The sequence below is a fragment of the Liolophura sinensis genome, chromosome 1, assembly GCF_032854445.1.
Source record: "Liolophura sinensis isolate JHLJ2023 chromosome 1, CUHK_Ljap_v2, whole genome shotgun sequence".
NCBI lineage: Eukaryota > Metazoa > Mollusca > Polyplacophora > Chitonida > Chitonidae > Liolophura > Liolophura sinensis.
In genome coordinates, this window is record NC_088295.1 from 73,188,269 (window position 1) to 73,250,642 (window position 62,374).

At 38.9% G+C, this 62,374-nt stretch overlaps 5 protein-coding genes across 5 annotated transcripts in view; 2 read left to right on the forward strand and 3 right to left on the reverse strand.

The window, feature by feature from the left end:
* Positions 1–10,664: 10,664 nt before the first annotated feature.
* On the reverse strand, positions 10,665–22,968 carry LOC135463863 (tetraspanin-9-like). Its single transcript, XM_064741322.1, has 7 exons — positions 22,894–22,968; positions 13,177–13,455; positions 12,719–12,793; positions 12,109–12,216; positions 11,299–11,502; positions 11,065–11,151; positions 10,665–10,724 (listed from the first exon to the last, which is right to left on the reverse strand). Exons 1-7 carry the CDS (start codon positions 22,966–22,968, stop codon positions 10,665–10,667), a joined length of 888 nt encoding a protein of 295 aa, XP_064597392.1.
* Positions 22,969–26,879: 3,911 nt separating this feature from the next.
* Positions 26,880–32,735, reverse strand: LOC135482110 (tetraspanin-7-like). The gene is made up of 7 exons (XM_064761949.1): positions 32,648–32,735; positions 31,953–32,219; positions 31,420–31,494; positions 30,947–31,054; positions 30,254–30,463; positions 29,328–29,411; positions 26,880–28,702 (listed from the first exon to the last, which is right to left on the reverse strand). The coding sequence occupies exons 1-7, from the start codon at positions 32,705–32,707 to the stop codon at positions 28,628–28,630; spliced, it is 879 nt and encodes a 292-aa protein (XP_064618019.1). The 5' UTR covers positions 32,708–32,735; the 3' UTR covers positions 26,880–28,627.
* Positions 32,736–48,053: 15,318 nt separating this feature from the next.
* On the forward strand, positions 48,054–50,158 carry LOC135463874 (chondroadherin-like). Its single transcript, XM_064741334.1, has one exon. It carries the CDS (start codon positions 48,054–48,056, stop codon positions 49,524–49,526), a length of 1,473 nt encoding a protein of 490 aa, XP_064597404.1. The 3' UTR covers positions 49,527–50,158.
* A 2,469-nt stretch (positions 50,159–52,627) lies between these two features.
* Positions 52,628–55,064, forward strand: LOC135461273 (leucine-rich repeats and immunoglobulin-like domains protein 2). Its single transcript, XM_064738279.1, has 2 exons — positions 52,628–52,741; positions 53,020–55,064. The coding sequence occupies exon 2, from the start codon at positions 53,038–53,040 to the stop codon at positions 54,514–54,516; it is 1,479 nt and encodes a 492-aa protein (XP_064594349.1). The 5' UTR covers positions 52,628–52,741; positions 53,020–53,037; the 3' UTR covers positions 54,517–55,064.
* Positions 55,065–58,553: 3,489 nt separating this feature from the next.
* The window catches only part of LOC135463882 (PIH1 domain-containing protein 2-like), a 5,210-nt gene continuing 1,389 nt past the window's right edge, over positions 58,554–62,374 (reverse strand). Inside the window, 5 exon segments of the mRNA XM_064741346.1 lie at positions 58,554–59,744; positions 60,359–60,936; positions 61,452–61,493; positions 61,496–61,571; positions 61,973–62,171. Of these exon segments, the coding sequence (XP_064597416.1) occupies positions 59,571–59,744; positions 60,359–60,936; positions 61,452–61,493; positions 61,496–61,571; positions 61,973–62,170 (1,068 nt within the window). The 5' untranslated portion in view covers position 62,171 and the 3' untranslated portion in view covers positions 58,554–59,570.

Here is a 62,374-nt window from a genome sequence, read left to right on the forward strand (position 1 = left end):
TAAGCCAGTTTTGTACAAAATATGTTTTCAAACGCCCAGAATTCCCAGTTATACAGGAAAATAGGTTGTAGCATTTGCTTAAATAATTTTAGTTGGATATCTGATGAGGAATTCAATCTGTGTATTTTTTATAAAGAGACAGAAATAGTGCATCAATAGTTGGCATCAGATCCTGTTTACCGGCCGCAGTATATTTGAAAAAGTATTTCATCAATAATTCTAAATAAAAATATTCGTCTACAATCTTGATTTCGTTTCCATTAAAATAAAAAAAAAGATATTCTATAAAATATAAAATCGATTTACGGTTGAACCCGACTTGTATTGTATTCATTCATCGTAAGAATCCACTTACATTTAGCGCTCAAATGAGTTGGGCTTCAAAGAAAAAGTGTTCAATTAAAGAGACACAGTTTTATGCCTTACGCCTTTGAGGTTAGGTCTCTCAGTAACAGTCTTGTGCTGGCGAATAATCATATGTTACGTCGTCCAGATTTCCAATCATGGTGCAAACTGAACTCATTCAAGTCTTGCGGACCGATATTTAAACACATGACTGCCTTCCAACAGACAGAAGGGTGATGACAAGCCGGGTGTTTGGTCAGACCTAAGCGTTTCGCCGCTGATCATTGACTGATTTGTGTTTTCAAGCAGTACTCAAGAATGTTTACTTGTATTTATGTATTTCATTGGTGTTATATGTTATATATTATAGTGGTGAAAACCCACGACCATCAGCAGGTTACTGCCCATTTACGGCCGGAGAGGAGCCAGCATGAGGTGGACATGAACTCACAGCGACTGCATTGACGAGAGGCTCTTGGGTCATTTCCCCGCGCCGTCACGCTAACTACCCCGGCCACGGAGGCACTTTCTACTTATATGACGGCAGTCAAGTATATGAGAGTTGGAAACCTTGACAGAGAGCTCGGGGGAAAACCCACGACCACGCGAGGAAACCTGAGTGACTGAAGTAAACGAATTGCCTTGAGTGCACAGTTCATAAGCATTGTTACAGTGGAAATAAGCTGTAGGCTACATCCGCTTGGACGTCTACATACTAGAAAAAGAGCTATACTGTGTCGTTTAATTAGCTGATATCCAATTACAGTCTTGGGTAATTAAGCCCAATCGAATGACTTTGAACGTCACGCGGCAACGCGGCTCCGTGGTAAGTATGACTTCAGTGTTTTGGTTGAGTGCAGTTGTCCACAGTAACGTTAAAAAGCACCTTTGCATTGCACTGTATAAGATTACCTGTACCCACGAAGAATAGTTTTTATTTCCACCTTTTGGGCAACATAATATTCTTTACAGTAGTCATAGTCAAGCCATTTCTAGTATAGCAGAGATCTACAAAAACATATGTACAGGAACTTGATGTATGCCGTTGGAATATTGCGCTTAAACAAGAACTGTTTGTGGATTGTAAAAGAGCAAAATAATACTATCGTCTAAATGGCCAGTATACACTATCTGTCAACACAATATTCCTCAGCATTTCAATTTGTTTATTCAATCTCATTACAAATTTTTTTTTGTAGGAATTCCGAATGTAGATCCTTTAAAGTCCTCTGGCAATCGTCATCAAATTTAAAATTTTGTTTCTTTAAAAAGATCAAACAAGCGCAGCTCGAACACTCTTTCAGCATTTTCTGCATCTCAAGCTTTTTGACGCACTGTCGCGTTATTTTATTTTAAGGAAAAGACCTCTGAAAATCGAAGTAGGTATTACTACATAGACCACTTCAAACTATGCACAAATAAACTTTCATTTACTTTTTTTTTAGATTTTTTGTGAAAAGAGTGAAAGGCGCTCAACATTCAATCCTGAAGTGGGCTTCATAAACCATACTATCAGAAGTTGGGAACTCTGACGTCACACGAAGTTTATCTTATCTCACTGTAATCACGACATTGAATGTTGGAATAACTCTTTTTACGCATGAGTAAAACATTATGAAAATAATGTTAACAAACATTACTTCCTTCTGGTGAACATCAGGAAAAAATGTTGATGTGATAGATACCGCCAGTATGGCTCATAAAACCCACCATAATGTTTAAATATTTGAATGCCTTTCAACAATCGACGGACGTGTTTTGACCCAGCTCTGTCACGGGCCACACGGACAGCTACCCAGCCCTTGCCATGTGAAGTTAAATTTTTATATACATGCGTACGCATGTATATGAAAATTTAACTATGCAAATATGTTGCTGACTGTATAACTGCTTAGCTTAATATTTCTTCCTTTTTCTTCTTCTTCTCTTCCTCTTGTTGATTTTGGAGGTAAATTTAATTAAATTTAGGTCAAACAAACAATCAATTGTTAGAGTAGGCTAGGCTTAGGAAATCTTGTAAAGTGCACACTGAGGCCAGGGCTTCTGTTGTCTTGTCCTTTGTTCCGAGGACCCCCGGGGGTGGAGTATCCCAATAACTGTCATTGTACTAACTTCACTTGTCGATGCACGTTTATTGCGATTAACCCAATTATGAAAGAGGTAGGCATGGACATATTTCAAACTCAAACTTCTGTTGCCGGAAGTAAACGAAACCGGTCTCCCGAAGATAATGCTCGCGAAAATGATACTCGAGGTAAAAAGCCAAAAGAGAAAACTGTCAGCCAGGACTGTATAAATAGCAGCCTGGATGTTATAATGCCGGCTGTTGGTAATGTCCCTATCGCGGCTTTCAGTCCTATAAAGTTAGGAGTTGAATTACAAAAGGCAGTGGGTAATGTAAAGTCGGATAGAAAAATGCCGTCGGGGGATTTGATTGTGACATGTATTTCTTCAGGACAATGTAGCAAACTGCTGAGACTAAACAGTATCATGGGTAGAGATATAACCTGCACTGTAAAAAACAAGTCTTTGCTAAAGGGTGTTATATACGGCAATTGGGACGATATATCTCCGACATCTTAGATGTCCTGAAATCCGAGAAACGTTGTAAAGTTGAAAGGCTAACGACCGGAAAGAATAAGTCTCCTAGCAACGTAATGATACTACATTTTGACCGTAAATCACTTCCAGAAGAAGTAAAATTGGGCTATTAGGTATTTCCAACAGACAGTTTATTCCTGCTGTGATCCGTTGCTACAAATGCCAGAGAATATGGCATATATCAGTGCGTTGTAAAGGGTCGGCCAGATGTCCTTGATGTGGTGGGGCGCATGAGTTTCCTAACTGCCCTAATTTAGAGTCCCCAAAATGTTGTAACTGTGGAGGAGTACATAGTGCTGCATACCAAGGGTGTCCAGCCTATAAAGAGGCAAGCAAAGCGCAGTTCATAAAAGCAACTGAAAGTGCACTGCACTGAAAACTGTCCGTGGCAATCCAGTCAATCAAGTTCGAGCTACCCTCCCCCACCAGAGGTCAACACCCAAAGCCCGTGCAATCAGTGGAATTTCCCCTGGCCCAGAGCGAAATACAACCATAGTACACCATAATACACCTGTCGTGAATGAACCCCACCATCAATGTGACGCCCCAAATGTGTTCTGTTGAAACTCAGACAGAAAACAATGAGAGTGTACAAACCTATAGTCTTGCACCTGATGTACTCACGAACATAGTTGCTTTCTTCACCGAGATTTTGTTTCATTGTTGTAAAATACCTAAGAATTCTGACATAATCAAATATCTTGCGAAGTGTGCTGGGCGTCACCCTGGCACCGATATAATTGACTACGCTGAGTTAATGAATATATTAAAGTACAGAAAAAAAAGCTCGAAATAATGGATTACAAGGTACGAATTCAACATTTCTGTTTGTTCTTCTTTGTATAATTATGGGTTTCAATCTCCTTCATCAGAATATATAACCTTTATATTCACATGGTCAAGAACTTAAATTTTTTCTGTCATCGCTTGCAAATAGACCAGATATTGTCTGCTGACAGGAGACATTTTTAAAACCCCATCTAGACTTCACATACCCTGGCTATGGAATATTCCGTGCTGATAGAGTCAATCGTACTGGAGGGGGGTTGGTAACGTTTGTTAGAAGTTGTGCTACCTAATCTACAGTCAATTGAATGTCAGGGTTACAAAATTGCATTGTATGATGAACGTTTTGCGAACATTGTAAATCTTTACAATCCCTGCAATAAGATTGAACCACGTAACCTGAGCAAAGTAATTGAGTCATTGAACGAATCAGTAATACTATGCGGAGATTTTAACGCTCATAACGAATTATGGGAACGTGACAACACAGATATTAATGGGCGTACAGTTGCTGAGTTTATAGATGAAAATAATCTAGTTCTCTTAAATGATGGCTCTGGTACTAAGCTTGATATCCGTACTGGCAAAGTATCGGCACTTGATCTTACCATCTGTATTGCAGAGATATGTCCTGACTTCGCTTGAAACGTTGACAATGTCTCTCCTTGCGGGAGCGATCATTATCCGATAATCATTAACTTTGGTTTGTTACCACATTACATCTCTGGGGTAGGCCTCCCTAAATGGAAATTGAAGAAGGCATATTGGTACAAATATCGAAAGGAATGTGAAACGAGCTTTTCTGAAACTACTTTTGACAATGATTTTGATACTTTTAATTCTAACGTTGTTGATGCCATCAACTTTGCAGGTGAGGAATCTATTCCTCAGTCGAAGCTTAGTCTAGGATAGACACCAGTCCCATGGTGGAACGAGAAATGCAGCTCAGCTATAAAGGACAGGAAACATACAAAGAATAGGGCATGTCGGACGCGCCTCTGTGAAGACATCATTGAATATAAACGTTGCACAGCGTGCTATTAAACAAACACAGAAGCCCATTGGGGTAATTGTTGCTCAAATCTCACCAATCGCGCTGGTCTTAAGACCGGGTGGTCCCAGGTGAAAGCAGTCAGCGGAAATCGTAAGCACTCAACTATTCACGTCATCATAAAGACCAACTGCACTGACGTCTTGTCTTTGTAAAGTCATGAAGACTGTCATTGAACATCGAGAGAGCTTATGATGTGCTATGGAAACACGACCAGTTGATAAACATGAGAGACCTTTGTATTGATGGTAACTTATTTGGTTGGGTTTGTGTCTGACCGGCTAATTCAGGTACGTATTGGCAAAACCTATTCCCACCCTTTTCTTGTTGAAAACGGGTGCCCCAAGGAAGCATAATATGGCCGACTCTCTTCAACATTGCCATACATGACCTCCCCGAAGTGTTGAATCCTCATTTAAGCCTTTCGCTATTTGCAGACGATAAATCCATGTGGTATCGTACAAGAAATCTTCTGCTTGCTAGAAAGTACATACAAGAAAGTTTTAATGCTATCTCAGCCTGGAGAAAAGCATGGGGGTTCAAGGTTTCAACAACTAAGACAGAAGCCGTAATTTTCACGAACACTACCTTCCATGTCGGTCTGTCAGAATGGTAGTGAGATTAAGATTGTACAAACATTCGTTATTTGGGTGTTATGTTTGACTATAAACTTACTTGGAATGCTCAAGTGAATGCCACTGGAGCAATATTCAGAAAGCTCTCAATCTGATGAGAGCTGTATCTGGGAAATGTTGGGGCGCTGACACTTATTGTTAATGTACCGAGCGCTTATTCGTTCTGCCTGTGTTTCAGTTAAAGCTAAGCTTGACAGTATTCAATGTTCAGCGCTCCGTATTGCAACAGATACGCTTAAAACAACTCGCTTAAATGCAATTTGAAGCAAAGTTGATGGCTTCACATGGGAACTCAGCAACTGACATTCTCAGACCATCCTATTATGATATTCTTTTTGATGGTACAAGCAGAAAAAGACAGCCCTTTAGTGTACGAGCGAAATGTATCTGCGACATAATGCAAATCGCCGGCATTCAAATCTGGTACAATTATATTCCTGCGTTTCCTCCATGGAAGTTACGTCTACCGAATATTTCACAAGGGTTAGACAGAGAAGTAAAAAAGTCTCATTTACATATTGAGGACTGGGCACATTTAAACGAATTCTTATTTAAACAGATTTCATTTTACGGGTATTTGTGATCATTGCCAGTTTGAGGAAACAATTGAACATATGTTGTTCCGATGCCCACAATATACTCTCCAGAGACATTGCTATTATGCGGAACTACTCTGTGCTGGTATAACAGACCTCCACCCAGACAATGTTTTAAGGCCTTTAAGAAGGCTGGTACAGTCTTCGAAGCTAGAGTAAGGTTCCTGCTTCCATGTGCTAGAAGAAAATTTAGAGTATACTTTATTCTCATCTCTATGTTATAATGCGTTAATGTGAACACTACTTGGTTTCAGCACTGATCGTGGCTTGCATCATTCATTTCAATGGAAGCGCCATTAAACTATCAACACTCTTAAGAAATCTAAAAAAAATAAATGAAAGCATTTTCACGCTAGTTTTCAGTTGCCTCTATCTTGAACCTTGCTTCATATTTCAGCTTTCTTTTACTTTAAGAAGTACGTTCATATGCACAGATTTATCGGACAGTATCGTGCCTGTAATACTCTGTATCTAGCGAAGAAGTACATTCACATATCACAACATGTTTCTTGGTAAAATTTCGTTCTGTCTTACGTCTGTTTCTTCTCGGTCATGCGGTTAGTCCGTGCATGTTACTTACAGTGTGTTGATCAGAGTTACATAGAAAATATTTAGCAACCTATGCATCGGTCGATACACAGTCTAATACAGTCTTTGCCTTGGGTATCGGACAGCATCGCGCCTGTGATACCTTGTGTCGAGCGACCACTATAACGACATATCATTAAAAACATGTGAACGTAGTGATTAAATCAAATATACCTCGTCTGAGTTTTATACACTGCCGCCATCGGTGGCGACGATCATGCCGCCAAAACACATGCCAGGGAAGAGATGACCATACTTAGGACCAGGACTAGGCTTACTTATTATGATTCTTTCCCACGTATACGCTAAATAACACCCTTATGTGGAGATATGAAATTTGCAATCAATCTTCAAAGGGTTGTTTTGTTGGCTGTCTGATATTATGTCGACGCTTACTTGTTTACTATTTTTATGTTTAGGGGATTGCTGTTGCTTCTTCGTGTCACTGTTGCATAAAGGCGTTGCATCTTAAAGACGAAGCCTTTGTAAGCTGTTTCTAAACAAAAGATTCTTTGTACTAGAGTCTGGGTGTGTCTGAAGATCGAAACATACCTTAGTGACACAAAGACTCAGGGAGAACACGGCATCAATGTTTTCACACTATACATACAGATCTTTTAGTTCGACAGCGAGTATGGATTTACATGAAATATCTACAGTTAAGTAGACAGTGTGGTATCAGCAGTTTCTAGGGTACCAACGAAACACACGGGAAACAGCTTTGTTCATATACAACAGTTGCTGCCGTCTTTTCTTGGTTTACCATTGACATGAAGAACGACAAACACTCTAGTGATTCCTCATTCCTCATCATCGTTGTCGATACTGGGGTTTCATAAGCAATTAGCTTATTACACGCGTCACACAGTATCTCAATAATATGGAAGACTGTATGGAACATCTCGATATTATTTTTTGCGTATAAATGAGCAGCATTGTAGGTTCACAATGACAAACTGAATCAGACAAATTGAGACAATGATCAGTTGGAACTTAAAGTTGTGGTCATGGATAATATCACTATTGTTCATTTGACCTCAAGTTTCGGGTCCTATGATGGATTTATTTATTGGATTGGCGTTGTTTTTTCGCCGTACTCAAGAATATTTCACTTATACGACGGTGGATAGCATTTTGATGGGAGGAAAGCCGACAGGAGCTCGACAGACCTTCCCACAAATTCCTCATTGGGTCCCTTGAACCTCATCCTTGGGATCGTATGACTTACAAATGATTCGGTAATTCTCTAGTTGATATATGTATATGGAGAGCCAGTACTGCTATTTAACCTTATGACAGCTCATTTTCAATATACAGGGGCCTGTTGTTCAAAAGTGTATTAAAAGTTAAACCAGGCTTAAATCTTAATACCAGTCTTGGCCTAATACAAAACTAATGACACATAACTGATTAAAGCTAATACCGGGCTTAACTGCTAATACAGTTTTGACCAGCTGGACCCAGAAGAATTAGTTCTTCTCTCTCGACTTTTCGACGTACATATTGTCCAGTTGATCTAAACACATCCATATAGTCCATACAGATGTACTCACTCAGTCATGCATTAACTGGATATGTGAATATTGATTTACGAGAAAAAAGATTGTTGCACACCTTTAATTCATTTACATTAGGAATGTCGTCACTTACCTGGCATATTGCCGATGGTTAAATGTAATGTGATCACACTTGGTTTATTCTAATGTGACAAGCGTGACTGTCTACGGTATTATTTCCTTCCTTTGTGCCAAACAGATGCCTGGTAAATATAGCGTTCGTGGGAGACGAAGTCATGCGTATAGCGGTATAGAGGTATGCTTGAATCAGCTCTCCAAATACAACATTTCAACCAGAATGATTTATTACTGGCTTGTATAGCCCACTGTAACAAATTATATTGGTGATTGAGACAGGAAAGATCATTCGAGATTTTGCGTTGTCGAAATAACATTATGTTTATTATAATCAGAAGTGTCTAATGTTCTAGGGGCTCTTGAAGGGGTTTTGTCTCGCAGTCTCATATGATAGACAAAAAGAAGGCAGTTGTTTTACACGATTATTCTATAAAAAACTCGTCCAATTAAGCCGCCCATACATCTGGGTCACGTCATTCAGGTATGCAGCGAATTCGTGCACAGAATGCAGTGCATTGTTCCAACAGCGCATATCTCATCTGCATCAGAAAGGAAACACATTATATACCTCTGCAGACGTGTACTGTATTAAATACTCTTACTTAAAAAAGACTACATTTGTATAAGTCTAAATTATTTATTTCAAGTGGCGGTTTACGCCTTTAGGTGGACATGTTTATAGATGGAACATAACGGATACAACCTTGTAAACAACAATACACTGCACTCAAAAAAATAATCTATGAATTTTAACAGAAGGCGTGTTGTCTGAGTTATGTTAGAATGTATTTTATTATTTTAACACAATGTTCTACAAAACAGTTTATCTGATAGAATCTTTATGTTAAATTAATAGAATATATGTGTTATATTAAACAGAATAATCTGTTGCAATAGCAGAATACATTCTAGCAACACTGCGACAACAGACTTTCTGTTAAAATTAACAGATCAATTTTTTGAGTGTGCCCATTCTAAAACTGCTCTGAACGAGATCAATCGTGATTCGGATCTTGCGACAGATGACTAATTTAACACGTGTAATACAGATAAATTTTGTACCCATGATGTTTACTATACGTCTAACTGGTCTTGTGACGTCACTTATGGTAGAATGTCAAAGTTTGCACACGTGAGCCACGCTTTCAGATGATTACAGAAATTTGTGGCCTTGGAACCTATAAACAACTCAGCCTTGGGCTGATCAATTTTATTAGTGCAAAATAAAACACAAATACAAAACCATTTTACCACGATAGCTTATACATACAAAAGACATTAACATATTTACACGGATAGACAAATATAGAAATTCATGAATATTCAAATGATATATATGAATATGTGAATATACATGTTTATAAACATGTGACTAAATGAGATAACATTATGCCAAGGCACAATCATACAGCGATATACACAGAAAGAATTGTCAAAATTCAACAAATGCAAACCAGTCATACATGCCCTAAAGTAACAATTGTTCTCAATACGCCAGATTTCATTCTGCTTAAGAGTTGGTCTCGTCGAAGCCAGTGGAGGTGTGAATATAATGAATAGTATATGCTCAGATGCATTCCTGGCATGTTCAGCTCCGCTTTTCTCCACGTATAAACCGGCCTTTGCCGTATATAGGTGAAAAATTCCTGAGTACGACGATAGATTTCTATTAGATATAAAAATAAATACATCAAACATACCCCATATGGCATTAGTTATTATATTATGAATTTATCCTTTCTTCATATACATGTACGTTTCATGTATGTGTTACGCACATATGGTAGCGATATTCTGAGAATATATGTGATACAACACATAGCATGTATTTGACATATACAACTTATGAAAGACGCGTTAATAAAAGCTAGATGGAAACTGGTTGGATACGAACTCCCATGTACGCGTGGAGAGTAGAATATGAAAATAGCGCTGGGATTTTGACAATTCTCTACACACTTACTGTTTGCATTTTGCTAGTCTTCATTTACATAGATACTAAAGACTCCAAGAAAACAAGTTGCTTTACAACTATTATATCAAAACTCCAGTCTTAACTCGTGTTTTTCTTATGCACACTATACGTTCATGGAATTGAAACAGATCCAAAGAAGCTCTATCAAAAACAATCGAATGGCCTACTAGGCAATGGCATGCACTTTCAAAACCCCACGTTATGTTTTAACATATACATATAAGTGTAAGTTAAAATTAAATGTGGTTTTCCTCTGGCATCTGAGACATCTTTGGCTCCTTAACAATAATATAGGGTATCGAATTAACCCTTTGCAAATACAGCAGTAGACTTCAGCAGACATTGAGCTGCGTCATAATTGTTCAAATCACGTGACTCGTCCACTGCGGTCACAGCGTCATAATTCTACTAGCCACGTCCCATCAGGTCGTCTGTAAGCCAAAACCGTTCGCTCTACCAATCACTGCGTCCGATAGCAACTATGAGCATTATGGCGAACACAGCAGCAGCTATCTGAAAAAGTGAAAACAACTACAGGTTAAGCAGTGACACACCATTAAACGTTCGTGTAACTACAAAAAATGAACAGTTCTCTAATATATACGAAATTAGATGTGTTTGGGTGAGTCGACATTATGATTGTATGAACTACGACATTTTCTCCAGTAAAATTGGTAAATAGAGTGCTTTGTGTAAACGTACAGGCTAGATATAGTCTTAACGAATGCGGCTTAAAAGGATAATGTATAACGACTTCCACAAAGTGTTTTCACTGCCTTAAACGTTTTAGAACAAGACATTCTACATATTGAATAGAATAAGCCATAACATATTTTCTTAGCCATGACTTTACCTGGATGATCCCGAAAATGACGAAAACGACTATTACGGCGGCAGAAATGTTGTTTTTGATGTAAGTGTCAATAACTTGAAAACATCCCTGAAACAGACAAAAAGAAAACAATTTTAAACAACTTGTGTTGAAATTCGATGATGGTATATTTCTTTGGGACAAACATCACTTTAGATATTATTTCGGTCACTTAAGGGCCCAGTCATGTGGGTCTGGACAGGTTAAAATACTCACCGTTTGGAAGTTCGAATTGGCGTTATTGGGTGTTACTGCGCATGTTGGATCACTTGGTGTTTGGTAGTTTGGAAAGTTGCCAATATCTTTACAGCAGGTGAACGGATGTTCCAGTCTGTAGGTCTGTCCTTGCACAACATATGTGCGCTGCCACTGTGTAGCTGTGTGCATGTCTGTGTAGCTGTCAACTCCACAACAATCGCCCTGATGGAAATAAAAAGGTATATTTTAAAAACACATGCAAACAGACGCGTTCAACTTTTAAAGGGGGTATCTTTAAAAATCCCCATGTCGATGAGAGCAAGTAAACGTATATGACCATGAGTATACTGGTAATCGTTGCTAAAACAACTAAATGTCTGTGCTTTTGTTTACCTTGGTAATTCTGTCAAAACTTGCGAACTTCCTCTGGTCCAGGGTATATTGGCAATCCGTACTAAACAACTAAACTCATTTGTTCCTGCTTGTGTTCTTAATCCGTGTAAAACCAACATTATTACACAAACCAAATACGTTTTTGTTGTATTTGTAAACCACGTTGAGCCAAATACACGTAAAGTTCTGATTGTATTTGTAAGACATGTTAAAGCAAGTACACGTAAAGTTCTGATTGTATTTATAAGACATGTTAAAGCAAGTACACGTAAAGTTCTGATTGTATTTGTAAGACATGTTAAAGCAAATACACGTAAAGTTCTGATTGTATTTGTAAGACATGTTAAAGCAAATACTGGTAAACCTATCTAATCCTTGTTTTTACCATATTTAAACTATATCTACCGTTCGATCAGTTTATTACCATCCAATTACCTCAGCGAATAAATAGTTGAGAGCAGCAGAATAAGCATCTGCAGAATTTTCTCCTCGGTATTTCGTGTTGATCGTGTCTTGTAATAATGTCTTGATTGCATTGTCGATCTGAAAGTAAAAGAGAATATGTTACAAACAGAAGACAAAACATAAACTATCTATAGACCTATTACATCATCTCCCTGTCGCCTATTTTCATTAGGTATGGTCTGGAATAAAAAATAAAAGATAATACCCACATAAATGTATGAACAAATGAACTGACGTTACTTTCAGAAAAGTTATTTTCGTAACAGTAACGATGTAATTTTTGTTTCAAGAGGTTATTCATACTCTTTCCTCGTGGGTTTTTTTTTCACTTCTATACGACAGTGGTTTAAGGGAAGAAAACTGTGCTTGAACCGGGTTGACCGTTTTACTAATGTAAGAAAAAACAGCCGTGTTGGCGGCAAGTGGATTCGAGCTCACAACTTCATCCACCAGGGTCTATGTTTATAATCTATTAACAAGCTCGCCAGACTGGATCCCGTTTGATATCTGTGTGTATGGCCAAAAATTAACAATACATCCCAGTTTTTTGTATAACCTGAGTTTCGGTCAAAATACTCACGGCAGCTTTCTGAGCAAAGTACACTATGAGGAGTGAAAACTGAATAAGCAGGAGCAAGATCACAACAACAGCATACTGAAATCAGAAAAATATCAATGTTCAGACAATATATCCCGTTTTTGTTAAAACGCGAAGGCATTGTAATAATAGACAGCCCTAAATAATACGTTTAAATACAATAGAATAGAACAGAAAATAGACACCCATGATCACTAAACAACCCTTAGTATATGCTTACCAGAAATGGATCACGTGAATTCTAATCTTTTTACCTTTCTAGTGTGCTGATGGTACTGTAGATTTATATATTCAAAAGAAATTGAAAAAAGAGTAAATGTAAGTGTATGTAAAATTTCTCTTTTCGTATCATGTTTTGTATTATGTTTAATCTGTCTAGTCTTAATTATTTCATAAACATGTCAGTTAACCGATCAAAGGGTACAGAATACATGACTCACGGCAATCAGCATGCACCGGCTGTTGCACAAAGCACCAAACAACCCCAGGAAGCCGATGGCCAGTATTATAACCCCGACGACAATTACGGCAATGCCGATGCCACTCAAAATTGCGGATAAGTCCAGGTTATTGAACTGATCTTGGACCTGATTGCCGAACTGGTTCTGGTTAGCATTAGTGTTCGCCTGTTCGAATAATGGTTGTAGATAGCCATCCACGATAGCGTTGGGATTAAACCTCACGATCATGCCGAGAATGAACAGAGCCACACCTAAGAGCTGAAAAACACAAAGAAAATATAAAGTACTCTGCAATTCGCCTTCAAAATTAAATATACAACTGTATTCTTTTCTGTTGGTTTTGTACACATCGGTATACCTAAGGTACCTTGAACGCTATACATGAAGAGAATCTAACGGCATCTTATCTTTACACATGCTCCATGCGTTCTTTACTAGTATTAGTATTTAACTCAGTGTCAACTATCATGATGAAAAAATACTAAGATACAGTAACAATAAAGCCACAAATCTTTTTATTCCAACACAATTTATCAAGTTTTTAAATCTGCTAATTTTGTTGACAGCATTTGTAGAATATTCCCCATGGTATCAAAAACCATGGGCCAAGTTTACTGGAGATGAAAATTGATTATACCCGATGGGAAATAGATTTGTCATGCCAAGAAACACGGGTGCCATATAGAAGAGTTGTACTGTTCAACTATGATCGTGTCCACGTTATTTCTTGTGATGCACTTAATGGATCTATCACGCCCACCGTACTGCAAGCATTGCTATATGTCATTCTAAAAATGCTTATCTTATCGGCAGGCTATTTATTTGCTTTGGTTTTATTTTTATAATGTTTGCTTAATAACGCCGTACATAGGAAACGTTCATCCTCGTAACGGCGTTTTTGTATCGATGGAGAGAAAGGGGGATAACCCTGATCCTCGCCAAGGACATGACCAACTTCATAATAAGGCGAATCCAGCTTTTGCTCGGGAACTCAGAAAAGAGCAGAGGCCATTAGTTTCCTTCCAATGAAGGCTCCTATCAGCAAATTACTCGCAGATTATAATAATATAATAATACACATAACACAATTTAGAAATTTAACCAAAATATCCAAATTTTTAGATGTGTTCTGATCTCCATCTACAAAAAATACAAAGAACAATAATGCTTTTTCTGTGCAAATATTCAAGATTCTAATTTCCGCTCATTTGTCTTCTAACAGAGTGCGTAATAGCCAACGCCTGAAAATAACGCAAAGTATAAGGAACCTGATATTACTTTCAGGATATGATTGTTTTTTTTTAAAAAGTGCATATAATCCTACTTATATATGCAAATGTACCTTTCCTTATGCAGAATTAATAGCCGATGGCTTAAAGCGCTATGGATAGGCCTATATATAATGCATTACACTGCAGATGTATATGACTACATTGTACTTGGCACTTTTAATGTTTATAGGCCTGGTCTGATTAGTAAATGCACTTGTATTTAGAGTCGCTATTCGGTGTGAGGTTATACGGTGTGGGGTGTATAGATTCACTCAGCCGTGCCCTGGAGACGACCTCAATAGACAGAATATAAAGGGAAGATAAAAGAAATTCAAAGATTTTCCATACTTTTCATGCAATAACTTTCATGTCATTGTGTTGGTCATTTAACCACAGTGTCCTCTTTGATAGCTTCTGATTGGAACGCTCGAGGCCTCGAGGCCTCACCAATCATTCTGACGCCAACCCGAACAATGCTTTGTCAGTTTATATGCTGAGCACATCTCCTCCAGAAAGAAATCGAACGAAATGTCAAAATCACATCTGCACATAGACCTAAAGAAGAAGATCATTTAGGCAGCAGCAAATTCATTTTTTTTTAATGATTGGTATGACCCGACCCAGGTTTGATCCCGAGGTCTCCCGATATACATGTGTGAAGACATAGTGGTTGGTTTAGCCGAGGTAACGAGTAAGTCTATACTTATCTATATCACTTCTTACAAATAAGCTTATAACATAGTCTTTATCAAACAATACAAATGTCATAATAATATTGCAAACTGATGGTGATTGAGGAAGATAGAAGCTAATTTAGACAAGTTTAATTTGTTTGCCACATGAGTACGTATTAATTATATAAATTTGACATTGCTCATGTACATGTTAGTGAGGAAGACATTATTAACAGGCATAGCAATATCACGTCAAAAAAAAATTGTATATATAAAAAAATTAAAGCCCTCCACGGTTCTGGAATGAACGACTTGTCTCAAACATGGAGATATTGTACAGTGCTTATAAATAATTATGCATGGTCATATTATTACCGTTAAAAAGTGGAAATGAGAATGACTGATCAAAGCCCACATTGTTTCATACCGGAAGTGCACTTGGTACAGGCTATAATCTCTGGATCACACTCTAAACTAAGTACATTTATAGCTGTGTCATCAATGTGTATGGAGCACGCCTTTACCCGCTGGTTAATCAACAGTTACTCAGACTCGCACAGGACACCGATAGTGGCTATATTAAAAAAATGTCATATTCATATAACAAGACAAAAGTCAGTATCACCGCAATGGCGCATTTCAGGGTAAATATGAACAACATGTTACATGTACGTTTTCTGCTCAATGGTTCACACTGGTTAACATATCAGCATATTATGTATTTTGTGTAGAATATGATAAATGGTGAACATAACTAGCACATTATGTCTGTGAATATGATATATAGTGAACATAACTAGCACATTATGTCTTTGAATATGATATAAAGTGGACATAACATTATGTCTGTGAATCTGATAAATGGTGAACATAAAAAGCACATTATGTCTGTGAATATGATATATGGTGAACATAACCAGCACACATTATGTGTGTAAATATGATAAATGGTGAACATATCCAGCACACATTATGTCTGTGAATATGATAAATGGTGAACATAACCAGCACATTATGTCTGTGAATACGATAAATGGTGAACATAACCAGCACACATTATGTCTGTGAATGGGACAAATGGTGAACATAACTAGCACACATTATGTGTGTGAATAAGACAAATGGTGAACATAACCAGCACACATAATGTCTGTGAATATGATATATGTTGAACATAACTAGCACACATTAATTGTGTGAATGTGATAAATATGAACATAACCAGCACATTATGTCTGTGAATGGGATAAATGGTGAACATAACCAGCACACATAGTGTCTGTGAATATGATAAATGGTGACCATAACCAGCACACATTATGTCTGTGAATGGGACAAATGGTGAACATAACTAGCACACATTATGTGTGTAAATATGACAAATGGTGAACATAACCAGCACACATTATGTCTGTGAATATGATAAATGGTGAACATAACCAGCACACATTATGTCTGTGAATGGGACAAATGGTGAACATAACTAGCACACATTATGTGTGTGAATATGACAAATGGTGAACATAACCAGCACATTATGTCTGTGAATATGATAAATGGTGAACATAACCAGCACACATTATGTCTGTGAATATGATATATGTTGAACATAACCAGCACACATTATGTCTGTGAATATGATAAATGTTGAACATAACTAGCACACATTATTTGTGTGAATATGACAAACATGATGTTCTTGTGCCCATGGGTGGCATGTTGTGCTCTATATCAATTAACCTCACTGCATTGTTTTTCTTTATTCTGCTTAAGCAATGGTCGTATTAGTTGCTACGTTTTAAGCATATACATGAACAATCGGAATAAAACACTGACTGAGGTAAACTGACAAGAGGTCGTATTTCACCAATAATAAATGTGATCATTTGTCAACTACATGTATCATACTGTCGTCACTGCTCTAGTTCGATTTGTATGCTGTAGTCTTTTATCCTGTGTGTGTTTTCCCCTGAACCAACATCTGTACAACTGTTACATTCTGTACACTGCATCAAAGTTACATTGTTCACAACCATCGTGTTGTGTTCTGTATCCAAGCCATATTGTTCACAACCACAGTGCTGTGCTCTGTATTCGAACCATATTGTTCACATCCACGGTGTTGTGCTCTGTATCCAAACTAAATTGTTCACAACCACAATGTTGTATTCTGTATCCAAACTATATTTTCCACAGCCACCTTGTTGTATTCTGTAACCAAACTGTATTGTTCATTTCAAACGTGCTGAATCTGTATTCAAATTATATTGTTCACTTCAAACATGGTGTCTCTATGTCCAAACTATATTGTTCACTTCAAATGTGCTGTTTTGCATCCAAACTATATTATTCTCTTCAAACATGCTGTCTTTGTGTCCAGACTATATTGTTCACTTCAAACGTGCTATCTTTGTATCCGAACTACATTGTCCACTTCAAACGTGTTGTCTCTGTATCCAAACATATGTTGTTCACAACCAGCGTGTTGGTTTTAAATGTATATTATTATAAAGAGTGGATCTGAATGGAACCCTGACTGAGGTACATGTAAATTTACAAGTGGCCGTATTTCATCGGTAAAACGTCTGACCACTTTTCAACTATCATACTGTCTTGACCGCTCCAGTTATACTCTGTATGCTGTAGTCTTTTATTCTGTATGCGTTGTGCATCCAAACTGTATTGTTTACGACCACCGTGTTGTGCTCTGTGTCCAAACTGTATTGCTCATGGCCACCGCGCGATGCTCTGTATTCAGACTGTATTGTTTACAACCTCCGCGTTGTGCACTGTATCTAAACTGTATTGTTTACGGTCACCGTGTTGTGCTCTGTATCCAAACTGTATTGCTCACGGCCACCGCGCTGTGCTCTGTATTCAAACTGTATTGTTTACAACCACCGTGTTGTGCAGTGTATCTAAACTGTATTGCTTACGGCCACCTTGTTGTGCTCTGTATCCAAACTGTATTGTTCACGTCCACCGTGCTGTGCTGCGTATCCAAAGTGTGCTGTCTATCCCGACAACATTGTTCACAACCAGTATGCTGTGCTCTATATCCAGGCTACATCGTTTACAGCCATCGTGCTTTTCGGTGATTGTAGGCTGTATTGTTCACAGCCACGATGCTGTTCTGTGCATCCAAAGGGTATTGTTCGTAACGTTCGTTTTGCGCTCTGTATCCACACTGAATCTTTCACAACCACCGTCTTGGACTATATAGCCAACAGTATTTCTGTAATCGTTACACTGTGTATACAACCACAATGCTGTGTTCTGCGTATAAGCTATATTGTTCACAACCACGATGGTCTGTTCTCTACACATTGTTCTACTGTATTGTTCAACGCATTAACGCTGTGCTCTGAATGTCAAATAGTGTAAAACGTATATGGTAGACATGTGATGTATATGATGAGGATGTGTTTATGTCACAGGGTTTAATTTAAATATTAATGAACTCAAAATCAAGTAGCTCTTCTAATTCTGGTTTGATGCTTTCTAGTAAACATGTTCATACGAATCTTGGATATACATAGAATAGGAGTAATTTGTGAAAACAAGTTTGTATTTGATGTGCCAAATTCACCATCTACGATCGTTTCCGTCGAACTATTTACATGTACATATATATTACACACAATAATATAAATATTTCTTCAACATCGATCAACTAGTCACATATGCATACATATTAAATCAACATCAGCAGGGCCTACCATTCCGCAGTATATAACATCGCAACAAAACACGCATCAACGACATATGGCGTAAAACTCACATCAAATAAAGAAAGAAAGATAGACAGAAAAAAACGTATCTACAATTAAAGAGCTGTTTTCGTGTCAGCAGATAGGCCTCAGTTTTTTATCTAAGATTTTTTTTATATAAATTAATCATTTATCAAGATAGGTATTAACAAACAATGTTTGTTAATTACAAACAGATGATGAAAGAAAGATTTGGATGTTCTTACCACATGTTCTGTCCAACCTTTGAATTCAGAAGATGATATATCGTCTAGATAAGTATTTAGCCTACATTAGAGACATTTCACACACATTTGAATGTTACATAAATAATGTATATTTCTTGGGGTGTAATAACAGTAATTTTCAAAAATTCAGCTAATTACTAAATATTCTTCATACATTACTGTAGCTATTGAATAGCTGGGGTTGAATTTGGCAGGATTTAGTTAGGCTACCATTTATACACAAATACCGAAATACTTGTGTGCCCATGAATCAACATACACCATCATGTTAAACTAACTTTTAAAAATCACGCATAAAGTAGTCTTCGTTAACGTGAAAGTAACATATCTGCTATGGTGATGCGGTACATACGGGAGTATTTTTCTGCACCCTTGCTTGGTGTTGGTACACATCAACCTCATGGCTTCAATAAAAAGGGCCCCTTTTGTTTGCTCCGTCTTTCATACAGAGTGAATGATACGGGTTCAACGACACATTGACTGTACTACAGCCATCTCAGGACTATCTTCATATAAAAGAAATTATTTCTGAATAAATGCATGTGAACATGAAAAATTCGCCAGTTGAAGAAATATTTAGCTGCGACGGCTTAGATGTTTGGCATACATTTTTAGCAAATGAATGCAAACAGAAGTCACAATAGACTGGACATAAAATTGAGTTAGTTGGTGTTACAGTGTTCAAAGGCTAAATGAATAACGGACATTGCCCCCTTACAGACTAACTGTCTGTGCCGTGGAAACCAACAGGACCATGAATATGGGTGAAGCAATTACAAAAGGGGTTTAACGTCGTACTTAACAATTTTTCAGTCACATGACGACGAAGGAATCCTTAGAGATATTACAAAGAGATTGTCATGGTAACTACAGAGAAAAGCAATACCGCATGTGTAAAACTATTTTTAGAGACCAAAAATATGTGCATGTTTATATCATGCTATATTAACATGAGAACCCATTTCCATTGATTTAGAACATTGAGGCCATGGAAATAAGCATGAAATGACATCTTAAATATATATGCAAATGACGTCCAAAAAGGCAAAAACAAATTAAAAGAAACTTATATCTTACCACGATCAATAATGTGAACAGTCGTACTTATTTAGTGAATCCTGGTATGTAGAAAGTGGTAAAGTTATACCATTCATACCGACCCGCTTCATCTACTATACCTTGGTAAACCCACAAAACCCATTTTTCTGTCAAAGGACCCATATTTTCGATCTTGAAAATTGAACTTATCGAAACATACCTTCTAAAAAGAGATTTGAAAATAGTTTGCCGAACTTTATCTAATTGAGATATCTTTAATTCTTAATCATCTGATGTCCCTTCTTGGCTAGACTGACGTATGGTTTTGTGCATCGTGAATAGCGCTAACTATTAAAAGATATATAAGCTTATTATTTTATAATAAGATGACTAATACATGCATATTATTAGCCAAGAACAACTTACAACAGAACAACTATAACTTAATGTTAAGTTAAGTTACTATTTTCTAGTGTCAGTTTTTAGCACAATCTCCAAAAATAATTGTCATCCACAGGCACAATTATGACCAGGGACAGTTAATTACTTGATGTAATTACATGGTGAATGAAATTTATTTATATTATGTTGTCTAATGTTGAACACAGGAACCGTATACGACGGTGGTCAGTTTTGTAGGTGGAGAAAACTGGAGTCCCTGGAATAAAACACCTTCTTTTGGCAGATTATTGACAAACTTTCAATGGTGTGAAGCATATCTATGTACAACATAATGGTTAAAGCCATGTGGTCTTCATGGAATGATAGACTGCCCCAAGGAGCTACTACAGTGTCATCACCCTCTGATGGAATGGTAGACTGCGCCATGCAGCCACTACAGTGTCATCACCCGCTGATGGAATGGTAGACTGCGCCAAGCAGCCGCTACGGTGACATCACCCGCTGATGGAATGATAGACTGCACCAAGCAGCCACTACAGTGTCATCACCCTCTGGTGGAATGGTAGACTGCGCCAAGCAGCCACTACAGTGTCATCACCCGCTGATGAAATGATAGACTGTGCCAAGCTGTAATAACAGTGACATCACCCTCTGATGAAATGATAGACTGTGCCAAGCAGCCACTACAGTGTCATCACCGGCTGATGGAATGGTAGACTGCGCCAAGCAGCCGCTACAGTGATATCACCCGCTGATGGAATAATAGACTGCACCAAGCAGCCGCTACAGTGACATCACCCGCTGATGAAATGATAGACTGTGCCAAGCAGCCACTACAGTGACATCCCCCGCTGATGAAATGATAGACTGTGCCAAGCAGCCACTACAGTGACATCACCCTCTGATGGAATGGTAGACTTCGCCATGCAGCCACTACAGTGACATCACCCTCTGATGGAATGGCAGACTGCGCCAAGCAGCCACTACAGTGACATCACCCGCTGATGGAATGATAGACTGCGCCAAGCAGTCACTACAGTGACATCACCCGCTAATCGAATGATAGACTGCACCAAGCAGCCACTACAGTGACATCACCCGCTGATGGAATGATAGACTGCACCAAGCAGCCACTACAGTGACATCACCCGCTAATCGAATGATAGACTGCACCAAGCAGCCACTACAGTGACATCACCCGCTAATCGAATGATAGACTGCGCCAAGCAGCCACTACAGTGCCATCACCCGCTGATGGAATGATAGACTGCGCCAAGCAGTCACTACAGTGACATCACCCGCTAATCGAATGATAGACTGCGCCAAGCAGCCACTACAGTGACATCACCCTTTGATGGAATGGCACACTGCGCCAAGCAGCCACTACAGTGACATCACCCGCTGATGGAATGGTACACTGCGCCATGCAGCCACTACAGTGACATCACCCGCTGATAAAATGATAGACTGTGCCAAGCAGCCACTACAGTGACATCACCCGCTAATCGAATGATAGACTGCGCCAAGCAGCCACTACAGTGTCATCACCCGCTGATGGAATGATAGACTGCGCCAAGCAGCCACTACAGTGACATCACCCGCTGATGGAATGATAGACTGCACCAAGCAGCCACTACAGTGACATCACCCGCTAATCGAATGATAGACTGCGTCAAGCAGCCACTACAGTGTCATCACCCGCTGATGGAATGGTAGACTGCGCCAAGCAGCCACTGCAGTGACATCACCCTTTGATGGAATGGCACACTGCGCCAAGCAGCCACTACAGTGACATCACCCGCTGATGGAATGATAGACTGCACCAAGCAGCCACTACAGTGACATCACCCGCTAATCGAATGATAGACTGCACCAAGCAGCCACTACAGTGTCATCACCCTCTGATGGAATGGTAGACTGCGCCAAGCAGCCACTGCAGTGACATCACCCTCTGATGGAATGGCACACTGCGCCAAGCAGCCACTACAGTGACATCACCCGCTGATGGAATGATAGACTGCGCCAAGCAGCCACTACAGTGACATCACCCGCTAATCGAATGATAGACTGTGCCAAGCGGCCACAACAGTGTCACCATCCGCTCATTTCCACAAAAGGTCCACAAACAATGAGAGTGGGGAAATCTACAAATTTCCTGCCGAAGCAGCACCCGTCAGAATTCTGAATTTGTCACAGGTATGACAATCGAGAAATTTGAAATCCATCATGATGCTATAGTGAATGACCGCGGATAATGGGGTCTATAATGCAAAGGTCGGTGTGATTCGTTTGAGTTTATATACAAAACACTTACCAAAAAGATGACATTCACGGCAACTAGAAACCATTTTGCGACTTGCTGTCCACAGTTGAGCTTGGTGTCTCCCATGATTGTGGCTGATGGCGTGTATCCCACCTGCTCGTTTTGTCTGTACTGGTCACTGGAGTTCTCCTGGTACACTTGCGCTAAGGATAACAGGATTTCTCCGAGGTAGCTGTGTTATGTGTGTCACAAATACCCACAGAAAGAGCAAACGAAACTTTTACTGTCTAGATAAAACTCGTATCCCCTGTGATCCCAAAACACCCCTGCGAAAGTACCTACTACAACTGCACTGTGATCGAAGTTAAGATAAAGCTTTTCCGTTTTGTAGAGTATTAAAGCTCTCAGGTAATGAACAGAATAGGGTCCGTAGATCTACTGATCCGCCTTCTATGTATATGTGGTTAGACGGCTGACTTTCAAGTCATCAAGTATGTAAGTTGTTAAACAGACTGCGACTGTTTCTATGTATAGCACAGCTCATTACGTATTCATTTTTTTAAAATACGCTACTGCAAAAAGTGAGTCAGTAGAAAGAGATGCAGAGAGGACCGTATAACAGGAGGATTTTCCCGTCATGCTTCATTGATTTTGAACAGCTGCCTTATTCAACCGTCTACAAAAGGGACAAACCTTTATTTGTGTCGATGATATTTTCATTATAACATCAAATTTACTCATATATATAAGAAAGATGAGACAAGCAAAAATGCTATGAATAAATGCAGAGATTTACATTTTTTCATGCCGTCATTGATAGTTTTTGAATCTAGGTTAATGTGACTTTCAGTTAACGGTAATGTATAGTTTAGAATTCTATATACCGTTCTCAAATTTTTCTCAGACCATAGAGGATATGTGGCTTCACAATTTATGTTCCACTGTATTCATGTTTCTATAATAAACGCTTATGCATTGTCGCACATAATACTTTACCAGTTGTCAAATGATCCGTGTCAATGCTAATTACCCAAGCCACAGGTGCGCTGACTGAATTAGATACGTTCCCTGAGATATGCGGAAAAAGATATAAAAGTATAATGGGGCTGTGGCTGCATTCGTGTAAATGACGACGTACTTAATAATAAGTCCAGCTGCTGAATGCCAGTGTTTGAACGTTTATCGACAGCTTTCGTACTATACTTAGCCGTGTAAGAAATTATACATGCACGCTTAGCCCCGGGGTTTAACATGAATTAATACATGATACAGCCAGTAACAGATCCTCAAAGCATGATATCTGACACGTCGGTTAACTTCTCTGTAAATATGGATGAACACGTTGACTATGTAGTTCCCTTCGCGAATGGTACCGACCTTAAACTGATGCTACATCAAACTAACACACCATAGCTCTCACAATCACCGTGATCAAGGAAAAAAACGGTTTGGATTTAGATATACACCCGTTATTGAAAGGAAATGAGCGACAGCATTTTCAGACATGAGTTGTCAGCATACCGGTATCAACATCTGAAAAGTCTTTCAGATGTTGATCTATTTTGGATTCATGTCATTGCTGACAAAAAATAAAAAGAAATCTATAAATTAATATGAATTTGTCCTTAGTCACCAGATAACCTATGTATAAATGTCTTACTCTTCTAGCAGATTTATCACATTGCACCGCCCACCCTCCACCCCCACCACCCACCTCCCACGAACGCCCACACCAACGCACAATCCCGGTGTCGTATGCTAACTCTGCATGCTTGTCAGATATAGTCCTGTGATCTATCTCTGCATATTAGTGAATATATTATGGTATGTATAATGTATACAGAAAAATGGTTAATCTAGATTAAGACTTGGCCTGATCTTTATCTTACTCTATCAGTGTTACTTAAATATAAGTAAGTTACGACGTCGTTTTCGCCCTCATAATATTATTACGTGTACAGGGAGGTACATTAACACTCAAAAATTAATCTGTTAATATTAACAGAAAGCCTGTTGCCTGAGAGATACTTGAATGTATTCTGCTATTGTAACATAATATTCTGTCATATTCAACACAATATCTTGTCAGTCCAATAGAATCTTTATGCTGAATGAATAGAATATGTGTTATATTTAACAGAATAATCCGCTGCAATGACAGATTACATTCTAGCATCACTCAGACAAGGGACTTTCTGTTAAACTTAGCAGATTGATTTTTCTGAGTGCAGTAAAGCGAATCTCTTTGACTAAGAGACATTGTTTTATGGAACAAAGGCTTGGCGCTGACATACAAATATCTAATAGTGGTCGAGTGTTAAAGACGCTTGTCTTTCAATCGCTAAGACACACAAGGTGTGAGTTCAAACTCTACCTTCGGCTGGAAATTGGTATACTTCCCAGTTTTTTTAAATACCGTGTTCGTGGAGCGACAATAAGCAGTCAGTAAGCGGTTGTATGTGGGAAGGTCTTCGGGCAACCTGTAGTTGATCGTGGGCTTTCCTCGCTTTTCCCCTGACCAAATTGCTGGCGCTGGTCGTATGAGTGAATATTATTCAGGTGTTCGGGTAATACACAGATCAACTTAAAAGTCTATACTACAAAGTCTGCGAGATGTTAAAACATACCTGTGCTTCGTGTTGAAGGAATGGATCACACAGGAATGCACCCCACATTAGAATAGCATGATAAGATAAGAAATTGGTTGTTAATTAAAAATATTATTTTTGAGACGAAAATTGAAGATACTGCACTCATCTTAATTTCAAACGGAGACAGCGTGTACAAAAAATATGTGAGTTTCAAAATCTTTCCTTGCTCACTGCTGGAGGAGTTGATCACACAAAATATATACTTAGTATGAAACAAACAGACGGACGGACGCACACGTTTACGGACGGACTCCTGTTATTCCGAAACTCCCACATCCATTTGAAAGGGGGGAAATAGTCTTTCTGCCGATGGGCGTTTAAATTCTGATGTCTTTTTTTTTACGGCAAGAGCATATTAAACGTATTATAGAGCTTTCCAGTCGTATATTGAGAGATTTAAAGGAAAAGACCTCAAAAAATCGAAGTAGTCTTCACTAAATACTTAAAACTATGCACAAATATACTTTCATTTATTTATTTTTTTAGATTTTTGTGACAAAAGTTAAGGGCACTCAAACATTTGAATTCTAATGTGGGCTCTATGGGCCATAATATCAAAGAACTCAGGAAGATTATCCAAATCTAATCGCCACACTGAATGATGAAATAACTCTTTTTACGTAGGAGTAAAAGATTACTGATATAATGTTCCCCAAAATTTCTTTCTTCTGGTGAACATCAGGGAAAACAGGTGATGTGACGTCAGAGTTCCTAGATACCGTCAGTATGGCTCATAAAACCCACCATAGTCTTCAAATATTTGAATGCCTTTCAGCACTCTTAAAAAAATCTGAAAAAAAAATGAAAACATTTTTGTACATAGTTTTTAGTTTTCTATAAGGAGAACCTTATTTCATATTTTATCAATGCGGTTGCTGTGAGTTCAAGTCCAGCTCATGCTGGCTTCCTCTCCGGCTGTACGTGGAAAGGTCTGCCAGCAGTCTGCGGATGGTCGTGGGTTTTTCCCGCGCTATGCCCGGTTTTCATAATGCTGGCCGCAGTCGTATAAGTGTAATATTCTTGAGTGCGGCGTAAAACACCAGTCAAATAAATAAATAAATAAATACTTCATATTTTAGCCCTCTTTTACTTTAACTTCCTTGAGTTTAACGCCGGATATCTATAGGTCACTATTTCGAAATACCCCAAGTATTGGTGATTTAAATCTTGTGAAAAATAAACGGCTAAATGCGATAGTCAAATTCGACATTCGAAAACTATACCATCCAAAACCACGAGTTCCAAGTCGAGAATTGCAACTTCCATTTCCAAATCAATCTAAAAAATTCGCATTTTTAATTTGTTATTCTTCTTATCTTTATAAGAGTGAAAGGAAAAGAATTTTTATGCAAAAACTTTATTACAATAACAGATTTCTATACATGCGATACATCTCATATTAAACATATATAACAAGTATATCAGACAATAATCACATATTCACAGACTATACTTAGTGATATAGCTCCCTGTGATTATTTCTTATAAATCACTTTAGTCTAAAAGTTTTTACACATACGGAATAACATATATGATTCACGGGGTCTCGGTGCACATACATGTATACAGTTAGGCTAGATGGATTTCACATCAAGTCGAATTAAATAAAAACATATGAAAACAAATTAATACTGCATGTTGTTTTTGTGGACAAAGATTTCGGCTCGGTTTGATATCACAACAATGTATAACGGTACATTGGGTTAGTACTTATGTTCACATCACGCAGATGCACAAGGAAAAACAAATAAGCTGTACGCATTTACAAAATCTTTTGTAACATAAAGTTAAATTCAAGATGCTTTAAAACTGGTAAGCGCTGAAACACTAAGTGGAAATATAGATTCTACACTGGAGTCAATCCTAGTAAAGGCAGATCTGTAATGGCAATATAAAGGTAAAAGTTATCTTTGTATTCTGACCTACATTTTAAGGCTAAATATTTAAATTTTAAAATCAATCCTTGCGCTTCGGCGTGCTTGTGATGAGACTTACATGTTGACATCTACAGAAAAATCTAAATATATATGTATATGCACACAAACGCATCAATAACACAAGTGATTACGAAGTGTACACATATATCCGAAAAACACAATATTTACCAGCGAAACCAGCACAACTTGATATAGATAAGCATTCTTGCACATCGCGACGTAAAACACGCATTCTTTCTTGTACACGTACTTACCTTTCAAACACTCTTCTCAATGCATGACTATATAAAAGAATAAATCTATCAGTTTTTCAGGACAAAGAAGCAATAAAAAGTTTTGTCGTCAGATTAGGTAAAAGTATCACATAAAAAGATAAAAGCATTTAATTTGTATATGGGTGTATAAAATAAATTTATTTTTATTTTTTTATTTGTAAAAGCCGGCCCAATTTAGAAAATCAATTTAGTTTATTGATAACTGTATTTTACACCTCGATTCCACAAATGTTTCAATTGCTATCCCCTTTCCCCACTCCCCCTAAATAATTAGCCACCCGTTTCTTCATCGCAGGTTTGTCGTTTAACATGCTCGTTAATTACTGTCTGGTGACATTCTGTTAACTGACCCTTGGTAATTATGTTCAGAGGGAAAATTTCATACTAATACGGACCTTAAAGTAGGGGAGATAACTTTAGCCATGCTGTCATACTAACAGTGTAGCTCATACTGCCTTCCTCTCCGGTCGTACGTGGAAAGACCTTCCAGTAACCTTTGGATCCAGCCCGGTTTCCTCACACCATAATGCTGGCCGCCGACGAAAAGTGAAAAATTCTTGAGTACAGCGTAAAACTCCCATCAAATAAACAGAGATAAATGAAATGGTCTCCCACAGAATTGTACGTACAACAGCCTTGTACAATGTTCAAGTATCGCACAAAATGGCGAATATTACCATTGTCCCATAAACTTGTGAATATTCTGATGTCACATAAACTGGTGATCATTCTCAATGCAATTATGAAACATAAAACATAAATTCCTAATATTAAACTTGTGGAAAGTGACTGTAAAACTGTCGTTACTAGGCCTACGTGTATTTCTCTTTGTGCTCATCATTGTACATGTATATAGCCTCGTTCACTGACTAAAGCAAGTGATGTTTCTCCTTTCCACACATTTCTCTCTGACTTCCCATCATTAGTCGTACGGTTTTACAGAGTTGTCCTTCCCCATCTCTTTACAAAGCAAACAGGAGAATATTATCAGGCAGATCTGAAAAAATTAAAATGGAAAGAACGCTGTGAGATAATCTACGGGTAAATCATTTTAGAAGTCAGACATTACATTTGCTTTGATTGAACACTACCTTTAGCATAAAACAAGTGATAAGTGATTGGGGGAATTCTTAACAACTCCACATATATACGTGTGTAGGTTTCGCAAAAGAATCACAAAGACGTGCGAACAAATGTACACTGTTCGCCCCATGATATAATATCGAGCCTGTATGTGGACACACATCAAACATTTAAACATTAGCAACTGTATCTGCACTTGATCTGTAATAGCACGAGACACTTAGGAGCCAAGCCTTGTGATATGTTCTCCAGGAAGATGTTCTCCAGAAAACTGACAAGCCCTTGCAATAGAGGTGACATGCACGACTGCATATACATATAGCTCTCGTCAAATCAGCTATGCTTTAAAACAGGAGGTTACTCAGGTACCGGGTACCTAGGGAGATGCGGTCCATCTCTGTCTAGCATGTTGTCTTACATGCGTGATTTACACTCCAGTACAGCGATGTACACTAATTACGTAAATAGATTATTGTCATCCTGCTGTGGGTCGATTCCACGTGCAGATGGCATTTTTATGTAGTAATTTTTTGCCATACCTGAAATATCGCAAGTCCAACACCGACTCCAATAAATGCAGCATCGTAAACAAAGACAAAGTCTTCTATGGCTTGATAACATCCCTGAATTAAACAAAAAACATACGTCAAAATCATTAAATAAATACGACAGACTGATTTAATGTAAAAAGAAAAAGAAAAAAAACAGAGCATTGGAAATATTTCTATAAATCCTTGTGTAATGGTAATAAAGCTCCAAACCTGCGGATGGTCGTGTGTATCCCCCAGGTCCTGCCCAATTTCCTGTCACTATGATGTTGGCCGCCGCCGTATCAGTGAAATATTCTTGAATACGTCGTAAAACACCAATCAAACAAATAAATAAATAAGTAATACAACTTTACGACATATATGACCCAGAGATTATCCGCACAAAGCGAGCTCATTGTGTATGCCTGACATATTTAAAGCAAGCGATCAACGAACGTCTTTCGTATACCTCAACGAATTTCTTTCGTATACCTATATAAATTTTCGAGAACGTAGAGGGCGGTGGCCAATTCTTTGCCAAATGACTGTCGGAAAATTAACGTTATTGGTGGCTAAGCGTTATGGTAGGTATGAATGTTTGGGGTTTTACGTCGTACTTGTTTCAGTTAAACGACAACGAGGAGTCATTAGGTGTGTGTGTGTACAATGACTTCTTATGGCAGGTCGAATCCATACCTCCAAGGTACTGCCGAAGATTTAATATCCCACCCAGTCACATTATACTGACACCAGGCCAACCAGATCTGTTTCCTTACTCTCGGTGATGAACGTCAAGCAAGGTAGAAAAAAATACCACTTTGAAGTGTTTTGGTATGGCCCGACCCGGGTTTGATCGCAGGTATCTCGACCTCGAGACGGATGCTCTAACCATTAGGCGACCTAAGCGGTCTTACGGTTATGGTCTCAATGCTTACATTCATATAGTTGGAATTATTGGCGGTTGGACTGAAGGTACAGTTGTAGTTGGACGGAGGTGAGAAGTTTGGGAAGGTTCCCTCGACTTTACAACAGGCTACGGGCGTTGTCAGATTGACGGTTTCTCCCAGATCATCCACGTAGTACGTCCCTGGCCATTTGGTAGCCGTGTCAAAGTCCATGTAATTGTCTACCCCACAGCAGCTAAACTGAGAACAGAGAAAACAAAATGTTACAAATGGCAGAGATAAAACACAAAAGAAATTAGACAAGTACAGGAGAAACTTCTAACCAGAGAAGCGAAAGTGTGATATTTGGCAAATGGCCAATATCTTCCCGTTGACACTGGATTATAATATCAGGCATACCTAACTACTGAAGATGAGAGCACTATTACCACTCCTATCGAACTGTTTGTATTCTTAGCGGATTTGTGAAGAATTAATCGGCGTAAATATGTATTACCGGCTGGGAAGTGTCCCCCATTCCCACCTCAAAAAAGGCTCAAAGCATTAACGGTAGGTAAATGATCATCAATAAATACCAGATGTCGAGCTGCGTTTAAAGACAAAACCTAAGAAAATGAAAGAGATAGAATCAAAATTAGCACCATTCTTCACTAATTTCCCATGTAGCCCATGATTATCAAATTTGAAGGTTCACCAGTATTTAATGTCCATGGATATACCTACCGTCATCATGGCGAAGTTCCATCCTAAGGATATTATATCCGTGGAATTGAAGCTTACATATCCGTCTCTAATACTTGTCCTCATAGGGCCTTTAATAACATCTCTCATCTAAAACATATGCAAAAATTTATCCATTACGTCAGATCAATATGGCAACAGCTAAAAATGAGACTCGTACACAACGCATCATAACCAAATTATATTCCTGAAAAGATACATTTTGTTCTATTTTTATTTTTTTTACTCTAAAATTTTGAATTATTATCCAGGATCTTGTACTGTTTATAGGACTTATTATTCGAAGATCTTACATCAGAACTGGTATACTGTAAACATCGTGAGTAATATTACTTGATACTCAGCAATGTTAGTACCAACTAAAACCGTTATCAGTAACGGTATATTTCACTCATTTATTCTTCACAAGAAATAAAAACTCTTGTGTTAAACTGGGAAAGACATAATATACATACCTCTTCAGTTTTGGCAAACAGCAAGATAACGATGATTACTTGTGCCAAAAACACCAACGAGATTATGATGGCGTACTGCAATGAGAAGGTAAGAAAATGAGCAACGATCACATCTTAAGAGAAAGGATTCTCAGTGTGAAAGATAGTTTTAGTAATAGTCATCACTTTTGGGGAAAGTTTTTTATAAGCAGATATTTCCTTTGTGGAAGAAAATAAATATTTAAGTTTAATCATTAAGAAAACTCTATAGTGTTTACCTGATTTTAAAATGTAAGTACAGACACCCGGGAAATAACAATTTTCTGCAATTTTGTTGGCAGTTAACATAATTTGCGAAGATGGACATAGAATTTCTAGCACGTTGATTTCAGTGTTAAGACAAAATATGAAGCTAGCGTTCACATAGTACTTCAAAACTTCGCATTTTGCATCCGTAATTTCATACTACAATCGGAAATATCCATAATTTCATACTACAATCGGAAATATGAATTCCAGAGCAGTCGCTGACTCTAGTGACGTGTAAGACTCACCACAATGAGCATCCACCTCACTTGACAGCACGCTCCGCAGCAGCCCATGATGGAGATGAACAGCAGTATACAGCCCATGATGATCAGAGCCACAGCAACGTCACCCAGCAGTACACCGAGGTCAAAACCGCTGAGGTCAACATTACCCAGTCCAGCTTGCCCCACTGCGCTGTTCAGCCCTGACAATAGGGGGTTCAGGTACTGGCTCAACAAATTCTGACCCCATTTCACCAAGGCGCCCAGCACTATCAACACTATTGAGATTATCTGCAAAACAAAAGAGTCAACTTATGTATTGGTTAAGTTATTTATGCCCTCGTCGATTCATTTATTGGTAATTTCACACGTTGAACTATTGGATAAATAATCAAGTAAGTTATGATTTAAGTCATAATTCAAGTTACTAGAATTAATAGCAGGCTCATCCGTTCTCACGTTCATGCGACCATTTGATCGACTGATTACAACGTGAAGCATGCAATATGATGTTGCTTTTTACCAGATATACGATCAAGAGGAAGCCTACTATATCGTTATTTCATACAGGGGGTAATGTGACGATTCTGGATGATAATGTTCTAAATAACAAAGAAGCCAAAGTTCTATGTCACATTTTCTAACATAAAAAAACATCTCGTACAATCTTATAGAACATTTGCAGAAAGGCTATAGTGCCTATGAGCGTAAATACTTACAATGAAGAAGATGTTCAAGGAAACAAGAATGAACTTTCCAAATTTCGCTACACAATTCATGGTGGCTGTGTTTTATTCTGAAGAAAAAAAAAACAAACACTATTTATTCTGAAAAGAAACAATAAATTCCACAACAAGCTGTCTTGTCAGGGATTTACATAGCAATCGTCAGCCTTTACGCTAGCAATCTCTGTTTACAACATTTATGTATTTATTTGTTTGATGTTTACTCCATAGTTAAGAATATTTCAGCTATTCGACGACGACCAGCATTATGGTGAGAGGAAACCCGGCGGAGCCCTGGTGAAACCTACGACCATCCGCAGGTCGCTGACAGACATATTTACAATAGCAAGGCCTGTTAAAAACAAAGGTCAATTAGACAAAGACTCAAGGAAACGACGAAAGTGAGGCCCGTACACCGTGTAGAGTTTAAATACTGAGTAGCATTCATTGGTAACGCAAATATGTTTGTATTTTCCGCATGTGTGTTCACAGTGACCCAGGAGCCTCTCACTAATGCGGTCGCTTTAAGTCCTCTCCGGTCGCACATGGGAAGATTTGTAAGCTACCTTCGGATGGTCATTAAGTTTCCTCCGGTCTCTGTCATAATGCTGGCCACCGTCGTATAAGTCAAATATTCTTGAGTACGGCGTAAAACACCAATCAACATGACTATGAAACAACTGCGAAGAGATCATGAACGGTCTGTTCATGGGGATTTATTACAAAAGTGGTAAAACAATGGTAAAATCTTAACTAAACTCAGAGTAGACGTGTTTTGTACACAATTTATAAACAGGTTTTTAAATCAGTATCTGTGGTGTTGTTGAAATTCATCGCACAGTGCACATGATCTAGAACGTATATGTATGCTGACTAATATATCCACATAACATAACCGTTTCACACAAGTCAACACTGAATGAGTGTAAAAATCTCATTTTTTACAAAGCACACTAATTCTTCACAAATATTAAATATAAAAATTAGGTTTTACACCGCTCATTTTCAGTGTGTATTCTTTGGTCTGTATTTCGCTTTCACTTTCGTTATTGTAGCCTACAGGTACAGTTCCGATGACCATTGCCCCTGAACACGAGGCTTTGTAACCAAATGTTATTTCCTAGCATTTTTTCTGCATTTCTATACACACAAATCACATCAATTGTCCAAGTACAACGTTAGCCCAAGGTACAATACTCATAACTTTCCTGACTTTACAGCATACAACACGCGTCACTTACCGGATTTTCCATTATAACATAATGGCTTTACTATGCATTGATTTCTAATAATTCAAACCACTTTACGAGCTGCACTCCAGAACAGAATTCCGGATGCTTGTTTGCCAAATCAGTATAAATTAGCTTTGCTGCCTTTACAACTTGTAAAGAGAGCAAAGTAGAGCATTTATTTATTTATTTGTTTGATTGGTGTTTTACGCCGTTCTCAAGAATATTTCACTTAGGCCCTATACGACGGCGGCTAGCATTATGGTGGGTGGAAACCGGGCAGAGCCCGGGGGAAACCCACGACCATCCGCAGGTCGCTGGCAGGCCTTCCCACTTACGACCGGAGAGAAGTAGAGCATTAAATATATACTCATCATAAACATATATATTGTTGAATAAAGCTGCAAGAAGAATGCGCGGAGCTCTTAACATTATTACTGGGTAGTGACTAAATTGTTGATAGAATAGTTGATAGATTTGCGGTGGTGTGTCATCCGCCGTTACATTTTCAGGGCATTGTACAGATTGCAGTACGTTTGTGTTCAGGAGGACATTAGTCAGAAAATATTGCTTCGATTTTCACTGATGCTTGTCGACGTGGCTGTTTGCACAGTCAAACCACTTGTCTGCCGCCAGTATGCGGGAAACTTTATCAGTAACTTGCCGAAGGTCGATGGTTTAACCCATTTACACCGGATTCCTCCACTCAAAAAACTGATTGCCATTGTATATGTTAGCAAGTTTGGGGCATAACGTTGAGTAACAATCAAATAAATCAGAAGAGAATCATTCACGCAGCCATAATTTTCTGTTTAACTCAAGTTACTGGATAATGAGGAAGTAACGTATCTAGTTTCCTCCGAAATGCTCACAATCCGTAAGCTGTACTCTGATCACTGACGATTTGGGGCCTCGTAAGTTGTAGTCTGGTCACTGACGATTTGGGGCCTCGTTATCTTACTTCCTTAGCAGATAAAAATTCTTCACGTACTGCTTAAGTGGATGAATTGCCTTATCAGTGAGCCCAAGCCAAATGTTCAGTGGCCGGAAGTCGTGCCGAATTTGTATGGGTTTGGTCGCCGATAGATTCCTGTAAACACAGGCAAATGAGTTAATGAAGATTATCTCTGTAAGTCGCAATAAAAAAATATGAGTATGTAGATCTTGTATTTCAGCTTTCCTTGTTCATTCCACACTGCTTAGCACTGCTCTTAGACTCTATGCCTATAGTTATTAATGATCAGCGTTTGTTCTGTTGGAGTATGTGTTTGAACTGGCTATATAGGCTGTGGATATTTGCAGGTAACCAGAAGGTGTTAAACACTCGTGCCTCGCCTAATAGCGACCGGGCTGGCATATTGATCGCGCCTATTATCTCATTCATATCTAGCTTAAGCGCTTAAACTTGACGCTTGACGCCTAGCGCCTTGAAATGATAAAACAACTTGCTATTACTGAATCAATAGAAATGTTTACTATATTTCAACATATCTGCCTCTGTCTTTCAATAAGGAGTTCCTTTCTGTTGAAGTCTGAATGTAAAGTGATATAGATACAAAGAAAACAACGGCATTCTGTCAGTATTCGAGACTGCGCACATCCGGGTACTTCACTCGCATGGGGCAGTGGCAAGCGGAGGTGAGGGTAAAGGTAACATGTGAAGGCATAGGACAACGACCAAAATTGAGCGATATGATGAGGACAACGATTAATAAAACCTGGAAAATATAGTATGTTAAACAACAGAACAATCTGCGCAGTAAATGTAAATTATGAACGTTAACAAAGCCTAGTTTTGAACTTACGATGCCGTTAAGTAGAGTTTTCGATTATCTCCAATGTTAAACAGTATTTTCACCTCCGTGCCTCCGAGTAAAGCGTGTAGGCGCGACTATTACGCCAAATGTCCAAGTGTTCGCAGTTCGAATACGTCATCTGTGAGGCGACGCTGGTATTTACCGGGAAGAGATACATAATAGTACATTGATGTGTGTGAGATAATAGGCCTACTCCCGTGTGACCCTAATATTGCCTGAGACTCATATTACGTCAATAGTATCACAGGCGCCAACACATTCTATACCCTATATTTCTATACAGATTTGTAATTGTCACAATTATTCTTTATTAATTTAATTGTTTTTACACTGTACACTCAAGAATAAATGACCTTATACAAATAAGAATGATGCTATCAAGCAACAAATAATCTTTTATTTATTTATTTATTTATTTACTTATTTATTTTATTTTATTTGGTCGTTTTTTACTCCCTTCTCAAAAGTAAATTTCCAACTGATAACTTATCACACAACAAGTAACATTTTCCATTCAGAGTTAGGTCACAGATTCACCAGTTTCAGTTTCAGTCTTTCGGACACAATTACGTACAGAAGATTATTGACAGCTTTGGCTTAATGTATCGCGGTGCGTTTTACAAAGTTCATGTTTCGTGACAAAATTAAACTTCTGCGTTACTATATATTGAAGGTTCGGTACAGTTTAATAGTGTACCTCTAAAATCAAGGCAGGTGGGTATAACATATACATGTAGTGAAGAACCATACTTAGGAACCGGATTCAGCATGAATATGACCTGAGATGTATTACGTCAGTGAACAAGACAATATTCTGGCCCACTGAAAGAATCTGCACACCTACAAAGCCATCAATGTACAACCCTAAATAAACTTTGACTGTACAACGCACATTAAAATACTTTATGTAAAATACTGGTCTAAACTACATGCTGCCCGTGCAAGTTTACGTAAAATGTTTACAGAGTGCTTTATGGTTTGTCTGGTCTAAAGAGTGGTTTGTTCTTAAGGGATGACATAAAGGAGCGATATGACTATACTCTATACTGATAATTCACATGACCTGGGTAGCACTGGGCGCGGGCGCGCGTCTATCATGCATCTGGGGTGTACCAGTGATAATAGCGACTAATGGGGTCGTGAGCAAACAATCGCTCACCTAAATCTATACAGACCTAGGTGAGACCAGCCATTAAGCTAGTATAACATAAAAGAAGAGGGCAGTTATATAAAATGATAATTTCAGCGTGACAAGATCGAACGGCTAAGCGCAAACACCTAACGTCACAAAAGGCAGTCAACCTTTTCACGCCCTGTGCCATGAAAGTCCACTTTAGTGCCAATGTTACTAAGGCAGCGGTCACTTCACAAACATGGTAACAACGACAACAAAGAGCAGACTATGGTTGCTATGGCTGTACAACGAGTGGCAGGCGTATAAATCAACAAATGTGTTTTGCTCATATCTCAGTCACTTAATCGCTTAATTATAGCGCGAGGTTTCCCTTTGGTGCATGAGAACGGGCGACAAAAGTGAGATCGACCAAATAATTATTGCATTCTACGAAGGCCCCTGAAAACACCGAAAAACTTCTAAAGTGCTAACAATAATAATATAATTACGTGCCATGGTTTTGTAAAAGTTCCACAAAGCGAAAAAATCCTTTTGTCAAGATATAGTTTTTCTGAAACCTGAATAACAAATTTATTGATGTCTGTGCCATGTTGTATAGCTTTCTATCCACTACTGCTATAAGACCAAAATGCTTATGTATGCCATTTGCGAATTACAAACACGCTTTGGTAAATGTGGTAAAACTCGCAAAACACAAACATCATTACACACTGGTAAATGTGGTAGGACTCGCAAAACACAAACATCGTTATACACTGGTAAATGACAACTCATGCAGGACGTGCACTTAACGAAATACACGATGGCTAAATTTGACACTGTATGCTGGTTGAATAGAAAGATTTAAATCAGAGATTTTGTAATCTCAGCTGCAGAAAGATTGCATGGGAAAGTTGATAAAGGCAGCATTGTTAAGCCAGAGGTCAAGATTTATTTATTTATTTATTTATTTATTTATTTGATTGGTATTTTACACCGTACTCAGGAATATTTCACTTATACGCCGGCGGGCAGCATTATGATGGGTGGAAACCCAGAGCCCGATGGAAACCCACCAGAGGTCAAAAGGGTGAGAAACCTGCCAGTTCCTCATGGATTAAATCACCAGTTGGGTAAACTGTTAGAATGGTGACCACATGGTGTTGACGATGACAGCAAGTATGGGTAAGGGTAGAGACTACACGAAATCACGTCATACACTGGTTTATCATGATTTAATGGCAAACCATATTATTACATAGCTGGGAATAAGCGGTTTTTGGGGATTAAGTCATATACATATGTTCAGTGTATATAGGTACTACAAAGGGTGGTTGCACTGGAGACGGAAGTGGGCAGAGTTGTGCCCCTTTCAAAATTATCTCCCTTTACCTGCATAAGCCGTACTAGGCCACTAGGGTGTAATCGGGTTTTTTCCTCGCAGCATACCATGAATTCTGAGCAGTCATTTTCTATTCCCATCCATCCCACCCGTTTCAGACTGTGTTAAGAAAAGGCCATAACGTCTTTGCCTTTAATTTGGCGAATTTTTTTCATAGAATTATAAAATCACTCTAGTTATTTACATGGTGTCTTTGATATTAACAAAAGTATTCGGGAATTCAGTTTGTCAGCCTATTATTTATTGTTTTGTCTTGAGCGTACAACGCAATTGACGTTTCACCCATTGTACAGCCGCATTGTTTTTACTCAGTATAATCTTCTTATACAATCCGTTTGGATTAATCTTTTGAGATATTGCTTTTGTGTTTTCTTTCTTGTCTTCCACAATTCAAGGTAAATAGAATAGACTGTCATAGTACGTCAGCGGGACCTTTGCAAAAATTATGTTCCATACAGTGTATGCATCGTCTTGGGAAATACAAAGAGGCTTTTGTTGATACGACTTTATATGGAAGTTCTCAAGGGGCGAGCATTTATTTTCGCGTATCATTTACGTATATCACTCGAGATATGGGTTCGTCTTTGAATTTCTCAAGGGGCGATCATTTTCGGGTATCATATTTTGTGTGGAAAGGACGGTGCTTTGCCCACAGCCGTAAGGTTGATGTTCAGCATTCTTGTTGGGATCTCGTCACCTGTTTGACGTATTAACGATTAAACTGTGGCCATAATACATATATACAAATCATGTAGTTGTGTCATTTATTAGGTGTCTGTTGGTAAGTAGCAGGGTGGGGGGGGGGGGGGGGTCTAAATGTGTATTTCATGGACGGTCTCACCGCCCATTGTGTTAGAACGCATTGTCAGCTTATTGTGATAAATACTTGTTACATCGGAAATTCTGCTGAAGGACTATATAAGCATCCCCGGTGCTTGTTCCCCTTTGCATTGTTTTCATATTATTGTTTTGTTTAAATGTAACGACACCAAAGCATTTTCAGTAATTCTACACTTGGCGATATTAATTTAACAGAAATGCTTGATATGACACTGTATTTCTCACAAACAAATACAAATTACTGGCTCAAATGATTGGTTTCAGAGGGCAATGCCTCTGTAGATAAAAGGGGATTAGTGTCTACAAGCATTTAGAAGCGGAGTTTGTCATAGATGACTAGGAAGTTGTGCATTTTATATGCCAAAAGTATATCACAGTCAGTGTCCACTTTCGACATAGCATGCACCAAAACAACCACTTCTATTTATGAGAGCCCAAATTAACACTACGGTGTCCTGTTATGTAACACTTAGCTGAATACAGAATATTCATATCACGTTGAAAATAGTCTCTGATAACGCGCATACAAATGTCGCCTACGTCTATATTAAGAGTCACCTGCGGTGGAAAAGACCCGGTTTGTATACATGATCATACTTGCTACGTCGTTTTTATACCGTTTTTGTTTCAAAGGTACGGACGACTGGTCAATCAGCTATCAGCATGATCATATGTCCTGATATGAAATTGGAAAACGATCATTATTTAACATGTATATGGTATGCATGGGAGCCTGGTTTTGCTCTTGTTATGAGGTTATTTCCATCTTGTTATGAGGTTATTTCCAGCTTGTTACCACGTGTGTGGACAAATGAGATGCATATTAAATACAGTACAGAGCCAATTAATCCTTATATTAGGGAAGACAACTCTAGAAGACGGAAAATGCATACTTTGTTGATAAGAATGGAGCAGAATGTAATATCCACCAAGCACAACCTTCGCTTAAAAGAATAATAAACGTAAATTTAACGTTTACATCAAAAATGTCAAATAAAATAGCTTGTTTCATATTTAAATAAACTATAAGCATTTAAACTATTTGATTCTATATTTTAAATGCTTATAACTTATTTACAAATATTCTTAAAGAAACAAAACTATAAGCATTTAAACTATTTGATTCTATATTTTAAATGCTTATAACTTATTTACAAATATTCTTAAAGAAACAAAACTACTAAAACAGAGTTTTATATCTTTTAAATTTGACATGTCTCTTAAACTGTAGTTCATTTTTACATCTACTATTTATTCAAAGAAACATGGTTGCTTGTATCAAAGTGAAACCAAATAATGGATTCATGTCCCGTGGTGTAATCCGTAGCTGTTAAAATATCAAATCTCTTTCTAAAACAGTTCTACCTATGCTTGTTTATGTGATGTACCACACACGTAGGTCTTTACATAGGTTTTTAACCCCAGGTTATATACTATTCTGCTATATATATATATATATATATATATATATATACTATGCTGTCGGTACCCCCAGGGGAGATAATAAACCAGGTTGGGGGACGTTATATCGTTTGAAGCTTTTGAACATCTTTGACACTTTTGAACATCTTATAAGGATTGGAAGCGCCAGTCAGAGTAACTCCTCTGAAGTCCTTAGCGGGAGATCATCCTATATAGTTAACTATCATTGTTTATATCTGTATAAATCTACTTACCAACAACAAATGTGCACCGTATCATGTACAGGTGTGTCAGATACAGCTAACTGGATAGCTTACAGATCGCAGAAAAGCAGCTTTAGTATGACTATACACGGTGTAGTTCCAACTGATTCTCGTGCCTTCCTTTCTTTGTAATGTACATGTATTTCGAAGCGTATTACTTCTGATTCTCATGAAAAAGTACATTAAAAAAGCCTAACCTGAAAAACATCACCTCTTACAAATCTTCAACTTGTCAAGTTCTCTTGTCTAGAAAATAAAATTGTATAACCTTTTTAAGACGTGGGACGCTCAACATACATGCAAGAGATAACGATAATATATGTACACAGAGACTCGCAGGGTGTAACCCGCTGTTATGGTGCCCTGAGGAAGAGACAGGTGTACTGGGGTCTCACACGTATCAGGTGTCACCCCAGAGTCCCAGGTATCCCTTCAGCTTAGTGTCCTGGGTCAATGAAATGTGAAACCCTACACTCTCGGCCTCGGCAGATCCGCATTCACAATTTTTCTTATGTACACCCGGCATACAAGAAAAACAGGGAATCTGCTTTACGATAAGACCATGGTGTAAAAAAAAAAAACGGATCTAGACCTACATGTATACTATGCAGTCTGTAAAGACATATAAGGACATACCCTCATGCGATTTAACGAGTAAGGAAACAACAGTTGTGAAGCAAAAATCTAAGCTAAACATGATGTATATGCTGTATACAGTGGTGTATTCGAACACAAACCTACCGTTATGAGTCATAGCACGCCGGTCATACATTTAAGTCCATTCGCATAAAGGATTGCAATATTATTATCTTCAATGTTTATAATAAGAGTTGTGAGGATATGAGACTGAAGACAGTACTCTTCTAGAAGAGATTTTAGTCTTTAGATAGATGTTTGTCAATAGCTTACCTATATGCCTGTGACAGGTAACGACTTCCCCAGGCTCAGTCCAAACACCCGTTGGTCTCCTTTCTCGTGTTGACCATGCAATGACCGCTTAGAATTGAGGGCTAGCTGGTCTTTTCTTCTCAGCTCTCTGGGCAGCTAATCCAAACAGACTTTGCTTTCGTGGGGTCGTCACTATTATGGGCGATAAACAAGACCAGTCTTGGCCAAAGCTGAGAACACAAGGGGTTAACACTTTGGATACGAATGAGTGACGTCTGTGATCAGCCGACACGGTTGGCTGGCTCAGATTTCCTCGTGTCTCTCACCTTAAATCGTTGGTGTGTCACGGTTGGTCTGGGAACCTGCATGGACTGTCCGACGAGGTTGTCACACAAAGGTTGTTACCCACATGAAAATGTAGTCCTTTACGCCATCAGATGCACTCTACTAGTCGTCTGAATTCAGGAACAACTCTGCCTTTATGAGAAGTAGATTTACAAGTTTACGATAAGAGAACACTAAAACACAGAGCAGGTGCTGTAGTTTGGGGCCATTGATCCCTACACGTAAATCTTGACAAGTCTTTATCATGTCATAACGAGATAACACCGCCCTAATTTAGCAAACCATGTCACTGTCGTATACATTTTCAAGAAATGCAAGTAGAGGGTACAAACATAGTTCTACCTTACGTTTATATCTTGCTTTGCCTCTCTTAGTATTTTTCATTACTTGCGTATAAACACTAAATGACCCACAATGTATACTTTCTCTCCTTTCAGAAAACTATTAAGTTTACGTACACTTAGTCTACACTATACGAATTATACAGTGTCCCAATGAATAGCCTTAGGTTATCTTGGTGATCTCTGTACATAAAGGACAAACTGATAACAGAAGATAAGAAGATAAAAGAACACTTGTCTTCACATTGTGTACAGTTTTTGAAGTTTTAATTCTCAGTAATCTTTAACTGTTTTTTTTTCTTTCTTCACCCACCCAACTCTCTGTCTCTCTGTGACGTGAAATAAGAACAGACAATCACAGATACGCCAACTATACCGAAACAAAACTAAACACAACAGCTAATTCGTCAGCCTCCATAATGTTTAGGCTACACCTTTAAAGTTATTAGCATAGCAGTCACAATTGAATATTTGTTGTCCCCTGACAATCATGTCCACAAACACAGACTTATATTATTGAATCCCTGATAATGACCCGACAGACGGACGATCCACTATAGTACCGCCAAAGTCAGTTTTCTAAAGCTTGCCACACCTATATCGTTCAATACACAAGCATATGGTGTTAACCGAAAACGAATAGCTTTACCCTGGATCAGTGTTTTAGCATTCTTTATACGATCATTTGCATCACCATCATCAATCGTAATGATGTCATATATCATAAATGACAAAACATTGATTCACAATAAATTTGTCTTCCGTCTAACACTATACGTGTGTATGTTATGTACAACTAGTCAGAGCGGAGGAGTACAGGTTATACGTCAATGCATCAAAAGTGATTTGTTGATCGATTGGTAAGCCTGCCGAGATCGATCAAGAATCCTCAGTCACAATACCAGATGTGTCAGACAGCTGTGACTACGAAAATCAACTTGCTACGTGAAGGCAAAATTTCGTCTTTCCAAACGTATCGAACTAGCCATTATACACGGGAACGGAAGACAATTTTGTATACATGCATTAAATGTTTGGTCGTGTTGTACAAAATGGTAATGACGTTAAAGTGTGTATTTTTGTTTTTGGTAAGTGGTATAATACCTAAACCTGGCAAAACATTCTGACTATTAAATAAATATTTGAAAGGTTTGTGTTTAACTTGACCTTACCAAAGTGCCTGAGGTGTTTGTCCAGATGTTATGTAACAAAGTTAACAAGTTCACACTCTTTTAATGGAGCACTTCTACTTGGCCCCTGGAAACACATTAAACGTCAATAGTACACTACATTAATCCGTGCTAATTACATCGGATTAGCACTGAGTATACCAGAGCGTGTTGTACACATGCTTTGACAAGCTAGTTACAGGTTCCGCGTTCAACAAGCTGTATATAACAACACGTATGAATATTTTGAGGACGTACATTTACTTATAATGGGCTGTCCCAGTGCTCGTACGTCATCGGCATGATGCTTCAGTGGCGACAGCGCTTTGGCGGCCTGCCACAAGAAGACACAATGTATGTACCCACATTTAGTGACTCTTCGTGGTCACATGACTGAAAAATTGCTAAGCACGACGTTAAACGGATAATCGTATACGTGCTCCCATTCTTGTTAGACCTCTCCATAGAAAACTTAATTCCACTGCATACTACTTCTCATCTGATAAAAAACGTATACGATTCATGCCCGTAGATTTCAAAGTGTTTCACGTGCAAGTTATATTGGTGAAGGGGGGCCTCCGTGGCCGAGGGGTTAGCACGCCATCGCTGCGTAATGACCCAGGGGCCCCTCACCAATGCGGTCGCTGCGAGGTTCATGTCGAACTCATGCTGGCGTCTTCTCAGGCCGTACGTCGGAAGGCCTACGGTTGATTGTGGGTGTCCTTCCCACCAGAATGCTGGCAGCTGTCGTATAAGTCAAATATTCTTGAGTAAAAACATCCATCAAATAAAAATAAATGAAATAAACATATTACTGAAAGATAAGCAACCTCCAGCGAAGGTCCTGTAGGTCCAACGATACCGTCTTTCCAGGTAGGGCCTGACAGCAGATTCATACATATGACGCTTCAATCCGAATTGCAGCACGCCTAATGGTTTCTCCTATTGGTACACGCTGTAGACAGTGAGGACGCGTGCTCGAATCCGTGCCTTGCTGGCTGTGATGTAACTATACATCAGGAGGTTTTGTCATGCAGGTATACGACACGCCCTAGTAATTCAGACCCGGTGTCCGTCATCCTTAAAACCGTCATATGAGTGAATAGTTTTTAATGCGGCATAAAACACCGGTCAAATTCTGCTCTGAGAGAATAGCACGAATCAAATCAAATGAAATTCACTTAGGTGCATGTAAAGTATGAACAATGTAGTGCCAAGTAATAAGTCATATATGCGTGGATTGATGACTGGATTGTCCCATTGGCGTTTAACGACATACTCAAACATTACTTCATTTTGTTAACTTCATTGTGCTATTTTATAACATTTTTAGGGGGCCTCCGCGGCCGAGGAGGATAGCACGCCAGCACGCCAGCACGGTGCAATGAACCTAGAGCCTCCCACTCAGTTCAAGTCCAGCTTATGCCGGCTTCCTCTCCTGCCGTAGGTGGGATGGTCTGACATCAACCTGCGGGTGGTCGTGGGTGAAACCACAGCTAAATGTATAAGTGAAATATTCTTGAGTATGGGGTAAATCAAATAAATAAATAAATAAATAAATATAAGTGGCAGTGTCATAGGTGGGAAAAGCCGAGGTTTCTGGATTAAAAAGCGTGCCTTTCAAAAGTAAGCGAAAAACAACGACATGCAACGACATGCAACGACAACGACAACGTGTAGATAATCAATTTCACTGGACCGTTGTAGTGTCTCTTTTTCTTTGTTGCTTATTGGTAAATGGCCGAAAATGATGGCTAACATGTATTTGTGCTTGTCCTTAAGCACTGTTGTCATAATCTAGGTTTCGACTGGCGCATATCGCGACCTTTTCAGTGCGTGTACATTTAAACAGCAGGACGGAGATAACAAAACGCTCTCTGTTGTTTCTGAGCTTGTGTACACACGTAAATCATTTGACGAAGATTAACGTTCAATATTAATCACACTCTCGAACGTTTTCTTCACATGTCTCCATGGAGATCGTCTAAAATTTTCTCCATGAAGTAGGTAGACCTTGAGTACAAATGTATGCAGATCATTCCGCTAACATAGCGTGTACATATCCTAAAACTTCTGGGGGGTCATTTTTGTTGGTTTAGCGCAGTTTTAACATCGTTATAGTCATTCTTTCGGTAAAGTCAAGACGGCGTCAACATGAACAAAGCCGTTTATCAGTCTCTAAGAATGTCTGTGAAGAGATTTTTTTTGTCTACACGACAGACAGCAGGCACCATGTTAGAGGCCCCAAATACCACGCCAGTGACACCACACGCCTTGTCAGAGACAATTTATTTAATTGTTTATTAATTAATTTGTTTATTATTTAATTATTTGTTTATTATTTAATTAATTGTTTATTATTTAATTAATTTGTTTATTAATTAATTTCTTTATTAACTAATTTCTTTGTTTATTAATTTGTTTTTAGTTTATTAATTTGTGAATTCATTCATTAATTTATTTATTTGGTATTTATGCCCCTGAGCAAGAACTGTTCTTAGCACTCAAGTTTTTCGACGCTGGAAATCGGTGTGAACAGAGAAAACCATCGACGTTAGCTATGTACCTGTGAAAACACCTGAGAGCTGAACAGCGACAGCTGATAGATTGGAACAGTCAATTTGAATTATTAAGGGACTGATACTTTATCAGCGAATAAGCCCAATGACCATCTCAGCCATCTAGGCCCCAGGTGGAATCGATGAACCCATAGTTCAGTGGAAATTACGGTATTTCGCCAGGTTTTCAAGCAAGAAAAAGCGTGGCTGAAACAACGAGGTTTGGATTCGAATCTGTAACCTTTTGGCCAAGAGCTAGTGGAATTCGCAGAGAAGTCACTACTTAATTGGCGCCACCAGCGAGGGCTTCGTGAGATATTATCGTGTGAAATTATAAATGATTATAAATTTATGGCTATTTGGATGTGAAAGCTATGGATATGAACCAGAAACTGAACACTGTGTTGACATACTATTGCACGTCAAAACGGACCAAAGCATCTAGGCAAACATATATACATATATGCTGTACCTGTGTATCATATAGAACACGTGAACCACAAAGTCAGCCTTTAGAATGAAATCTGCTACCTACACGCATCTAGTCACACGCTCCGATCATAAACAGATACGATTTCTGAGTTATCTGAAATTCTCTGAGGGTGTAAAATTACACATGTGACACGAGCTGGAGATAAACTCCGCTATTTATAAAGAGACTTATCCTTCTTGTAATCTACTCACACACAACTGTACAGCTTTCTGCAGTCCTGTAAGTACTGGTCCTGTACAAATTTGCTCTTGTCTGTTATAGGTGTTTAGAACTAATTATCAAAAGGGCTGGTTTTTACATTTGCATGGATAATTTTAAGCATTTTTCTGTTTTTTGTACTGTTCGTTTTTGTTTTTTTTTCCTTCTTTATCTAGTATTGTGAAGGTGGAGTCCAGCTCATATTGCGGTTAGTTTTGTACTTTAGTTTTGTTTACTTGAGGCATCATTTGAACTCTTCAGTGCCCCAAATTACTAAGTAATATTTGCACATGTATGCCACAATAAAAAAATAAAATAATGTCAGAATGAATAGCCACAGTTTATATATATCGGATGGGCATAAAAAATGGGCCTTACTTTGATACTCAATATCTCCGAAACCCTCATACGTCAGCGTCTAAAAATTTACACGCTCAAAAGCCATTATGTCTTTAGTATACCGGCAAAATTTGAATTTTATTCTTTAAGATATCTGTTCACGGGACCAAAATCAAAATAGAGTCAAAAACGCATGTTCCGGATATTTTAAAATGATGTTCTACCTTGTATTACTCGAAAAGGTAACCAATTCCTTGTCCGCCGCAGAGAAAACCGTCTTGATTCAGTAAAACTTGTGCCTATGTGGCAGAAGGGTTTATCTGACATTAAAGCCTGACAATTTTTCCAGACGACACTTAATTAACGCGTGTCACACAGGTGCAGCGCGCCCTCTACCCATGATGCCTGACAGGTGATGCAATGTGAGTCACCGGAACGTGCGTTTTTGAGGCTAAGTTTTCATTTTAAACTTGTGTACAGACTACTCAAACTATGACCTTGAAAATCGGTCAGTATATTAACCAAATCATGCCATTTAGAAGTATGAAGTTTTAAAGGGTTTGAACAAAGGATAATAGAGGCATAAAGTATCAAAGTACGGCCTTTTTTATGCCCACCCGATACATTCATTTATTTCATTGGAGTTCTACGCCGCACTCAAGAATATTTCACTTATACGTCGGCGGAGAGCATTACAGTAAGAGAAAATTCGCCAGAGTCCAAGGGCCCCTAGAACACCCACAGATTGCCGGCAGACAATTCCAAGGGCGACAGGGGAAGAAGCCAGCATGAGCTGGATTTGAACTCACAACGTTTAGAACAACAGATATATGTATATTGGCCTAGGCTAATGAAAGATACAGTTGCAACGGGTATAATTCTGCATGTAATCATGGCGATTGAGAAATCTATCAGCTTCTGCCTCACGGTGTGACAGTATTTCACTTTTCTGTTATATTTTTGCAGGGGAAAGTCAGCGATGATGACTCCATCGGTTGTTTTACTGGCTGTCATGGCCATATCCTCCAGTATAGCCTGTCCAGTTCAGCCACCATGTCAGTGCAAGAACCAAACCGATCCGTATACCCTCAAACTCGAGTACATCGTTGATTGTTCTAGTCTCGGGCTTACCCTCGTCCCAAAGTTTACCGGTGGAGAAACAGTCGACAAAATACTTCTGAATGGAAACAGAATCGTAAAGGTTTCCAATGGAAGTTTTACCGGCGTAACAACAGGCGCTATAGACCTATCCTCTAATGGTCTCCAGATAATCGCCGCTGGGGCTTTTAAGGGGTTGGAGAAGTCCCTGACGGACTTACAGCTGAGCACAAATAACCTCATTCTCCCCATACCGGGACTTCTCCGCCTCACTGCTCTCAAAACCCTCAACCTGGACTATAACCTTAACATGAGGACAATCTACACCAAGTCCTTCTACGGGCTCACGTCTTTGACAAAGTTGGTTTTGTCCCGAAATTTCATCAACCGTTTTGAACATGGAGCTTTTGAAGGGCTACCAGCACTTACAGAGTTAAGCCTTTTCGCCTGCGACTTGCAAGAAATTCCATCAGCATTAAGTTCTTTGACCAATTTACAAACACTCAAGTTCGACCTTAATTTCATTACTAAACTTCCTGCTAACGCTTTCAGAGGCCTGTCTAACCTAAAATACCTGGAGCTAAGTCGCAATGCGCTTACAAGCCCTGACCAAATCGATGCTGATGCCTTTAAGGGTCTAGACAATTTGGAAAAGTTGAACCTTTTCTACGACAAACTGGGAAACGTGCCTAAACATGCATTCTCCTACCTCAAAAACCTGGAATATTTGGACTTGAGCTACACAAATATAGCCCAAATAGTCAGTGGTGATTTGGCTGGCCTGAACTCCTTGACTCAACTGGACATTAGTGGCAATAGTGTTCATTTCCAACCAGGTATGTTCTCCGACGTTAGCAAGACTCTCAACTATATTCTCATTAGATCCAATGGACTAACAGCTCTGCCTATACCCGTTTTGCAGGAGGTAAAAAGCCTCCAATGGATTGACGCAGCACTAAGTGATTTCCCCAAAGATCTACCCGCAAATTTTGCTTCCGGACTTTCCATAAACAGACTTAGTTTGATGTGGATGAATCTGACCTCAATCAGACCTGATACGTTTAACGGTCTGGCTTCACCGTTACATCTGGACCTGGACTCAAACGCCCTCCGCTCACTAGACTTTGTCACCGACCTCTGTCAGTTCGGTTATATTTCTGTCAGCGAGAACCCGATCGTTTGTGACTGTCACGTGTACAACATAACCCAGGCCCAGACCACCACCTTAGACGGCACGTGCGCTTCACCCCCGGCATATAAGGGTCTGGGTATTAGGAGTGACGAGTTCCAGCGGAAAGCCAAAGAGGATTGTAAAAACCAGCATATCGTCGGACCGGTGAAGTGTCCGTGGAAATGAAGTAAACATTTTTATGAATGCGAGAAAATAGAGAAACCAAGTCTGTACCAGCAAGTTTGTAGAATAAACTGAAAAGGGTTGTACTGTTGAAGAATGTTGAAGTACTGTTTTATAGAATACATCCAGATTCCATCTTAGGAATTGGGTAGCATATATATAATAGCTTAAACTGCTGGGATATATGTAATTGCGTAAACTCTTGTCAACGTAATTATTACCTCCTTACATTCTATACTGCATCACCCCCGGCATATAAGGGTCTGGGTATTAGGAGTGACGAGTTCCAGCGGAAAACCAAAGAGGATTGTAAAAACAAGCATATCGTCGGACCGGTGAAGTGTCCGTGGAAATGAAGTAAAAATTTTTATAAATGTGAGAAAATAGAGAAACCAAGTCTGTACCAGCAAGTTTGTAGAATAAACTGAAAAGGGTTGTACTGTTGAATTTTCTAGAATACATCCAGATTCCATCTTAGAAATTGGGTAGCATATATATAATAGCTTAAACTGCCGGGATATATGTAATTGCGTAAACTCTTGTCAACGTAATTATTACCTCCTTACATTCTATACTGCATCACCCCCGGCATATAAGGGTCTGGGTATTAGGAGTAACGTTCCAGCGGAAAGCCAAAGAGGATTGTAAAAACAAGCATATCGTCGGACCGGTGAAGTGTCCGTGGAAATGAAGTAAAAATGTTTATGAATGTGAGAAAATAGAGAAACCAAGTCTGTACCAGCAAGTTTGTAGAATAAACTGAAAAGGGTTGTACTGTTGAATTTTCTAGAATACATCCAGATTCCATCTTAGAAATTGGGTAGCATATATATAATAGCTTAAACTGCCGGGATATATGTAATTGCGTAAACTCTTGTCAACGTAATTATTACCTCCTTACATTCTATACTGCATCACCCCCGGCATATAAGGGTCTGGGTATTAGGAGTAACGAGTTCCAGCGGAAAGCCAAAGAGGATTGTAAAAACCAGCATATCGTCGGACCGGTGAAGTGCCCTTGGCAATAGGTTAACAAAACTAACTGATTTTAACTGATTTTACGGATTTTAATACAGGTCAAATACAAAATATTTGACCTGTATTTGACCTGTTACATTCAGGTATCAATTACACGGATATAGACACGGATATGTATACACGCATGAAGTTATTCTCACAATAAAACATATATTCTTCTGCTTGGAACACTTTCTGCTGTAAAGAAACCTGCCATGTAAAAGAAATGAAAAAAAGGTCTTCTGAGGCCGGTTTAAAAAAGCAATGGCAAATTTCGACTGACGTAATTTCCATGACAGCACATATGGAGAAGACTTATGTCACTATAGTAAATGCGACTGACGCAACGTCGAGACAGCTTTGGAAAACGGGTCAAGGGACAACCATATTATTTTTGTTGTGAAACGCCATGCTCAAAACTTTTCACTCATATCATGCCTTTATGGATGGAAGGAATAGCAACGCTCAGTACAAACCACTTACGTTTGGAAAGTGACTGGCGAACTTCTTCACGTCGTGTGGGATACGTGCAGACTTGCAAGACAAGGCATCTTCAACCAACTGCCATTGGCATGAAAGAACACAGTCAATGGCATGAGCAATAAAAACGGGGGAAATCTAAAACTTTCTGACAAAGTCGGGCGTGAACCGAAACCTCGCGAGGCAATGGTTTAGAAGTGTGCACCTTTCCACTGAACTACGTCACACTCCCCCCTGCAGAATAGCATCCTTGATCCACATGTATCTTTTTTCTTAACGAAGCTGTTTCTTGTAAGAAAACCTCTTATGTTTAACGGTTATATATAGAGCGTACAGTAAGCGAGTGATTTCTTTAAATTTTACACTCTAATACCACTTTCACACAAGTTCTATAGACTCCTCGAATTTGATAAGTGGTATGAGAATAGGACAAGTCTATTTCACATGCCGTGTTCAGGTGATGCGATTTGTGGAATGCTATGTTCGCATGAAATAGCACTGTTTTATTTTCATTCGACATATCGTCGTGTTTGACGGGTTGATTCGACAATCTCACCGTGTGAACGCGGCTAACACACCACTTCCTTTTTAGTCCAGGAAGTATGAAACACAGTGACGCCACACTCTGCACAATTTGAAGTATACTTATGTGTGTAGACGACCACGGCCAGCATTATATGGTGACAGGAAATCGGGGAAATCCACTACCATCCACATGTTGCTAGTCGGTTGTTCTAATTAATGGACATATATTATGTTATGTTCACCAGTCCGAATTACATAATGAATCATGTACCATACAAACACTTTAACAGAAAAACGTTATTGGCAAGCAAACATGATGACTGTGCAACATTTTACTACAGCAAACCTTAGCTGGAAAAGGATGAAGATGGACTGAAAGAAAGATTCAGTCGAGTATATAACTGAGTTTGTGCGAAAATACGCAGGTGCATTATATCTACTGAATAAATAATGCGATGATCGTCTGAAAAACAAAAAGAGGCCAACGTGGCAGAGGTGGTTAGCGTACCAGGGCGGTGGTTAGCGTGCCAGCCCGGTGCAATGACCCACACGCCTCTCACCAATGAGGTCAAAGGCTTCATTGTCAAAAACCTGGGGATGGTAGTGGGTTTTCCCCAGGCTGCGTCCGGTTTCCCTTCACCATATTGCCGGGCGCCGTCATGTAATCTTAAGTGGGACGCAAAACACCAATCAAATAAATAAATGAAAATTAAAGAGTACAGAGTAATTTTACCAGCTTTTTCTGTTCTCCCGGCAGCTTTCATCACAATTGATACTTCTCAGCTCAATCAAATGAAATCCTTTACCAAACATTCCCACAGAAAATGCCGGAATTCCCGCAACACCAGGTAATATACGAGCCTTAATGTGATCACCTACTGCAAAATTTGAGCTGTCTTGAGTCTATATCTGGAAGTCCTTTTGCAAAATAATCAGTTTTCACCTTAGATCTTCCGGTCACATGCTCAGAATGTCAACGTGCATGGCATTTTATCGTAGTAGAATTTCACAACAAACGTCACATAGCTAAAGGGGTTGCAACATACACCAGCGTGCGCTATCCCCACTAGCTTACGGTGTGTGTAAAATTATCCAGCTGACAACTTAAGAGGTTAAGATAAAGCCCACTCTTTATAAACCGGATAATTCTTCCTCTAGTCGACAAGTAGAGCGGGCAGCCAACGGGACACATATAGGTAAGTACTGATGCTGGCTTTCTCCACCTTGTATTTTTCAGCTTGAAAGTCAGTAGAAAACACGAGTGGTCGCATCCAGCTTATATATTTAACACACTTTTTATTGTGGGGTATGAGAATCACTGTAAAGATACAGCATTTGTTTTTACATATGCCGGGTGGCACATTTTGCTGACCATAAGGCATGCCTTATAATGCCAATTTCTATTGTCTATCTCAGCATGTGAGCGCTTAGTACAAGCAACACAATGTACATTTTGTCTTTTGAATCGTTTCAGGTTGAGTAAAGTTCAGCCATGGCATCCCGATTCCTGGTATTATTGATTGTCGCGCTGGCGTCATCTTCTACACTGGCCTGTCCAGTCCAGCCGCCATGTCAGTGTAGTAACAAGACAAATCCTTACACCCTCAAACTCGAGTACATCGTGGATTGTTCTAGTCTCGGACTTACCCTCGTCCCAAAGTTTACCGGTGGAGAAAAAGTTGATAGAATCCTTCTCAATGGAAACAAAATCATCAAGGTTTCCAATGGAAGTTTTATCGGTGTAACAACAGGCGCGATAGACCTATCCTCTAATGGTCTCCAGATAATCGCAGCTGGGGCTTTTGAGGGGTTGGAGAAGTCCCTGACGGACATACAACTGAGCACAAATAACCTCATTCTCCCCATACCGGGCCTCCTCCGCCTCACTGCTCTCAAAACCCTCAACCTGGACTACAACCCTAACATGAGGACCATCTACACCAAGTCCTTCTACGGACTCACGTCTTTGACAAAATTGGTTTTGTCCCGAAGTTACATCAACCGCTTTGAACAAGGGGCGTTTGAAGGGCTACCAGCGCTTACTGATTTAGATTTTTACGGTAACCTCTTGTCCGAAGTTCCGCCAGAATTAAGCGTTCTGACTAATTTACAAACGCTTAACTTCGATGCTAATGATATCAGTCAAATCCCTGCCGATGCCTTTAAAGGTCTACCCAACCTTAAAGAGTTACAGCTAAGTCGTAATAAGTTTAGTGGTGCCGGTCAAATCGATGCTGATGCCTTTAAGGGTCTAGACAATTTGGAAATACTGGGCTTTTACTACGATATGCTAGGACACATTCCTAAACAAACATTCTCACACCTCAAAAAGCTGACAAATCTGGACATGAGCTACAACAGCTTGACCAAAATCTCGCTTGGTGATTTGGCTGGCCTGAACTCCTTGACTCAACTGGACATTAGTGGCAATAGTGTTCATTTCCAACCAGGTATGTTCTCCGACGTTAGCAAGACTCTCAACTATATTCTCATTAGATCCAATGGACTAACAGCTCTGCCTATAGCCGCTTTGCAGGAGGTAAAAAGCCTCCAATGGATTGACGCAGCACTAAGTGATTTCCCCAAAGATCTACCCGCAAATTTTGCTTCCGGACTTTCCATAAACAGACTTAGTTTGATGTGGATGAATCTGACCTCAATCAGACCTGATACGTTTAACGGTCTGGCTTCACCGTTACATCTGGACCTGGACTCAAACGCCCTCCGCTCACTAGACTTTGTCACCGACCTCTGTCAGTTCGGTTATATTTCTGTCAGCGAGAACCCGATCGTTTGTGACTGTCACGTGTACAACATAACCCAGGCCCAGACCACCACCTTAGACGGCACGTGCGCTTCACCCCCGGCATATAAGGGTCTGGGTATTAGGAGTGACGAGTTCCAGCGGAAAGCCAAAGAGGATTGTAAAAACAAGCATATCGTCGGACCGGTGAAGTGTCCGTGGAAATGAAGTAAAAATGTTTATGAATGTGAGAAAATAGAGAAACCAAGTCTGTACCAGCAAGTTTGTAGAATAAACTGAAAACGGTTGTACTGTTGAATTTTCTAGAATACATCCAGATTCCATCTTAGGAATTGGGTAGCATATATATAATAGCTTAAACTGTTGGGATATATGTAATTGCGTAAACTCTTGTCAACGTAATTATTACCTCCTTACATTCTATACTGTATAGAGCCTTCCATTTTTACTTCCGTAAAATTACCATTTGTCATTAAATATGACGACTTATATATGAATTTTTTGCTGGAACATCAGATGGTACAAACCAAATTGCCAAATTCTAAACTATCGTTGCCATTATACAACTACTTAACTTACCTACAACTATGAAGGCCAAAATGTGCATTGCTTGTGCTATAATATTAAACAGCTTCTGTGTTCCTCTTAAAATTGTTTGTGAGAAAGCATGCTTTGTAGAGAAAGACATTGATATAGATCCCACTTGTTTGCCAATCTTCTCTTTGGCTCGGAAATAATACACAGTTTAAACTAAGACCAACACAACAGCCTGAGGTTTTCGTCATGTTGTAATCAAACAGTGAGGCAGCGTCATAATAAATGTGTCGGCATTGGGTATCTCAGGGTTGCCGCCGGGAAAGAAACGGTTCTTAAGGACGTTGGAGGGCCCAATAACCTATGTTTTCCTAGACTTTCCTGGGCCATTCAGACTAAGTAAAACCCTTTTGCGGAGGTCCATTTGGAACATAATGCAAGATGATATTTGAGATTGGATAATCAACTATATTTAAAGTCAAATCATAAAATAAACTCTTTTTCAAGGGCATTCAAAAGTTGAAATACTATCATTAAAATTCACGTTATGTCAAGGATTTTAAGAACCAGTCACTGTTAGTAGCAGACATGGTGGTAGACCAAAGATATATCGTTGTCACCAACGGCACTACCTATATTCATACGTAAATATTTCAACATACACATTATTATATGCAAACAGCACAGTAAAACATGTCTCCTTATTTAAGTGTTTCCACTTAAACAAACCTCAACACGTGGCAAATCGTACCAGTCAGCTGACATAAAACCTGTGAATATGTCTGGTCCGTACATAAGGATCTGTGTATAGATCAATCTTTGCCGGTTGACAAGGACATATCTTTTTCTATAACACAGCCGTAGTAATGTTGGTCATCCCCAATCCAGAACTGAATACATATATAACTGCAAAAATTTAAAGTGTCGGAGAAAATAATTTTCGTGCTGAATGCCTGAAGAATTCACAGCAAAGTGCATTTACTGCATGTATTCTCATTTTATAAATGCGTCTCATCTGTAATTTAACACATATTACTGTTTTTTTTAGCCACGTAAACCCACACTATGTTAACGCCGTGAATGGGTGACAAATGATCACTAAGACCTGTCACTAAGCTAGGCTATGGTCATCTTTCAGAAGGTTTGTCCGGTACATACCGAAGTGTGGTGGTTTTAATTGGATTTTGAACAGGGAAACATACCTGCAGAAGTTCGGTGTATCGTAGACAATGTCGACCGCTAAAGTTTGCCCTAAACATGTCAAAGATATACAATTGTACCAAGGCGTGGGTACTATTTGTGAAACTATTCCACGGTCCAAAACCATGTATGTCAAAATGATCACTGCCTGTATTTATCCTTTTCCTTTCTAATACAAAAAAAACATAAACTGCGCAAAGAAATACTCTATAAAGACACTATATATAACAGCCGCATAAACATATATGCTGACAGATCGTTCCCCTGTTTATGTCCTATAGATATGTTCTATTTAAAATTATTGGGATAACAATTATTACTATAGACATAAAATATACAAACATCAATTCAAATATGCAGATAAATTTGGATTTCAACAATTTTGAAAGATTCAAAAATGTAACAAATAGCAAAGTTTTTCACTTAAATTACTTGAAGAGATAAGCGCAAATTCAATCGAATCTTCGGTTATATTGTAGAATAGACCACAAAAATTTCACAAAATATCGGCCTCATCTGTGCAAATGTTACCGTTCAAATTGGTAAACTCATTCAAACTTTCAAAATGGTTTTTAAACTAAAAATAGTACAGCTGCGAGCCTAATATTTTGTGAAAGGCAAGAATTTAAACCATTCTTGGCAGTTAAAAAACAGAGATTTGGTAGCAAGGCCATCCAAGTGCTCGCCTATAGGAGACATATGAATGCAAAACTTCAGCTCAATACACGAAGTACTGAAATCGTGAATTTAGTCATTTACGATAACTGATACGCACACAGAGCATCAGCCATGGAACACCCCCTCGTGTCACTGCTCTGTTTATGCATATAAATATCCATACAGGCTGTACTTTTTGAGATACCACCCCTAACATTTTGTTTGACATTGCTTTCCCTGTTATTGGACGCAGACGCTCAGGGTACGACATAAACTACGCCTGTACAGTACGAGCGCGATAAATATTGATCACATAGGCGAATTTGTATTTTTTTTCCCCTAAATTTCCGGTATAAAGCCTCTGTGAGTGAAAATTTACAGAAATATAAGACAGGCGTTTCATATTCTGTCTTGTCAGTGTCAGATTGCGACTGCAGGTCAGGTGTATAATAAATGTTTTTTACATACAGCGCACTTACAATCTAACACTAACGGTATATATGCACGTGAGAATATCACAACACTGTATAGCAGTCAAAACCAACCCCTCTTCACCGTGTTTAAACAAAACTAATAACCTTTGGACATTCTAAACACATACAAAGTAAACACTTTAAGATTTCAACCGCACAAGTGAACTGATATAGCTGTTCAACCAAGAACAGCTTTAAAAAAAATAAAAACGATGACACATATCTTATGTGTCAATGTTGACACATAGTGAATTACAGTCATGCCAGTAAACAGTCATAACCCATGCCATTTAAAAAGATATCGCTATGATTTACATGTAGTAAGAGGAACAACTCTTTACATCGGTTATAAATAAAATAAAACAGCTTTGAAAAAAATAAAAACGATGACACATATCTTAGTCATGCCAGTAAACAGTCATAACCCATGCCATTTAAAAAGATATCGCTATGATTTACATGTAGTAACAGGAATAACTCTTTACATCGGTTATAATAAAATAAAACATAGCTTAGGTGCTGTTCTGCGACACTTAAAAAACTGCAAGGTGCAGTGGAGTGATCAAGGCTTAAAACATAAAGCGGGTCCTCCGTGGCTCAGTTGGTTAGCGCGCTAGCGCAGCATAATGACCCAGAAGCATCTCACCAATACGTGGCTCAGTCGGTTAGCGCGTGAAGCGCAGCGTAATGACCCAGGAGCCTCTCACCAATGCAGTCGCTGTGAGTTCAAGTCCAGCTCATGCTGGCTTCCTCTCCGTACGTGGGAAGGTCTGCAAGCATCCTGCGGATGGTCGTGGGTTTCCTCCCACCATAATGCTGACCGCCGTCGTATAAGTGAAATATCCTTGAGTACGGCGTAAGACACCAATCAAATAAATAAATAAATCTCACCAATGCGATCGCTGCGAGTTCAAGTCCAGCTCATGCTGCTTTTCTCCCGGCCGTATGTGGGCAGGTATGCCAGCAACCTGCGGATGGTCGTAGGTTTCCCCCGGGTTCTGCCGGGTTTCCTCCCACCATAATGTCGTCGTATAAGTGAAATATTCTTGAGTACGGCGTAAAACACCAATCAAATAAATAAAACATAAAGCACAGCCAGTTCAATCCAGCTTTCGCAGGCTTTAGTTGGTGCCTTAATCTTGCCGGTTAAGTGACAGCGTAAAATTTTCACTGTTTGCTTTAAAACGCATATTTTTCACTCTTAACCCTAGTTGTCGTCATCCAGTATTATAATTTACTTCAACTTGGACAAGGGGTCTGCGCTACACACCTGTTGAATAATTCATTGAATAAAGCTGAAGATTAAATCAGTATTTCAATTAAAACCAAGACAGGTTTTACTTTTATTCATTTATTTATTTATTTGATTGGTGTTCGGCCATTCGCAGGTTGCTGGCAGATCTTCCATCGTACGGGAAATTACTTTAATGTATTGTACATTCACAGCAATAAGACCGTCGTGCTACTGGATCGAATTTCAGGACCATGTGCACGAAGTCAGAGCAATGTCATAAATGTTAAAAATTGAAAATCGGTTATTTTTTCTAAACATCACTAACAATGAATTCGTACTACAGACACATTATCAGTTCGCTGTCAACAATACATCATGGCAAATACAAGAGGCTATAAAGCTTAGACATGGACTACTTTGGGCGGAAGAAATCCTCCATTTCCGGACTACCTCAACCTACAACTTTTTCAAAGAATGGAAAGCAGAGTAATCGATTATAAATTCTTTTTAAAAAAGTCATTTCCACCGAAAGACGTCAATTTTATTCATTCCTTGTTCTGTGTATCAGTGTATAAATGTTCTCGACAATGTCAACCAAAACCATAGTTTGTATCACCCGAAAAACACGTCTGATTCAAAACTCATGACAATATTGCCCTAGTGGACATGTGTATTATAATAATGAATGAATGGAAAAAGAATACCCTCCATGATAAATAAGTTACATTCTCCGATTAAGAAAATCCACTCTCCGGTCGTATGTGGGAAGACCTGGGAGCAACCTGTACATGGTCATGAGTTTCCCGTTCTCTGCCTGGTTACCTCCCACCATAATGCAGGCCGCCGTCGTATATAACAGTGAAATATTCTTGAGTACGGCGTAACCAAGGTAATGCATAACATACTACAACTTATAACTTCACACCTTTACCTGGCTAGAGGTAGATTCTGAAAGCCACGACATCCTTCTTTGATGCCCCCACAGCTAATGTAGCTTTCACTCCATCATCAAATAATTGTAACACATAAATTGTAAATGATAAATCCTAGAAACTTTAATAAATTACTTCATGTACAGTCAAAGTTTTCCTTTATATATGAAAAGGATGATAAATATGAAAAGGACCTTTTATAACTGAAATAGGAAATGTGTATGATGATATTCATGATGATGTATCAAAAGAGAGACTTTCTATCCTGTGCCACCTGGTTGGCATGTGAATGGTTAGCTGCTCAAGCTTCTTGTTGAACTTGGCCTTGGCTTCCTCATCATGTATCCTCTCTGGTAACTTCAGGTGAAGCTGATACTGCCCAGGAACCCTCAGGGATATATCGTCCTTCAAACATAAACATTGAAGACCATGATAATGGCGACCACAGCCAGGAGTATCACGCACAATATCCTTGTCATGAGGAGGAAATAACAGTACAGACAAATAATTACCTTAATGTTAAAAAATCTGTATTTTGTACATCATGTAAGATTGATACTCTCTATTAACGCCATTAAAGCTTACACATGGAAACCTGCAAAGTGACCACGGATTACAATTTGCAGAATTTCCTTTTAATTTTCTTAGCATGCTAAGAAAAGTTCTCAAAGACCCCAAGCTAGAAATCCAGAAGGGAATGGTGCAAAGGTAGATTTCTTAATAAGGGACAGGGTGGCAATTTCCACTGCCTATCAATTAACACTGTGCCAGACAATGGGGGACAGGTTGCACAGTAGGGCTAAGATGCAGCAGCCTTCTGACAAGGCCTTGGGCTGAATTGCAGGGGAGACTGGCATTGTTTATTTGTAAAATTGTGGACATGTAAATGAGTGAGTAGAAATTGTTTACTGATAACAAAGTTCAGTACAGTTTGATATACAATGTCCAAAAGTAATGCATGTACAATCTGGTCATTAATACTAGTGATTCCGGCAGTGAACAACAAACATCCAACTCACCTCAGAGATGTCCAGTTCACAGTCTCTGACAGTGGTCACTCCAGGCAAACTCACCACCATCACTAACACGCTATTTTCTGTTTTCAAGCTATACTCTGGACAGGTACAAGAATTTTTATCGCCACACTCAGTGCCTATATCTTCAATAAGGCCTTTCTTGATTGGAGGATTCAGTTTGCTGGTTTCTAACACTATCTCTGGTTGGTGAGATGTGATGTTCCTGGATGAATCTGAGTCGCTAACTGAAATATTTTTTAACTGGTTGAGGATGGTATCCTTAGCCCCAGCAACCATTGGCCCAAAAGTTTTCTCTAATTCATCAAGTTCTTTTTCAAACTTTTCATCTTCCTTTGCAGTCTGTGGCCTGAACGTTTGTAGAATGTTTTCCAGAGATCCCTTCATGGGGAATTCTCTGGGCAAAATTTTGTACTGCCTTGATATAGTCAGTTTGTGCTGATCCTGAAGGTAATCAATGGCTAAGTTCACCAGTGCATCTTGTTCTTCACCTTTCTTGGCATCTAGTCCAAATTCCTCCAGCACCTTTGGGTGGAATGACACAGCCACAAGCTGGTATTTTTCTGAGAAAAAACATCTTTATTATTGATTGTGATCATGGCAACTGTAGGACATTAAGGTCATTGTAATGACATTGGCAACACATTTCAAATATCCACATATACCTTACGATGATAATTATAATCAAAAGTCTGAATAGTATTACAAACAGGGTGGGTTTACTTTTCCATATAAGTCGTTAAAATTATCTATTATCTACAAAAAATAGTTTCTTTTTGCTGCTTATATTTGGGTGCTTTGCAACCTTTAGAGATATGCCCCAAATGAAAAAATGTCACAGACCACTATATTTAAGAGCATCAGTCTGTATTCACGGGTTTTTATTACACTTCACTCAGATTCATTGCACCGAGGCATCTTCTCCTATAGACCACGCATGCTTGACCATAAACTAAAATAATTTTCTTGAGCACATCATAAGGAAATAATTAAACAAAAAGCCGGATTTTAAGGCATTTTACTAAACATACCACTGACTTCATGAGGACTTAAAGCAAAGGGGGGGTAATGAGCTTACCATTTTCATCCTGTAAAGTCTGTAGCTGTCCACCTATCACAGAATGGGATCCTCCTCTGTCTTAGGTTCAGGAATGCGCTGCCAGCTGCAGAAGTTGATAAACAATGGCTGCTTTGCACTCTGTGAGGAAAATAAATCACATATACATATTTGTTTTGTAACTCTTATTAAACTTGTCTTGCCAACAATATCTGAATGAATTCCATTTTTACATATTTTCAAACCTAGATCGTAACGCAACTTGACAAGGGACATTCTGAATAAAAAAAAAAAAACGAAAAAACAAACAAAAAAGCCACAGATTCTGTTACAAAGTACACGTAGTTTGCTTGAAGCTCGGATGCAATATATCATCTGAACAGACATCTGAATAAACAACAAGAAAATTTAAATAAATTTACAAAGAACAGGGCACATATATTGCACAATTTTTGTACCAGCTTTATATTAAAGAATAACATCAGTTTAATTCTGACATCAACTTGCTTCTGATTCAAATACAATACTATCACATTACTCACGTATGTACATGTCTGCACACACATGTGGGGCTTTGGAGGTGACATAGTGTCTTTACCCTCCTTCATCTGTCTGTCAATAAACTTCCTGTAAGCAGCCGGGTCATTTGCAGCCATGTCATCCAACATACTCCAGATGTGCTGAGCCTGTGTTTTCAACCCATCCGAGTCCAGATTTGGCATCTCCATACCACCAAACATGCTAAAATTGAAAAAAGTTAATTTGATACTTTTTTTTAATAAATAAATCCGTTACAGAATGAGAGAATAGACAATAATGTATACCACACTTTAAGCCATACTTAAAACTCTCCAGCAGCTTCACATAGCATAGAAGTGATTTGAATGAAAGATATAAGTTATACTGGCATGTGACAATAATGACACTGGTGTGCCACTAGCACT

Coding starts and splice junctions, on each gene's coding strand:
- LOC135463863 (XM_064741322.1), bottom strand. CDS start 22,968: ATGGGAGACACCAAGCTCAACTGTGGACAGCAAGTCGCAAAATGGTTT. Junction 12,794..13,176: donor GCCGGTGCATGCTGATTGCC/GTGAGTCATGTA, acceptor TTCTGATTTCAG/TATGCTGTTGTTGTGATCTT. Junction 12,217..12,718: donor ACTTTGCTCAGAAAGCTGCC/GTGAGTATTTTG, acceptor TTTTACTTTCAG/ATCGACAATGCAATCAAGAC.
- LOC135482110 (XM_064761949.1), bottom strand. CDS start 32,707: ATGAATTGTGTAGCGAAATTTGGAAAGTTCATTCTTGTTTCCTTGAAC. Junction 31,495..31,952: donor TGAGGTGGATGCTCATTGTG/GTGAGTCTTACA, acceptor TTCTCATTGCAG/TACGCCATCATAATCTCGTT. Junction 31,055..31,419: donor TGTTTGCCAAAACTGAAGAG/GTATGTATATTA, acceptor CATATGTTTTAG/ATGAGAGATGTTATTAAAGG.
- LOC135463874 (XM_064741334.1), top strand. CDS start 48,054: ATGACTCCATCGGTTGTTTTACTGGCTGTCATGGCCATATCCTCCAGT.
- LOC135461273 (XM_064738279.1), top strand. CDS start 53,038: ATGGCATCCCGATTCCTGGTATTATTGATTGTCGCGCTGGCGTCATCT.